Source organism: Aphelocoma coerulescens (genome assembly GCF_041296385.1).
Source record: "Aphelocoma coerulescens isolate FSJ_1873_10779 chromosome Z unlocalized genomic scaffold, UR_Acoe_1.0 ChrZ, whole genome shotgun sequence".
NCBI classification, from domain to species: Eukaryota; Metazoa; Chordata; class Aves; order Passeriformes; family Corvidae; genus Aphelocoma; species Aphelocoma coerulescens.
In genome coordinates this window covers 22403596-22454904 of record NW_027184085.1, presented here as the reverse complement: position 1 = coordinate 22454904, position 51309 = coordinate 22403596, and the positions used below count along the sequence as shown (strand labels likewise).

Below are 51309 nucleotides of genomic sequence, written 5' to 3'. Positions count from 1 at the left end.
TTTGGTCAGAAAACTTCAGCAGTAATACCACAAAATAAGTGGCTTGGGCAGAGTGGGTAGGAGCTGGACCTTAACTTTGGATTCGGTTCTGTGTAGTCTGAAGTTGTTAGAGGTTTAATGACCTGGGTTTTCATCTACTCTGGGCAAGTATCCAGAGGGAAAAATTCACTAATGGCTTTCATAAATTTTACTGTTAGGGTGAAGTTACCACCTTTCCTCAGCTTCAAAATAAAAACCTTTACCTACTTGGCATCCACCCTACCAGGGATAGTTTTTTCTGAGAGCTCTTTGGTAAAAGGTTTTTCACAACTGACCAAGCTTTCAGTGTGTGTGCGAGATGCTCTCTTTTCTGGGATTTGTTACTGCCTTGAAATAAAACTGCTTTAGTTCAGCTCTTTTATTTATTTATTTTTAAATTATTATTCTTGACTACTCACTGGCGTTGGGTTTGCTTGTCTTTTCTCAACTCGTGTCAGAAACCACTAGTGTCTTCTCTAGGATTTTAAGAACTCTCTTCAGTCCTTCAGGAGTGCTTTTAATTAACAGGCTCAGAGGTGCACAGTAGGACCAAACGTTGGCAAGAGTTTCACATTTGGTGACAGTAATGCAGAACTGGCATAGGCTATACACTGTGAAACTTAAAGTTTCTCTTCTAGCTCTTGCTCTCACTTGTCCTGAAATGTGAATGTGCAAGTAAACTTTCTGTACCTTAGGTATGTTGACAGTATGAGGCATTATTTTTTAAAAAATCCCTTACAAAGAAATCAATATAAATAAATTTTAAAACTCACAGGGTGACATGATTATTGGGAGAAATGGGCAGTGATGATAAAAGGATGTAGAATGATTTGTAGAAAACTTGAAGTTAGCATTTGTGAATAAATTACATTTGTGAATCCCAAACATTATTTGGAACTAGTGCTTTACTTGAACTTGGGTTACTGGACTCAATTCACAGTGTATTTGATGTTAAATTTAAGTCCATCATAGAATGTCACTCTTGATTTATTGTACTGTACTTGCTACGGGTTGTCTTGTATTTTGTTGTTTATTTTTGTCTGCCTTGTTCTCTGTAATCCTTGCGTGTTCAGATAAAAATATTGCCCTGGATTTTACTGAGTATGATTCTTGTAGGAAGAGCATGAAAGAGTATGTGATTTTGGTCCATTTACAGGTCAAATTCACTTGTGAGAAGTACAGATGGTTGCCTTTCTCTTGCTGTGCTGAAGACTGAATCAAAACTTGTGCAATGTATGTATGTTTCATATATAAGCATTTTTAGAAGACTTGTAATGCTCTTGCCTTCCACATGAAATGTAAGGAAGAGTACTTAATATTCTTTACATTTTGCTGTGTACACTGTCTATGCTCATGATGGGAAATACACTTTTCAAAAAAAATTACATTGTCACCTTGTAAATTGTGTATGGCACTGCGTCGGTCAAGAGAGCAGAAAGGTTTTACCTGTACATGCTGTTTTGAAATGTCAGGAGAATTTTAATTTAGCATGCAGAAGCAGTTTGTAGTCAGAAGTATGTGGCTGGGTGTTTCTGTACTTACAGCACAAGGAAGAGTTTGCTAATTTGTTTATTATTTGAAGAACAACAAAAAAAACCTTGGGGCATTAGAGTTATACTGTGTATACAGTCATTTATACTTGAGATATCTTCAAAGTTCTTTATTGAGAATCAGGGGTTTAGTGCTTCTCCTCTTCTAGAAATATTTTTTTTTAAATAAAGTCTTTACTACGGATTGGAAATATTTCTGTTTTGTCTGGGAAAAGCACTGCATTTTGTGTAAAATGCAGAATAATAAAGGGTAAATGTAGCTTAACCTAAACTCTGCATGGTAGTATAGTTTGTCTTTCCTTTAAACTATAATTGGTTCAAGTCCGCTCAAATAGGAAGTTTAAAATGTCCTGTGATTTAACACATTGACAGACTGAGGGTTTAAATACATTCCTAGTGCATGGTTAAATACCACAGTGCATCTGATATATCTTACAGAACAATATTAATAATTAAATGTGTTTGTTGGAGGCTCATCCACTAGTTATTGTATTTGACCTTTCCAGCTTGAGCTTGAGGCACTCTGGGTGTGCTCAAGGGCAGAACTTGTGAAATGCACCTTCTCTTGGAGCCACAGGAAAACTCTCCTGCTTCATCCATCCACCCCAAATTTGCTAGAGGTGACTGGGGGAAGGTCTGCTTGGCCCCCTTCCTCCCTGCTGCTGCCTGCCCTGTCGCCTGTACAAGCAGCTCTGGCAGTGGCAGCAGGCGAAGGGGGCGAGCAGCTGGAGAGATGGCCATGGGGCCACGTGTCCTGGCACCGGGTTGGTGCTAGGAGCCAGGGTAGGAAGAGCAGCGACTCTGCGCTGTAACTTTGCTGCCTTCTATTTAAAGACTGTCCTGAGTCAGGAGAAGTGAGTGTTACTGGGGATGACAGTTGCTTCAGGCAGCCCTGGGGAGGACAGGGTTGGGGGTAAACATCACCGGCGACGGCCTGAGCAGGGAAGGGAATGGAGGGCTCCCACAGCACCGGGTGCGACAGGGCATCTGAGACCTCGTCCTTCATAGGAGATGAAGAAGAAGAGGAAGAGGAGGAGGAGGAGGAGGAGGAAGAAGAAGAGGAGGAGGAAGAGGAGGAGGAGGAGGAGGCTGTGGACCCAGAGGAAGCAGAGGAGCTGACTAATAGGTATGTGTCCCCAGGGACTCATAGCCCCACAGTGGGAGCTGGCAGCTCCACCCCAAAGCATCATCCCCCAGGAGACGCCAGGATTGGAGTCCCATGCTGGTTTAGTGGCTTTTCCCCCTTCCCTTACCCAATTGCTGCAGATAAAAAAATGGGGGTGTTAGAGGGCTGTAATATTTTTTTCACATGAGTATGGCTGTAATTAAGTTTTGTGTGGTAAGCGCCTACCCCGAGTTCCCTGAAAGCTTTTCTATTTAAAGATCCTCTGATGTGCCAGCTCAAGTGGCATCTCCTTCCACTCCTCCCTCTCTGGCTGACTCTTTGTCACATATGGATCTTAAATGCTCTGCAGATTTGCTTGTCAGGGAGAAAATGCTCAAAGATTATAATGGTGCATTAAAATTTGTTCCTTTTTACAGCCCTTTATTCCTTCCCACTTGTCCCTCCCTCTTCAGTTTTTTTCTTTCCTAAAAAAGGAAAAACTTGTTGTACGTGCCTGCTATTGCTGATCTTGGTTTGTATGGCCGATTTTTGTGGTGGAATGGGAAATACTCTATCCCTCTGATCTTTATTTTTTTTTCTTATTTTTTAGTATTTTTGTTTTCTTAATAACTTCCGCAGAAACAGTTTACTGTCCTACTATTGCTCTCCTACCATTAGGAATATAATAAGCAAGGCTGTGGCCCAGTGCCCTGCCCAGTGGTCCTGCGCAGGATGTGGAGGCATCTGCAACCTGATCCATGCAGACAGACTCTGGCTGTGCCAGTGCCGCTGGTTTCATAAAGAAACCACGAGGCCTGAGAGTCCCCTGGCACATACTAAGTCTCAAGATTTCTTCCTTGAGTAGACCCCATCAGTTTTAAGTGGATATTGTAGGAAGAACCTAAGATGTTAATATTGTTAGCTTAAGGTCTTTCCAGAAACCCATTTTTTAAGAAGCGTGTCACACAGTTCCTAATACCTCAGTGCTGTGAAGCCATCCATGTTTACCCTCACTCTGTGTGTATCACAGTTCAAAGTGCTTTCTGATATTGCTGATGGTCACTGGAGAAAAAAGATGGCAGAAGAGGGGTGGGGGGCTCTGTGCAGTCTAACCCACCCAAAGTGCTTCAAGAACAGAAGCCAAATGGGTAAATGCATCCTATGACTGCAGGAAAACCTTCCTGCATGGGAAGTAGAGAGCTAGTTTTCCACAATGGGGGGACACCCTGGTGTGTAATGCTGCTTTATTCCCAAGGGATGTGTTGGCTTTTCAGTCCTGTGCTGGCAGAGAGGGATTGCATGCCAATAAACACTGCTTGCACATTGCTGTAACCCTGCAAGAAAACCAGCTGAAGTCTGTGGAGTGGAGCTGCTCACTGCAGACAGCTAAAACACAATTGACTAGATAATTTTTAATGGAATCTGCAATTAAATGGCTAATAATAAAACTCAAATTGCAAAACACAAGTAGGAATTGCTAAAAATGGAGGGAAATCTATGTAGCCTCACAGTTATTTACTACTTGTGCTGAGAGGATGACTTCTCCATGGGTGCCTGTTAGCAGCTCCTCACAGCTGGGTGGGTCTTGCTTCTGGCTGGCAGCCTCCGCAATGCAAACTTGAGCATTGCATCTCAGCACTTACTTAAATCACAGCAAACATTCCCTTTACCTCCCAATTATATTAACACAGCAGGGCTTATGCTTAACTGTCTTACTATTAAACAGGTCAGAGTCTACCAGACAGGTTTTTAACCGCTATGCTTAGTGGTAACTGACTGTATTTAAACTGATTCGTTTAATTAGGTTAAAGGGGATGTAAAATTTCAGGTTTGGCACAAATGTGGTGACTGCACCAAGCACTCAGCAACAGCTTAGAAAAGTTAAATAAAACTGACTCTTTAATTGCTTAGATGTTGTCACAAATACCAGCAGGGTTGCTGAGCTTCAGGCTTCCTCCTGTGGTGAGTGCCTGGGCAGAGCTCCTGGCAAGAACAGACAGGTTGAGCCCCTGGGACATACTTACTCAAGCTGTGAGCTAATTATTTGTTGACAAACAGGTTTTCAAGCCCCATTGCAGAACAGATTTTTTTGAGTGCATGGGCTTTGAAAACATATCTTAGAGGAAGTGTAACTAATATGCAAACTGAAGGCAGCTTGTCCTGGACCCTGCTGTCATCAACTTATTTTTAACAACCCCAAGTTCTCTGTTGCTTCTGCTTTTCTCCTTTGGATGCAGTTGGGCAGCACCTGGTTGTGCAAATCAGTGGGAAAGTCCCCACTGGCTCCTATTTCTGCCTTTCAAGCACATTAAATAGCCTCATACCTATTTTATATGAGAGTCATGCAGCAAGATGACTATCCCAAGGTCAGGAAGCACCTCTGTGAAACAAGAAGAGCCCCGGTGTTTCTCTGAGACACTGGCCCCTGAGCTCTGACCAAACCACTCTGCTTCCACACTGTGCAGCAGCTGCAACAAGTAAAATCCCAAAAACTGCAGCAGAACTTATGTTATGACTTGTCCCAAAATTACAAGGTATGCATGTAAAAGGCAGAAGAGTTTGGGTTTAAGGTCTTTATTACCCTTATTAATGCAATGTTTAAATAATTTGGTTTCCTATAATTGTTTTTTGTATAAATAATGAAACTAACATGCAGCATCAGAACCTATTAAAAAGGTGGGATAAGGGCTTCATATCCTTGTCAGCATAAAAACCCCACTGATCTGTATAGGATCCGTACAATATTTTCTTGCCTTTGGGCATTTTACTATCTGGGATAGATGATCATGGCAGATGACTTCTGTTTCTAGCTCCATGTATCCAATTAATCACCTAAAAAGGGAAAATATTTTTAAAGTGCGTACTGTGTTCTTTAAAGCAAACATGAGTATGAAGTTAACAGTTCTAATTTTTGTGTTGGTAATGATGAAAATTAAGTCTAACAATAGTAAAATTGTTTACCATTTAACTGGTTTACATGCCCACTGGAGTATCTGTATCTCTAAATGTATGATGGGTGAGCTGTTCTGACACAGTTCTGTCTTTCAGACCATTCTCAGCTGATTTCCTTCTACAGTGGCAAGGTCTCTAGATGTGTCTTTGTGCAGGTTTTACTTAAAAAAAGGCTCTGCAGCTAATTTAAGTGTTTCCAGACAGCTTGTTTGCCTGGAATAGGTAAGGGTTCATTTTATCTGCTCATTTAGTGGTTACCTATAACCAGTAGGTGGGGAGAAAAATGGGGAGAAAGTCCTTGAGTTTTTTCTTTAATGAAGCAGTCATTCCACAAGATCAGAGGTATGTAAGCTTTAGAGACAGGTCTACTTTAGAATGATTGATGAAAATGGGTGTAAAGGGAAGCACAGTGGAGAAGGCATCTTCCTGCTATATGGGGGACGCTGCAGCATCTAGGAGAGCAAAAGATTGGAATGATAGCAAAGGGATGGTGAGAAGAAAGGGGGGGGGGGGGGAGTACTGGGGATTTGTCATCCAAAAAAAGTTACCATACCCTACCCAAAGCAGAGAAAGGCATGGGGAAATGGTGTGTTATTTTAGATACCTCTAGATGAGGCAGTGCCTGACTTGGGCCAGGGTGGAAGGGGCTGGCAGGGCTGTTTTCTGCCACCTGCAGCAGGAGCATGAGCAGGGAAGGCAAGAGAGGTGGAAGCGGGGCTGTGCTATTTCAAGCATGTCAGGGCAGAGGCTTGAGCAAAAGGTAGCTGAGAGCAGGTGAATGGGGCAGAATGCTGAGGTGGGGGCATTGCAGAGAGGAGGGGTGCAGCCAGCCTCTACTTGCTCCTGCAGTTGGGCACTCCATGTTGTGTTTCTCTTCACCCTTTTGGATAAAACTGAGTCCTTAATAAAGACCTATATTGCAGTAGGGCTCTAAAAAAACACTCAGACATCAAGAAGTTCCCCACTGGGTCTCACCAGTGATTAAGTAACTGTGTAAAGGAAGTGTCCCATCCAGACTGAAGTGTTTGGTACCTGTGCTCCCTCTACAACATGGTGGAGAATCCAGAATGCAGGAGCACGGCAGACCTCTGGGGCATGGAGGTGCTGTGGTTTCTCAAGCAGCATCTGATCCTGCAAATGGCAATGCCACTAGGACATACCATGACCTGGTGTCTGGAAAACAGACTAGCACTGCAGCAGATTGTGTCCCTTCATATGAGATGGAACAAATCATGTGAGACTGGCCCAGGTCCTGGCTCCCAGTTACTCATCGTAAAAACCAGCTTTGTAGATGGCCAAGCAGCTGTCTTATGCATTTAGATAATAGTTCCTTTGGATTTGGACAGATGCATGAGCCACTCTGTTGCCACAAGAGGAACCATTAACACTGAAAGAAGTCAATAGTAGCTTATCAAGTGGAAGGCTGGGTTTGAAATAGTGTCTTTCTGTAGCTCCCCATTCTCTTAGCCTGATGAGCTATAGCCCTGGGAAATGCAGAACAATAGGCAGAGACCTTGCTGAGCATCCTGATTGCTGTAGGGGAAAAGGGGCACCATGGTAAAGGCAGAAACTACAGATATGTACAGAATAAAAACACAAGCAGAGAAAAGTGTTTCCTTCAGTTGGGAGGGCAAGCTGGCCAATACCAATTTCCACCACTCCTTTACTGTGCCAGAAGTAGGAACTTTCAGAAAATGAGATCTTGTCAGTGCAGACTACAGACATAGGTTGACATCTTGGTCATTTCAGCTTGTGAGGAATTATGCAGCAAACAGCTACACATTTTTATGATACCAGCAGTGGCAAGGTATGATACGAAGAGGATAAGGAGAGGCTGGGGAGAATTTTAGAAAGCTGATAGGCTGGCTACCTCTGTCATAGTAGTGGTATGGACAGGTGGATAGACCCCACTCACTGTGAGAACACAACCGCTCCAGCAGCTGGGAAGGTGAAAACTCTTCCCTCATATGATACATAAAAGAAACATCTGTCCAGCCTGCCAGGCTGGACTAGAAACCTGAAATCCCAGTGGACACAGCACAGAAGTCATAGGGCTGTGAGAAGCTGGAGGAGGTGGTAAGAAAAATCTGGGTTTGAGCTATTATGGCAGGAGTCATAAAACTGGTTGGCAGTGTCTCCAAGAATAATAAAAGGTTTAAGTCAATGTCCTAGAAGTGAAATAACAAGCTGACAATATACATGCCAACAGGAATGGGTGGGAAATGTCTACAGGGAAAAAAGACAGCACTGGCTTTTGCCCTGGATGTCAGTGGCTTCATATCTACATTTACTATCTGAAAGATTGCAAACATCTTTTTGCAATAGGAGACACTTCCTCTGACACGAGAGGGGTCTTTCAGCTACTACTGTGCAGCTTGTAAACAGTTCACAAAACGGTAGCATTTGGAAGTGTGTCGGAAATAAATGAGTTCCATGCCTCTCATTCCAGTCTTAAAAGTATAAAGCACTGTCTCATCACACTGTAGAGGAATATGAACTGTGACAAGTTTGTGACCATGAAAATGAGATAATGATGCAAATAATTCAAGCTTTTTGCATAGGCAGGGCTAGGGCAACCTGTTCGTATTCATTAATATCAGCTCAAGTGGGAGTGCCGCTCGTTCTGCATGAAGATTTATTTAATAGCACCAAGTAGTGCAGAAAAAATAGGTTTAAACATATGAGAGTTATTTAGAAGTTGAAAAATGTAAAAAAAAAAAAATTAGTCATCTGTTATTGTGGGCTTAAATAATTGAAATCTTCCTTAATACTACTGTTATTGATTTTTCTTTTTTTTTAATTTATTTTGCCATGTCCAAGTAAACTTAATGCCAACTGGCAAAGGAAAAGGTAAGAGAAAAATTGGTATAGATGTGTTTTGTTGTACCTCTTTCTCCAACCTGTAAGTTTTCACCTATGGAGCTAGAGAGTACTACAACAAGGCAGAGAATCAGCTGTACATCCTGGGGCTTGTATCTGTTTGAGGGCTGGGTTTGGCAGGGACAGGAGGGGATTGGCTAACATGCAGTTACTTAGTACTGCACTGTCAGACATGCTTTGGTTGTAGGCCTTCAAGCTGTCCTGCTAGTCACCAACTCCAGGCCAGCCCCATCACCACAACTGGGTTTAAGCCCCATCACTGGAGTTTGATACTGTGTTGTCCCACCACGGCCTGGTCAGGCTATTGTCCCACAGGGTGACTTCAGTCTTCAGTTAGCACCGAGGACATCAGAGATGATATGTGCCTCCGTCTGCACATACCTGAGCATGGACCAGCCCAGCACAGCCCTTCTTTTTCTGGGCTCTGGGAAGCAAATTCATGGAAAGGTAAGGGCAACACTGCCAGTAGCAGGATTATGTTTCTTTTTCTGTTAGGTACTGAGCAGTTTCACCGAGTGTCCTTTACAAAAAACTTACAATCCAGAGAGTTTGCTTGATGAAGTGGTTATGACTTTCCACAGGATTTCTTCTCCTCCTTCAAAGACCTCTGCCTTCTGACTGATGTGTGGCACCCTCTGGAGCCATGCCAACTGCTCCTCAGGGGTGTCCCCGTGCCTCTGCAGCCTGCAGTTATCTCTGGCACCTGTGTGGTGCTGGGCCACAGCCTCTGGCACTTGGTCAGATGGGTTCTGCTTCTCTGGTCCCTGGTCAGTAGCTAGATTTCTTCACTTTAGCTGAAATGCTTTATGCTAATCAAGGGGAAAGTGACCCTTCCCTCTGTTCAGTGGAAGCAGGATGTTGTATATCCATAGATGTGTGTTCTTCCATGGGAGTGACAGAGACTTCACTGATTCTGCTCTACTGAAGGCTATGTCTTGTCCAATAGATACTCTGCCTTTCTTTCCATCAGCTACAAATTTCCATAAATGAACTACTGTCTACTCAGGAAATCTTGGGGTTGAGTTTTGATCACCTTTTCTGGTTTTTTTTTTTAGTAAATATTGCAACCCTAAAAATACTAAATGCTCTACACATTTTCTTTTAATTGCTTTCGCTAATCTTTACACCCTTAATTTGAAGACTTTGAAGAATTTGAAGTTTTCTAAAACTTCTCAGAAAAGCTTTTATCTAGCCTTTTTACTTTTTTAGCTGAGATATTTGGTTGCAGCATATGATAGGGTATTGATTACACATCATAAGGTTTAAAACTAGCTTTATGAAACTCTGCAGCTTCATTTGGGGAGATGTCAGTATATTTTAGTGTTGAATGTATTCTAAATTACTTTGTTAAATATCTAGAGTGCTTAGAGGACGAAACATATGAGAAGACAGTAACAAACTAGTGGATAGACACTCTGCTGCTTTGAGCATTGTATAATCATTCACACTTGCGCAAAGCAAGTGTGGGTGCTATTAAAACACTGACAGTATCTTTGAAGTGTTTAATGAAAGGTTTAATTTATACTGTGAGATAAACACACACTAGAGAATAGCCCCAGAATCACCTCAATCTCACACTGGCAAAACAAGGTCAGATGAAAGACTGTTCTTCCTGCATTGTCAAGATCATTTAAACACCTCGCCTTCATTGAACTAACCTTGCAACATGCAGTTTTACACAAATTCATCTAAAATATAGTTGTGAGATGAAATATGACTTTTCTTATGCTTGTACTTCAAAATTTATGCTTATGCAGTATTTTTACAACTTTGAAAACTATTTTTGCTTTAATGAAAAAGTTTGGCTTTTTCCTGCAATAATTTAATTTGTTGTGTGTTTTTACAGCTTTTTTTGTTATTTGTTCTTTTGTTTGTAGTTTAAAAGACCTTATCCAAAGTGAAGATGTGAAACCCAAGCTGCAGTACATCATGACTAACCCTTCCTTTTCTATGGTAACATGCCAAAGTGAAGACAGTGGAATAACCTGGGAAACCAACTCGAGCAGATGTTCTACTCCCTGGACCTCAGAAACTAGTACAGCTTCTGATCTTTACAGTATGGAAAGTTCACCAGTAGGTTCTCCTCCAGGAAAAGTTATCTTTATAATGGATGAAGGCAAGATTGTTCGGAAAAGGACACGCAAATCTTCAAACAGGGTGCCGATGGCTACAAGACAGAAGGGAGGCCAGAGCAATAAAAAACGTGACTCTTCTGGAATGCAGAGGCAAGAACCAAGAACTGTTCTAGGAGATGTGCAGGCCTCCATGTTGAATGTAGAGCAGGTGGAAGCACAAGACACAGATGAGGAAATGTTGGACAACAAAGAAGATCTAGAGAATATTGCAGAAGAGCCCGTAAAACGTGCTCCAATAAGATCAATATTTAGGGAGAGCAGACTGAGGAAAGTTGGTCCAATTCTTGGAGGACCAGTACAAGCTAGAATCCAGCTGTTCAACTCAATTTTTGGAGGGACTGGGCCAGCCCCTGAAACACTGGAGAAAAACAGAAGCCGGAGAAGTAGCTCAGCTTCAGGAGATTCTGAAAAGTTCCTTGAAACATCAGTAAAAGAAAGACTGCAGAAGTTCGGTTCACTCTCAGAAGCAACACATCCGAAACATTTTCAGGGAGCAAGAAGCAAAATTCTTGAAACACCTTCCGAGAGAAGAAGGAAACAAAGACAACAACTCACAGAAGAAGCAAATCAAAGCTTTTCTTCACCAACACCACCTCTTGAAAAACAGCTTACTAAGAAAAATTATGTTTCATCTGAAAATACTGAATCTTATAAAATTAAAGAATTAACTCTTCAACATGAAGAAAGAAAAGACAGACAACCTCTTTTGGAGACTCCAAATCAGGTTTCAGGACACTTGCTGAAGAATGAAGAAGAAGCCAGGAAACAGCAAAGTCATCCACCTGCAGCCAAAACATCAATAACAGAGTCAACAACCTCCACGTCACTCAAGTCTGATGAGAAACAAGTGCTGCTTCCCTCAGCTGAAAACGCAAACAAGAAGCCAGACCAACCCCTACTGACAGCATCAGATCATCTGGATGAAGTGAAGAAGCAGGAAGTTCAGCCCATTTCTGCATCACAGTCTGTTTCAGCAGATTTTGTTAATGAACTAGATAGACCACGCTCCCAGCATATTTTGCCTACAGAATCCACATCAGAACATCCTGAGAGGGAAACAGGGAAGCCTTACTTACCTGATGATCCATCAGCTAAATCCAAATATTCCACTCTAACTGAAATAAGACAGGAAGATATTATTCCTCAGTCATCAGAAACTCCACAACCTGAGTCTGAACATGAGCTTTTAAGATATTCTGGAAATGAAACAGAGAAACAAGAAACCAAGTGTCCATCATCAACAACTGCACTGTCAGAGAGTTCAGGTCTAATGTATTCAGCTGAAAGAGAAGAGGGTCAAAAGATCCCACCCTCAGAAACTCAAAGTGTTCATTTGGAGAACCAAACAAAGTCTGAACAAGACTTTTCCCTTCAGGAAACAGCTAAGCAAGGAATTAAATTTAAACCACCAATTCCTGAGAATATAGATTCCAAATATTTCGGCATTTCATATCCTACTCATACAGAAACAGAAGAAACACAGAAAACTTCAGCTATAAATAAAGCAGTAGATTTCGATCACTCTGATTTTTCCATTGAAGAAAACAAACAAGCAGAAGGTGGGCAAATGAAGATGGAACATCCAGACCTCTCATATTCCACCGAAGAAACTGGAGAATCAGAGACAACACAGATGGAGACAGAGCATCTGGAATTCTCTTCTCCCAAGGAAGAAAAAGAGGAATTGAAGGGTGAACAGATGGAGATGGAGCATCCAGACTTCTCCTTTTCCAGGGAAGAAATAGAGGAACCAGGAAGTGCACAGCTAGAGACAGAACTTCCAGATTTCTCATATTCCAAGGAAGAAACAGAGGGATCAGAGAGTGCAATACTGGATACAGACTATCCAGAATTGCTTTTTTCCACAAAAGAAACTGAGAAATCAGGGACATCACAACTGGAGACAGAACATCCAGAATTTTCTTCCAAGGAAGAAACAAAAGAACGAGAGCATGCACAGCTGGAGATGGAGCATCCAGACTTTTCTTTTTCCAGGGAAGAAATGGAAGAATCAGACAGCGCACAGCTGGAGACAGAGCACTCAGATCTATCATATTCCAGAGAAGAAATGGTGGAATCAGAGAGTGCACAGCTGGAGATGGGTCATCCAGACTCTTCTTTTTCTAGGGAAGAAGTGGAGGAATTGCAAAGTGCACAGCTGGAGACAGAGCACTCAGATCTATCATATTCCAGAGAAGAAATGGTGGAATCAGAGAGTGCACAGCTGGAGATGGGTCATCCAGACTCTTCTTTTTCTAGGGAAGAAGTGGAGGAATTGCAAAGTGCACAGCTGGAGACAGAGCACTCAGATCTGTCATATTCCAGAGAAGAAATGGTGGAATCAGAGAGTGCACAGCTGGAGATGGGTCATCCAGACTCTTCTTTTTCTAGGGAAGAAGTGGAGGAATTGCAAAGTGCACAGCTGGAGACAGAGCACTCAGATCTATCATATTCCAGAGAAGAAATGGTGGAATCAGAGAGTGCACAGCTGGAGATGGGCCATCCAGACTCTTCTTTTTCTAGGGAAGAAGTGGAGGAATTGCAAAGTGCACAGCTGGAGACAGAGCACTCAGATCTATCATATTCCAGAGAAGAAATGGTGGAATCAGAGAGTGCACAGCTGGAGATGGGTCATCCAGACTCTTCTTTTTCTAGGGAAGAAGTGGAGGAATTGCAAAGTGCACAGCTGGAGACAGAGCACTCAGATCTATCATATTCCAGAGAAGAAATGGTGGAATCAGAGAGTGCACAGCTGGAGATGGGTCATCCAGAATCTTCTTTAACCAAGGAAGTAGTCAAGGAAATGCAAAGTGCACAGCTGGAAATGGATCATGTTTTGCTTTCCATGGAAGAAACAGAAAACCAAGCATTCAGTTCTTTTGAACTGGAACAGTCTGAAGAAGAAAAACAAGAAGAAAAAGAAGAGCTTGCAGTGGTACATTCAGATTTATCATCTTTGATGGAGGAAGTAGAGAAAGAAAACAGTACAGAAATCCAGCTGGCACATTCAGATATATTTGATTCCACCGGAAGGGCTGAGACACAACAAACAGGGTATCTGGAAACAGCATTTTCAGATTTACCATATTCTATGAATAAAACAAAGGAGCAAGAACTGTCACAAAGTGACAAAAGAGAACAGCCACAGCAAGATTCACAGTCTGGAGGTAAGCTGGATTCCTCTGCCACGGCAACGCAAGGAGAAACTACTCGGCTGCAGTCAGAGCATCCAGTTTGGCCACATTCTACCAGAAAAGAACAGGAACGTAAAACTTCACAACTGAAGGTGGAACAGCCAGAGACAACATCTTCCACTGGCAAAACAGAACATCAAAAATTGCAACCAAAGCTGGAACAAACTGATTCACTGTATTCCCACGGAGAAACGGTACAAGAAACTGTACAAAGAAACGTAGAAGGTCCAGAGCCATCATGTTTCACTAGTGAAGCAGAGCAACATGAAAATGTACAAGTAGTTTCAGAAAAGAAGGATTTATCATTCATCACTGGAGAAGTCATGCAAAAAGAAGTGGAGTCAGAAACTTTGGGGTCACAACTGACTGACAGAGCAAAGCCCTGGGAAATGCCACAAATGGAGCAGGAGCAGTCTTTTCCTTCCTGTTCCACTGCTGGTACTCAGCAACAGGAAACACCACCACTGACTGTGCCCCAGCCAGATGTTTCATGGTCCTTTGGCAGAATGGAACAAGATACAGTACAAAGAGAGGTGAAACAGCAGGAAACAGATCGACAAGAAGCTGTGCAAATGGAAACAGAGTATTCAGATATTTCAGAAAACCTGGGTAAAGAGGAGCCACAGGTTATAGACCAAATTAATTTGGCACAGCAAGAAATAGCTCGACCAGGGTTAGTGCATCCATCTTTGCCATATTCCTTCAGTAAACAAAAGGAAGAAGAAATGCAAACAGAGCCAGCATATCCAGAAAAAACATTTTATGTAAGTTCAGAAACAGAGAAGGAAATCATACAATACAAATCACAGCAACAAGAAATAGTACATCCAGAGCTAGAGCAAACATTTTTGCCTTCTTCCAGTGAAAAAGAAGCTCCACTGGAAATGGAAATAACTTCAGAACATTCAGGTTTGATATGTTCCTCTCATAATCAAGAAAAAATGTTGAAAACCCCAACCTTACCATTCCATTTAGAGCAACAAACCACTGAACAAGTAATGATGGAACATCCAGCTTTTTCATATGACGGTGGTGAATCAAAACAAGGTGACATTGTAGAACAGGAGTCAGGACATCCAGAGTTCTCATACTCCATGGGAGAAACTCAGCAAAAATCAGAACATTTGGATTCCCAAGGAAGCCTGAGTGAAGCAGCACAAGATAAAAGTATGGAAGTAGAATCTCAATACCCAAATCTGTCATGTTCTGATGTCCAAGGAAACCTGCAAGAAAATCCACAAATGGATTCAAAATATTCAGATTTATCATTTTCCTTTGGTGAAGGCAAAGAACAATCAACTCCAAAGTTTGAGTCTAAACATCAAGAATTGCCTAAAGTAGCTAGAAAAAGAGCTTCTCCAGCAACTGCACAAATAGAGTCAAAACATCCAGAAACTGCACCGTGGGAAATGAAGCATCCTGATTTGTCACATTCCACTGGTGAGACAAGCCAGGAAGAAGTAGCACCATTGGATCAAAAACACAGAAAACTTTCTTCTGGCAGAGAAAAACAGCGGAAAGCCACAAAGCAGCAGTTAGAGCAAGAAAAGTTACCACATTCTCCTGATAAAAGGGACGCTTTAGAACATACCCAGGAGGGCTTGGAACAACCAGATTTATCATTTTCCATTGATAGGCCAGATGATGAAATTACACCACCAGAGGCAGAGCACACTGGTGTGGTATCTCCTCTGGACAACACAGAGGTACAACGAAGAGTACAACAAGAAACAGAGCAAACTTATCCCTTTGGACAAATGGAAGAGGTAACAGTTCAGCCAGAAGTGAAATTTTCACATTTGTCACCTTCTGTGGGTACAGCAGAGGAAACGGAAATGGCAGAACCAGGGCAGGGACATCCTGATCTGCCTTACTCTGTTTTCAAAGTTGAAGGGCTGCAAACATCACAGCTGAAATCTGAACACCCTGGTCTAGCACGTTCCCTCAGCAAAGTGCAGGAAACAATCCAGCTGGGATTGGAAGAGCCAGGTGCATTGTATAGTCATGACAAAATGGAGCAACTCCCACCTGCACAGCTGGAGCCAGGCTATGCAAGTTGGGCACCCCTGGCCACGGAAGTGGGGAAACAAGGGACAGAGCACACAACTGTGGAATGCTCTAAAAAGGAACTGTCTGTCCACAGAGCAGAGCATCCACAAGCTGCAAAGGAGAAACTAAGAGCTCTGGATACACCATCCCAGAGTAGAAAAATAGAGCAAAGAGAAATGCTAAAAGCAGAGGCAAAGCATCCTGATTCATTGCATTCCATTGACAAAGAAAAGCCACAAGGAACTGCACAGCCAGTGTTAGAAAAACCAGATCTGTCATCTTGGCCTGGCACAACAGAGAAAGGACAAACTGCTGAAGAGGAGAAGGCAGGCTTCTTGCATTCTTTCAAAAAAGCTGCACAAGGCGAGAAAGCACGGACAGAATTGGGACATTCAGAATTATGTCATTCTCTTAGTGAGGCAGAACAGGAAACTTTAAATGCAAAATCACACCATTCAGATTTATCTGCTGGCAGATTAGAACACCACGGAATCATACAGCCAGAGGCAGAAATAATGGATTTATCATGTTCAATTGGTGAAACACAGCAAACTCAAATTGCTGATGAGGATTTGGAGTGCCTGGATTTATTTCATTCCACTGGCACAGTGCAGCAAGAAAAGATTCAACCAGAGAAAGAACAGACAGATGAGTTTTCATCCTCTCTCAGTAAAGCAGAACAATGGAAAGATGCACGAATGCAGGCAGAACACCCTGAGCTGCAGTGCTCTATGGAGGAAACAGAAGGACTGCAAAAATCCCAAGCAAAATCACAATATGAAGATTTGTCCTTCTCTGTTGGCACAGCAGAACCTCATAAAACAACACAGCCAGAGTTGAAAGAACAGAGTTTGTTGCATTCGTTTGTCAAAACAAAGCCATCCTGGGCTGCCCTACCAGAGTCTGAACATTCAAATGTCATGGAGGCCATGGGCAAAGTACTGCACATGGATTTGTCCTCTTCTGTTAGTGAAGAAAAACAAAGTGCACAGCTGGAGGTCAAACAGGAGAGGGGAACCTATACATTACAACCAGAGGAAGTAGTACAACTAAAATTGAAACAACCAGTGTTTTCAAGTCCTCGTGGCATGGAACAGCAACTAAATACATCCCCAGTGGAAGGGGAATTCCCAGACTTCTTCTATTCCTCTGGCAAAACACAAAAACAGGACACTGCACAAGCAGAGTTCACGCCTTCTGATTTTTTGCATTCCACAGGAAAATCAGAGCAGTTGCAACCAGAACAGCTGAATTCAAAACATCCAGATTTGTCATACTCTCTTGGCAAAGCAGAGACTCACGGAATAAAGCCACTAGATTTATCATACTCCTATGGCAAGGCAGAGCAACCACAGACTGCCCAGCTGGAGCATCCAGAGATACCATATTTCACTGGTGAAACAAAGTGGAGGGATGGGGTCCAACCTGAACAACCATGTGTTAGTTTGCAGTCCTCTGAGGCTGAAACAGAGCAGCCAGAAACACCTTCTGTATCACATACCTTTGTCAAGACTGAGGAGCAGGGAACTGCACAACCAGCCTTCAAACAATCAGATTTATTAAGTCCTACTGACAAAGCAGAAAAGCATGAAATGCCCCCACTGAGAACAGGACATTCACAGAAGCGAGACACTGGTGTTCCTTCATCTTTAAGTGCTCGGCTGGAAAGTGAACAACAAAATTTATCATTTTCCACTGAGGAAGCAGACAGCCACAAAATTCAAGCATATTCATCTCTTGCTGAACAAACAGTGTCTGTACCTTTGGGTGCTTCACACACTGTCTCTGAAATAAGCCCTGAAGGAAGTCCAAAGTCTTCACCTCTAACTGGAGGCTCATCCCCCAAACATTTAGAAACATCTTACTCCCGCTGTAAAACAGAGCACTCAGAAACTGCCCAGCCTGAGCCAGGATCCTTTTTTGCAAGAAAAGCAGAGAATACAGAAAGTCTTCTACGTTTGCCTGTAGCTGCAGAGTCTGAGGTTGAATGTGAAATTTTGGCTGAAGCTGAGAGAGAACAGACTCCACATTACTTTCACACAGCTATACAATTGGAATCTGAACAACTAAATTTATCATATTCTACAGATAAAACAGACACTCTAGAAAGTCAGGATTACTTGACTGTACCTTCAAAACTGCAGTCTGAACCTTCAGTTCCATTTTATTCAGCTGACGAAACCTGTCAGCAAGAAGTTCCACCTTATTCAAAACCAGTCTCTGAATACTTGGTTCCCACACGGTCCCTTGCTGAACAAGAAAAGCAAAGTATGCAGCCACTTATTACCCAGCCCATACAATCAGAGTGTGAAGATGTAATTCCACCACACAATGAAAAACAACTGCAAAAAATTCAACTCAGTTCACCTGAAACAGCAAGCTTGAAGACAGCGCACTTGGAGAGTATGTCTCGAGTGCAAGACCAAGATAAGCTAGAATCTCGTTTGTTGGACACAATGTATTTGTCTCCAGACCAGCTAAGAAGTTCCCCCAAATTCACTACTGAGCAACATGAACAAGAAATGCAACCCGATGTACAGACAGTGCCAAGGTCAGTGACCACAGAGTCAAAGGTGACCGGTGTAGCAGACCAGCAAGCAGTGTCATCAGAGTCATCTCTATCTTTTCATAAATTACCAGGAAAGTCAGAACTTGAAAAGTCAGTATCAGTGGCTTTCACTGATGATGAAGAGAAACAAAATACCCCACCATCTTTATCTGATGTAGCAGACATGCTTGGAAAGCAATCTAGCAAAGCTTCAGGCCTTTATACTGAAGGAGGGCATAGATGTGAAATGCAACGTTTTGAAGACCAAAAGCATATAACCTTGGAGCATCTGGGAGCGGTTTCTTCAGACCTTGTTCATGAAACTGTGACACACAAAACTCAGCATTATTCTGGTGAATGGGGCAGCCCTTCTTCAGCAGAGATTAAGTCCCTTAGCTCCAGTTCTGAAGAAAAGCAGAAACCAGATACTCCATCTTTTGGGCTGGCTAGCTGGCTGGTAGAAGAGGTAAAAGCTCGCTCAGTTAGTCCAATAGGGGCTGTGGATAGAGACTCACAAGGAATTCGGCTTTCGCCAAATGAAGCTCCTGATTTTGGATCAAAACAATTCCCAGCTGGAAGTGGCACAGAACTTACAGTTCATGGGACTACAGAGACTAAGGGACATAGATTTAGAGTTTCTGAATCAGCGTCAAATAAATTTCCTCCCAAGAAGTCCTCAGACACTAGTCCCAAAACACAAAGGTATGATTTACCATCTCTAGTAGGGGATAATCAAGGTCCAGATAAACTTCTGGACCATGAAACTAGTACTTCAATCCTGACAAAAACTGAAGCAATGCAACACCTGGAGGTAGGAAAAATGTCTGAAGTGCCTGAACATTACCTGAGAGAAGGGGAAAAAATGCAACATGCAAGTACTGTAGAAGACAGTCAGCATACTCCAGAGACTACTGAACAAAAAGACCTATTTAATATCATTTCAGAAGGTTATGAAATACTCAATATTCACGCACCTACACATATTTCTTCTGTTGATCAAGAAGAAAGTAAACACATGCCTGATAAATTAGAATACTTGGAAACAAATACTTCATTTAGAAGAAAATTAGGTGATGATGGCCAGACAGCCCTAACTTCTGGAAGAACCACAGAAATTTCAGAAAGCTCAGTATTGGGAAAGACTGAAACCCATGAACTAATAGAATCAGTCAAAAAGGATGATGTTGAGGAAACTGGAGAAATTCAACAAGAAAACCTCCTGTTGCCAGAAAACAATAATTATGCAATGCTGGATCCTAATAATGGTACTGCTGATGTGGATTATTTTGAAAAATACACATTGATTGATGATAAATCCCCAATTCAGCCACAATTTGAAAGACAAATTTCATTGTCTCCTGTGACAGAAGATCCTACTGAATCAATGGAAGAGGCCAAATCTTTTAAAACAAGTACTGAGGTAGATACTTCGGAAGAGTTTTCCTTGCTTGAGGACCTGGATGAAGTCTTTTATGGTACCATAAAAGGAGAAAGCAAAATGCAGTTCTATGCAGAGGCTTCAAGACCTTTACCACTGCAGAAATCAATTGATTCTAGCAGTAAAAGCTTTACAAATGTAGAAGAAGAACAGAAGTCACCAGGGACCCCACTCTTTGATTCAGAAGAAGGAGTGCTAGAACGATCTCTCTTGTTCCCTACCACTGTTGCTGCAGTCAACCCAGAGCTTTTAGAGGAGCCACCTGCTCTGTCATTTTTATACAAGGACCTCTATGCGGAAGCAGTAGGAGAAAAGACAAAGGATGAGACTCCCTCTGATGAAGAAAGTGGTAATTCTAATGCATCTTTCCCTAGTAGAAATTCAGACACAGATGATGGAACTGGAATGTATTTTGAAAAATATATTCTTAAAGATGAAATTCCAAGTAAGGCCATAGGGCCTCAAAAAGATCAGATACCAGAAGATGAATCCTTTAGTGGAGAAATTTTGGTTTGGAGTTCAGAGAACAAGCAGGAGCAGGGATTTGGTGATTTTCAGTATGTCAGAACTGAGGTTCTGTCAGAAAGAGGTGTTATGGAGAGAGACAAAATTCAGGTTGACAGCAACATTCAAGCAACAATTTGCAAGCCAATGCATGCCATTCCTTTTGGAAGCAAAACAGTTCTTTCAGGTGTAAGAACTGATACCACTGAACAAAGAGAAGAAGAAAACGTATCAGTAGAAACAACTGAAGAGTTGCCAGAGCAGTCAAGTCAACAAGCACACAGTCAACGAGTGGATTATCAGGGAGCTGTGTATCAAGAAGCTGGCACTAAGCAGGAAGAATGGCAAGATGTAACAGCAGTTCCTCAAATGGAAAAGTACGTTCCATATGTCAGGGCTCCCACTGAAGACAGTGTAGATGATCAGTATACTCAGGAACATCTGTCCTGTGTCCCTACCATTCAGCAAACAGAGAATCCAGACTTGCCAATAGAGGAGCAGCACCCTGATGTTTATGAGGATCTTGCTGAGTCAATGGACTATGATGTGATTACACAAGAAGAGCTTTTGCAAGATGAAATATCGTCTCAATTTACACACGAGGAGCTATTATTTGAAGACAGGGACTCCTTTGATCATGCTGCTGATAGTTATGAATTTGTTAATGAGCCAGAACAAAGAACACCTGTTGAGCTTGAAGATTCAGGCTTTGTGGTGATGTATCCTGAAAAATCAGCAATGAACATTCCTCAAGTTGAGAGCCCACAAAGAGAACTGAAGAAAGCACAAGTAGACACTTACTGTTACCACTGCAAATGCCCAATATCTGCTATTGACAAGCTTTTTGGAGAGCATAAAGACCATGAAGTCACAACACTAGATGATGCTGCAACCAAGATGAAGGTAAGAATTAATTTGGGTAAGAAAAGGAGCTACTAATTTTTTCAGTCCTCTTGCATTGTCAAGGGCAAAGGCTTCAAAGAGCAGTCCAGAAGCCAAGTTGCAGTATCTATAAAATACAAACTATTTCTAAACACCTGTTAGAGATCTTGAAGGGAGACTATCTTACTAACGTATTCTCTGGAGTCCCAGGCTTGCTAGGCTGGTGTTTTAATTTATTCAGAAGCTTGAATGGCCTTGTTTATTTGTAGTTGTTACCAGACTTTTCATCTTTCAGTCTTCTCATCTGTGTAAGTTTGTTCTGGTTTTGATATGTAGGGGGAGAAATGGGAAGAACGTTGTTTCTATGAAAATAAAACTTGAGTAACAGCAGCTCACTTCACTTGACAAGGTACAGAAGCCTCCATATGTGGAGACCAGTATCACCATAAAGTGTTCCCTGTCTCACCTACATGCGTTGGTTGCTTGGAGGTGTTAGACAAATTACACTGCACAGTTTTGTTGAAGTGCCAACCTGTTTTCTGTTCCATTCATTTTCTTCTGCAAGATGGCCTTAAACTGGAGAGGGATGTTTAACAAAAGCATGTGCTGACAGGACAAGGGCGAATGTCTTTAAATTGAAAGGGGGCAGGTTTATGTTAGACATAAGGAAAAAAATTCTTCACTGTGAGGGTGATGCGACAGTGGAACAGATTGTCCAGAGAAGTTGTGGATGCCCCACCACTGGAAGTGTTCAAGGCCAGGCTGGATGGGGCTCTGAGCAACCTGGTCGAATGGAATGTGTCCCTGCCCATGGCAAGGAAATTGGAACGACATGGTCTTTAAGGCTCCTTCCAACCCAAATCATTGTGATCTGTGCTAATAGCGTTATAGTGTCAGCACAGGTAGGAGTTTATGAAGTCCTACTTCTTGCCACTATCTCTAAGCTGTTCCCTCTTAAAAGACAGATAAAATGCCCTCCATTTCGGTAGGCTAGTCCATTGCTACCAATACTAGTGAAAATGCCTTTTCTATGGAAGCTATTTTCATTAAAGTGCAGTTCTGCTTGTGAAAACAACATGAGTGTGATACCTCACTTCTCCCATATCAGGTCTGTTCCTGTACAAGTGAACATATCATACAGGTGTTCCTTTCTTGGTTACCAGCTATTTACTCTCACAGCAGTAAATGTGAGGTGAAAGGTGAGAGTCTTGGCAACAAATGAAAGGTGAGGTCTCTTTCTTGGCACATGTTCATTTGAAAGAAATACAGATTTTGTGTCATTTCACTGAAATTCCAGAAGGGCTTGTATTGGTAGTATTTATGTAATCTTTATGTTACCTCATATGCAGAAGAGAGAAATCAAAAGTAGGAGGAGCCAATATGACAGTTTCAAATATCAATACTTGCAAACTATCTCCATGGTGTGCAGATGTAGATCTGCTTTTTATTTATGGCCATTCATGCTTGACTTAGCAGTGATAACAAGCCACAAGTAAGTCACTAACAAAGTCACAGACCCCAGCCACCCCTCAAATGTACCTGCATTACAGCGAGTCAAGTTAAGCTGCAAATAAACATCCCATGATATCATTCTCTGGCTGTGGAGCACAGACATGAAGCCAATATTAAATCTGGCTGCAACACAGGCCTGGCTTCACATGATTTCTAACACTCAGGGCTCAGGTTACTTTGAGACTGCATTTGTATGTCTCTTGTTACTTCTGTATAATTACTGAGAAAACATTAAGATAGCAAAATGATTATTGCATGATTTTTAAAATTATTTTAATTATTTTTTATTATTGTTGCTTGAAAAATGTAAGAACATAGCTTCACAGTAAATTAAATGAGCTATGGATGGCATCTGTCAGGTTTTATAGATCATCTTGACAAACAGAAATTTGTTTCCAAGTCTTGATGATTTGCCGTAAGTATTTTTAAAGTGAGCTTTCAATTGTATTGTCCAATGTGACATTTGTAATTAGTGTAAAGTCATGTGCTTTTTTCCTACAGATCTAACTGTAAAATTCTGCCATAATAAGAAGCTCTTACAAAGGAAGACAACCTTCCTTTTAGATTTATGCCATCAAATTAAAACTAAGCATTTTTATAAATTATGAATTGCTCCAGAGCAGTTGAACAACTTGTTTTCATAAAAGGTCAAGAAGGACTAAGAAAAAGTTCTGAGTTGTCTCGGATGCCTGTTGTGCCTTGGGCTGCTTTTGTTTCCACATAACTCCGTCAGTGATTTTGACGATTTCTTGCTTATAGGAATTTTATATATATATATACACATAGGAATTTTATATATATATATACACACATACAAGGATATCTATTTACATATACATACATAAAGGGATATCTATTTATCTATATATCGATCTATATATAGACAGATATCTATCTTTAAAATTCAAATTTAAAAAGCCATGACACCGTACAATCTATTACCCTCACAACTACCTTTGTTATCTTCCTTTTTATGGGCTTGTTCCTGTGATCTTTCAAGGACACTCATGAGGCTCTGAGTACCTTCACTTTCTGGCAAAGCTGCTTGGGAATTCATACCATTCAACAGCTTGTATGGACACAGCACCTTATCAAACTGAGCTCACTTTTTTGGTTTGGAAAGAGTTCAGTGACTGTTCCAGTTGCTATTTCTGTGCTTGTCTTTGTAGCCAGGGTGATACTTTGAACTTACTTAGCAATTGTTACAATGGTGGCTCATGGCAAAAGAAAAATATTCACCTAAAATAAATTCTGTGTAAAAAGTTTATAAAACAACCTGTCTAAGTTACTGAAACATTTTAAATTTCAGGATCAGTTAAGCAAATTGCTAACAGCACTGGAAGAAAAGTCAATGAAGATTGAAGAGTTTGTGAGTGATATTGAACTGCGATTTAACTCAGTTGAGGTAAGTCCTGTGTTTTATCACACTAGTTTTCCTTCCCTCTACAAGATTACTTCTCAGATATGCTTGCCTTGTTGAGCAACTTCATTGCTTCCACTAAAATGGGCTGTTTCTCCAGTCCTTAAACTGACTTCTCTGGAAATTCACTGAAAGGTGTTAACTTTGGAGGAAGAAAAAGATTGCTTTTTTGCGCATTACTGCAAAGTGGAATATGTAACTGTCAAACACTGAAGGAAAAAGTTCCCTTAATTTTGTTTATGCCTATAAAAAGCTCACACTATGTCTTTATTTAGAATCCCATGTGAAGCATCTAAATTAGCTGGCCAGTATTTTAAGTTCTGACTGCCCAAGTTCTTAAGCCTTGAGAACTGTATTAACTGCAGTTTTAAGTATAGATTTTTAGCTATTTTGTAGTCAGACTTCTTATCTCAGTACTCAAATATTAAAATTTAATTTTAAACCCTAAAAGTAAAAAAAAAAAAAAAAAAAGCTGTTGTTGTTTTTGATGTATTTCTCTAAAGATATTTCTCCCAGAGGAGTTTGCTTGCAGAAATAAAATTGTCTTATTGTAAATGTGACAGAATGAATCTGGTGGATGGTTCATGTATGGGTAATAGAGAATTTCTGTATATTCATTAATGTTGTCATTTTATTCTGCAGGAAAACTGTAAGAAAAATGCAGACTTATTGGAAAAGCAGAATGAAGAGATGCTCAAGAAAGTGGTAGCTCAATATGATGAGAAATCAGAGAACTTTGAGGAAGTGAAGAAGATGAAAATGGAGTACCTGTATGAGCAGATGGTAAATTTCCAGCAAACTGTTGATTCAGCAAAGGAAACTTTGGAGACAACAGTAAAAGAAACAGATGAAGTGGATGGATTTGTTTTCCTAAATGTAAGTAAAATTAGCTTTCATGCTGTAGCTTTTATGATATTAGTTAGGAAAGGACTTCTGTATCTAGGGTCTCAATGAGTTATTTACTTTTCTTTTTAAGACAGCTAAATCCTGCTAACTCAGCTATTCCACTCTGAAGCTGCTCGATCATTTGCTTTTGATGTGGGAATTCTCAGAGAGAACTGTAGAGATGATGCACAGGACAATAATGTGACTTACACTACTAAAATGGTTCTGTTCATTTTATAAGAAGGTGAAAAGACAGTTTGATAATATATCTAGAATTAATCACTGAGAAGTAAGAGACATTACTGTATTCAGGTATTTTACTGTATGAAAAATAAAATACATATTATGTATAATAATAAACAACAAGAAAATTACTTTTGAAACAAGAAAATGTAATTGAAAAGTAAAATTGTTTCTGGGTTTTAGGGTTTTTTGGTGTGTGTTGTTGTTTTTGAGGGTTTTGTTGTTGTTGTTTTGGTGTGTTTTTTAAATGAGCAGATGGGCAGTATTTATGCACTCAAATTACTGAGGGTGTGATAAATATTTACTATTGAAAAACAGAGAGGGGCTGTGTTGGTTGCTGACTCGGGTAAAACCACAACAGTGGGATAGGCTGAAGGCTCTGCATGTGAGGTGCATGTCTCTAATGGTTCTTTCTGGATGTTAAGAACTTCTCCAGTGAATCTACACGACTGGGCCTGCCTAACTCATACAGTCATTAGTCTGTATTAAACTTTGTTCAGAGGGTGTTGCAGGTCCTGTGTCCTCCAATACTATTCTTGTGCTCCAATACTATTCTTGTCCTTAGGTGAGCCATGGTACTTTCTTCTCTCTACAAGTGTATTACCTCAAAGAGGTAATGGAGTCTCAAAGACGATAGAGTTTCTGGGATAATAATCTTCCCCCGTTATGGAATTAGCATGTGGTCTGGAAATTGCAGAGAAATGATCCAGAATGCCAGAAATAAAAAGGTCAAATTACTGTCTAAAGACTGATCACTCATGCAAAATAAACCAGCTTCTGAAATACAAGTGCCCAGCCCATATATGCCCTGCAGCTACAGAAATGATGGACCAGTATTTGGCTTTCTTCCCTGCTCCATGCCACACAACGTCGTAGTATCCTGTAACCAAGGGAATGTTGTGGTAGATTAGCTATTTTGGGAGGAATGAAAAATCTAGATTATTTTCCTGATTTTGTGAGGGTCAGTGCTTTGGCAAAATGATAACTTTGTAATCTGTAATTCTTTTGCGGGGCTATGAAAATTACTAGATTCCCTGCTCCCTTCTGTTAGTGATAAAGGACAGGAACTTTTTTGTTCACAGGCCAGGAAACATTAGCTGAAGATTCCTGGGGCATGGGACAAACTCTCACTCTATAAGTATAAATCTCACATAGCTTTTAGTAATAAGAAGTTACGAAGGACATTTTAGCCAGAATTTGGATTTAACTATTCTTAACGTGCAAGTGATTTCTTTCTCTAAAAGTCCTGGTTTAAGAAAGTACTTGACTATGCTCCATTTTTAAACCTAGATATTGAATACTGAACCCTCAGGCACTTAAAACAAGATTTATACTCTAATACCCTGCTGAGCCAGAGCTTTGAAATGAAATATTCCTAAGGAAACAAATTCTCTGCTGGTGTGAATGCACTGCATTCCACACAACCTCAAGTCAATAAAGCTGTGTGTTTTATGTCTGTGGAGAGTAGATAGACTGTTAGATGAACATGATTGGCTTTTCAGCACTTTGGGGGTTTTTGAAAACGGTTAACATTTTTTTTTCCTTCTCTTCCTAGTCATCTAAAGAATTGAATAAAAGGTACATGAAGTATGGGTTAAGTGCACTGTAGTGAGTACTAGGCCTAGCATGCTAGATGCTTCATGCAGTATTTGCAAGCTTTGAAAACACACTGCTAGTAATCAGAGCTACCTTTATAAATAATGAAATTTAGAAAAGTGGCTTTATACTTGTTGCTGTAACTGACTGGTTTTGAAGTGTTTTGCACATGCTCTGTAATGCATTAATTAAACAGCATGTTAGAACATCAGCTCAATTTTAAATCTCTACACAGACATTTTTAAACAGATGCTCCTGGTAGTTATTACTATACATACATATACAATAACCATTTTGACCATCTGTCCATCTTTTAGACTGATCAGATATATCACTGATATGTTTCTTTTTTCACAAGTCTGATTCTGTATCACTTGGTCTCTGAAAGGTTATAACAAAAAGCAATACAGGTAGCTGGACTACTTTGGACTATGTTTCTTGAACACAACTCCAGAAAAATGAGATTAAGTAGATTTCCAAACCTGACTAGAAGACTATAAGCTGATGTTTTCCTGTGGCTCTCCACTGGTACTGCCTAATTCACAGTGTGTTGGAGGGCTGGTGCCTCATCATGGCTGCATCATGGTCTGCCTGTACACAACAGTAAATGCATACAATCACAAACAGTTTTCTGCCATGTGGGATTTTCTCAAGGGAGTTACTTTGGTGAGTCCCATCCTTTATGAGAGAAGTGTTCAATCATAAGCCCATATTCCCCAAATAAATTTTCTAGGGTAAAAGAGAAACATTCAGAGCGGTTGGCTCCAGGCTTCTCTCGTGCAAGCCCCCCAAACTGCACTACCCACCCCACCACCCCTGACTTTCCCCAGAGGGCTTGGGCACTGTGCAGTGCAAATCAAACATACCCTTGTCAGTGCTGCCTCAGCCATCACAGGGATATGCATGCTGACACAGACTGGGGCATAACACCAGGGTTTCAGTTTGCAGTCAAATTACAACCCCAGGAGAGAGATCTGAAGAGAATGTGACAAACACCCCTTCAAGGTTTCTATTAATCTCCAAAATTAGAACTATAAATCTGGACTCACCTGTTGCAAGTCAAACTGTCTGGCCATGTATCTGCATTTAGTTTATTGCATATGATTAGAGCAGGTAAAATGAGACAAAATGATTTTCCAATGCTTTCTGTCCGCTTGATCTTCTTTACTTACACAATAAAGTTTATTCTGTTTGGTGCATGGTCTTGTTTATTACTTTAGTTTGATAATACCTGTTAATCTAAAATAGGTTAAGAACAAGTCTCTTTAACAATGCATGTTTTTCTAAAGAAAGTGTATTTTGTATTTGCTGTGCTTTGCTAATATGTATAATTAACTACTTCAGTGACTGAAAAAAATGAAGGGGAGAAAGATAAAATTTAGATGCCTTGAAAAAAAAAAAATTCTTCCATTTTCTTGAGGCTGCTTCTGTCCCAGAGTTAAAAAGGTTCTGTTTTTTTTTTCATACAATGAACCCAGCAAGTATGGGCTAATTAAGTGGAATCTATTTTCCCTCTCATGTTTTTTGGCTTGCCACAAGCAGCCGCTTTACGTTACATCTCTGGAGTCAGCTGCTGTAGTTAGCTCTAAGTTTGTAACCTTTAAAGGCACTGCATTACCAAGCCCAAGCCCATCTCTTTAGAGTCTTGCTGTGAACTTCCACACCTTCACATTCTCGTGGGTTGTGTGCACTCTCACTGTGCTCCTGACTCGAAACTGCAGTCTGAATGTTCAAAATCAGGGAAACAGCTTCTCCCTTCCATGCTGTCCACAAGTTCACAGGAAATATTTCGAGAAGTGCAAGTCACGTGGTCTTTCCTTCTGGCCTTTGGAAAACTATGCAATACCACAAAGGATTTATATGGACAGATAATACCGTCCCTGCCCAGCTCCGTCGGGTCCCGCGTGCGCCCACAGAGCACGGGTGGGTTCAGTGCTACAGTCGGTAGCAAAGAGCTGAAAAGCATTTGCGTGCCTTCCAGCAGGAGCATCTATGACTGCCACACTGTCCAAGGTTACAGAGGCAAATGTGAACGTGATCCCGAAACTCACAGTTCTATCCAGGGGCAGGGAAAAGGCGGGACTAGGGAACGGGGACCAATGCGGAAGCTCTGGGGGAGTGACGAGGGATAGAGGCTGACAGCCAGCCGGGGAATCCAACCTGGGGTAGATTAACACAACAGAACAAACATTGTGGGAGAAGCCTTTGTGGTCACCTTAACGTAAAGTGGTTCCTGTGGCACCAGGGACTTTTCTTACTGAGCACTCTCTGTCCCTTGTAGTGTATGTTCACTGGCCACGACAGACAGATATGTGTTTTCTTCCAATTAGGTTGCTTTCTGCAATGGATACCACTCTCTCTTTAGAGAAGGTGCCCAGTGCTTTTTCTCTGTTCGAGCACTATGCAGACAGCCCAGGACAAAGCAACCAACACTCCTTACAACACGTGGCTGGTAAGAAACTCTGGATATCGTCTTCACAAAACCTGACATTTTGGCAATGCTTTGGAAATTTTAGGAAGCTAAAAATAGAATCTATTTGAGAAGTGTAGATTTCCAAAGCATGTAATTAGCAATCAGAGTTGAATGTAAAATGAAGTTTAATTGTGCACAAGTGTTTGGCTTATAGTAGGTACAGTAAGATGAGCAACAGAGGGAGGAATGCTAAATTGGGGGATTCTTGCATCATTTCAGACATCTGTACCTCAGACAAGCTGAAGGTGTCTTTCTGTAAATCTCCTGGGGCTAAAAAAGTTGCTTTTCCTTGCATGCAGAGATAGAAGAAGCAATCAGTGGGTCTCCTGAGCTCTCTTCCTCTGAGGATGGCAGCCCCAGAATGCCTGGTGTGGGAATGAGAGCAGTGGGCTGGTTGATGGTTGAGGTCCCTGGACTTGTCACAAGTGAATGGAGGCACCTGAAACTCCCAAGGGATGTGAAGGGAAAGTGGTTAACTATAGCTGGAAACAGCCTCTGCTTGGGAGGCTGGTAATGAAAATTGCACATGATAAAGGGGTTTACTTATCTCTGTCTGATATTTCATGTCCTTTAAAGAGCCTGACTGAGCTTTCTGCTCTGCCTGTGTATATAAGTGTATTATCGAGATCTGGACAGCTGTCAACAAAGATCTTGTCAGCACCATTTTGTGGTTCATTTTCTTCATAATGGGACCTCACTCCGGGGTTTCTTTTTCAAGAGAACATTGGTTTAGGGATGTCACATCTCATTGTCAGGCTTTGTGGCCCCCCATTCATCATCACATGCACCACTGCCAGCATAGTCACTCCCTGGCTTTTGACGTGAAGCCCCTTTCTCATGTGTTTGGTCCCTGAGCACTGAAACTAGAGCATTAGATTCCCTAAGGTGCTTTGTTCACTGGCTGGATTTTCAAGTGACTAATGGGACCATAGAGAAGTGCCCACCTTGTGCTGACTCTCTGGTGTCTTACGAGGGCTGAGTGCACTTAGCAGTGTCAGTATGGGGAGATTGTCTCTCTCCTCCACACCACTACTTTTATTAGACCTGGAGGAACTCAAATATATCTGAGATGTTAATGTCCTTGTCAGATGTATATGAATTTGCCTGTGGCAATTGTAAGCTTCTCAGGTGAAGTTGGACATGCATTTGTGCATGCAGCATTATTGCAGTGTCATTTTTTTAGGAAGTCAGATAAAACAACCACTTTTATAACTCACTCTTTCAGTTAACTTGCTGGTGTAAATGTGCTATGTGTCTTGGCTTAGTTCCCAAACTTCCTCTTGCAGTCCCGTGGGTGCAACCGTTCATTCCTCCTAGGCTACTGCCTACTGGCAAGGTCATACAGGAGGAGAGATCCATGTATTTCTTTTTCCCACAAGTCACTCCAACATATATTTCCCTAAACTGCTGAAGCCTGCTTTCTGAGTTAGTTTGCATTAGCTACTGTGTTTGCTGGCTCCAGACCAGTTTGCTTTGACAAACTGCAGATGAGTAATTGTCCACTAGTAAGAGATCTTCAAAGGTCCTTATTCTTTATACTTACTTAATCTCTAACATACCTAGACATACCTGTCTTCACCTTTTCTGCAAAGTATTTCAACTGCTATTGTGATTTTTACTTTGGCAAGCAGTAGACAAAAAAAATTCAATGAGTTTTTTCTTATTTATTTGATAGTTTGTTTTTTCAAGGTTACACCCTCCCTGAAGGAAAATAGTTACATGCATACATGAAACTTGATTAGGAATTGAATGGCTTGAAACATTAATTTTTCACATACTGAAGACCATTTTCAGATACTCACAATTTTATTTGAATTAAGCTATATGACAGAATGCCTATGAACATGCCAGGTTTCTTCAATCCATGTATTTTCCTTCAGAAAATATGGTGTTTTACTGAACAATTTCATAAAACATTATTTTCACCACTTCAGAAACATCTTTCTTTCAAAATGCCCTCCATTTCCCAATTTTCCATATCCACTAATGAAATGCCCTTTTCCCTCAAATTCTTCCTTCTTTCATGTAATCCATTTCCATTCAGAAATGCATTAGCATAAAAAACCCTTGCAGCATACCATTGAGCATAACGGAACCCAGGTTCTGCCTGGGAATAGAAGAGTGGGAATAATTTAAAAATTTGAAAATCATTCTTTCCAAAGCCCACTGCAAGTCCTGGCCTTTTATACTGGAAGGCAAGGACCTTTGCTGATTGCAAAAAAGTTGCCCGTAGAGTTACAGAGGAATGTATCTGCTCTCCTTCTTCAACTACACATAACCAAGGAAATAGTGTTTCTCATTACATCAGAAAACATATGGATTATTATTTTTCTCCTGGGGCTGTGGAGATTACGTAGCACAATGGAAAACTTCCTTACACCACAGCACTTCAATGAAAACTGAATTGATGAGAACATATCCCACTTTTCTGTTGAAAAATATAATTTAGTCAAACTCCTATTGCAAATACCTCATTTTTTATTAAAATTCACTTTAAAAGGGACCACTTAAAAAAGTACAATGCACAAAGATGCTGTTTCTGAACAGTTCAGCTTCTTGTTTCGAAATTGCTTTTTTTCAAATTGTTTCATATTAAGCAAAAGGAAATTAGAAATCAAATGTTTCTCAACGTTGCTGAACTGAATTTCGATCTACGATTTTTTTTCAGAAGTTTCATTCAATAAACTAGCTTCTGTTCAGATTTGGCATAATAATAAATCTTGCAACTGTGGGGTTTCTGTGATCAAAAATAGTGGTTTCTAGGCAACTTCATGGGGAAAAAAAACGGTTTACCCACAACGTCCACTGAAAGGAAGTATTTTCCTAAAGATGATAAATTTTTTAATTGCCAACTCTAGATGCAGTCAAAAGACAAAATGAGGATTGTTTTTAGCAATAAGAAGGATAATTTTTTTTCAATGGCAAGCAGATGTAATGCTACTGTACTGGTAGCTCTCTGTATAAATCATAAGGAAACAGCCAGCATCTGCATTTGCCTTGTTCATGCCACAGGGGATCATCATCATTACTGTGGAGATAACTGAAAGAAAGCAAAAGCTTTCTGCTGAGATTCTAAGAGAATTCATGAAATATGGAAATTTACTGGGTGAAGAAATAGAGCCATGTATTTTCGTTCCCTGCAATCACTTTAACAATTATCATCTTTTGGGGCTTTTTGCTTCTTTCTTTCCCATCCCTCTCTTTTATGACATAATCACAGAGGGAAACAATATCTCATCTGGGGTTGGATCTGTGTCGATCAAGAGACAAAGATTGTGTGAAATCTGGGGAGCCTTTGAAATCTTTGAAGCACTTTGTGAGGAATGATCTTGGTAGCCCCATGGGGTTGGGGTGCTTTGGCAGAATTCAGGTTCACCTGCACACTAAGGATTCTCAGTCCCCTGGGTCTGTGGGGAAGTGACCATGGCAGGAAGGAGTGCCAAGCTGTGCGTGTGCAGTAGTAGTCCACCCCAGGGTAGGGGTGGACCCAGGGCTGCAGGTACCCTCCTGCTTTCCAGTGCAATTTGAGCCTTCTCTGCCTGAAGGACATCCCTGCTGCTGTCAGCATCAGCAGCACTGACACACTGCATGAATCCCTTCCTGGTGTGGCAGGTCCTTTCCCCTGCCCACATTTCCAGGATCAGTACACACATCTCTCTCTGGTGGAGGGTGTAGGCACACGCTTTGCGCCGGGTTTGGGTGGACTTAGTACTAGCACTGCATCTTATTTTGTTCAGACTGTGAGGGAAATGGGGTCTTCCAATGCTGAGCAGATACTTTCTTCTGTTCCTGGTTTATGAGGACCTGTTGCTCTAAAACTGCACCAGTATTCTGTATGTCCTGCTGTACTTGCTCTGTGGAAATAAGCAACCTGAGTGAAAATAAGCAATTGGGTTGACTCATGACTTTGTAGGTAATTTGGCTGAAAACACAGAACTGTGTATAACAGCAGGAGACTTTCCTCTCAGTCCCACAGACACCGACTGTCGTACCTCAGGAGCCAAACTCAGCCACCAGCACATCCATTGCTGTCTACTGGGCTGTGAACGATGGGGATACCATTGACTGCTTCCAGGTCTACTGTATGGAGGAGCTGCAAGCCAGCAAAGATGCAGGAGGTGTGTAAGGTCTTGCCTTTGCAATTGCAGGAGTCCTTTCTGCCCTGACCTGGGGTAAGCAGAGCGGGGAGGATGAGCCGCAGGGGAGTGCCCAGGAAAGGAAAGAAGAATGGCTGTGAAGACATCATGTATAGAACAAAAGATGGGCAATGGTGGAGGAGATCATGAAGAAGATGCTGTTTCTTCTCCTCCCCTTTGTCCCCCCAAATGCAAGATAATATCACTGTAAAGTCAAGGGCAGTTGTTTTCACCCATTGAAGTGCCTTTTCATGAAGAGGTCTGACTATCAGAGAGGATGTGTCCATGCTGCTCCATTGGTACTCATGGGGACTGCAAACAGAGTTCCCAAGGCGACAGGTTCATTGGGTTTTTGGGACCCTGCATGTGCTTCAGAAATATGTCCTCATTGAAAAAGCAGTGGGAAAAAGTAGTCAGTATTTCCACATGTAGACAAAGATTTTTTTCAAAATATTTCAAATGTTAAAAATTGAAATTTAGTAAAGGGAATTGAAATGCTCATTCATTAAAAAGCTCAAAATAGAACATAGTCACTTTTAGTGACCCGGCTCTGCACAAATCCATGTGTGCATATATATGCAGGCTAAAGGATATGAAAGGCTTTTTGTAATATGTCATTGATAGATAAGTGCTATTTAGTTCATTATGAGAAATTATTGATACAGAGTGGTGACACCAGGGTTGGTAACTGCTGGTTGCATCTCCCAAACCTGCAGTCCAGTAGGACTGAGGGCAGTAATCTCCCCTTGCCATGAATGGCATTTGCATACACTCAGCTCAAGGGCACATCAAAACCTTTCTGTCAAAAACGAGTCAGAGCGAAATATGGAGATCTTAGCTAGTGATAATTTCTGGATTTTTTAAATTGACTGGTTTTAATATGTTATTTGAGAGGCTCAGTTGTAAGCCCTATCAGTGCAACCATGAGTGTGATGTCCTGTGCACCTGTGTGTTCTCCTAGCCTTAGTGGAAGAGTACAGAGTGACAGTGAAAGAGAGCCACTGCATTCTGGAGGACCTGGAGCCAGATCGCTGCTACAGTGTGTGGGTCATGGCTGTCAATGGCACGGGCTGCAGTTTACCCAGTGAAAAAGCCATTTTTAAAACAGGTAAGTGCATACTTTGTCACTTGATTATTACAAGTTTCAGGTCCTTAGACCAATTTAGTCCACAGTGTTACTGACACAGAAGGAACTGCTTCATTTACCCCATCTGGCAGATAGCAGGCAGTTCATGGCCATTTCTTTATTTGCCAAGAGATAGTGGCATAATTGCTTCTGAGAGGAGACTTGAAGGCATTCAGATTTGAATGTATTTTCAGTGTTGGGCCACATGACTGCGGCATCAGGGCAGCACATTGTGTATCTTCTGAGTGTGTTGCAGTGCTCCAGGGAAGCTCTGGCAAAACCACCTGGCTGCTCCCTGCTGCTGCTCCCTCTCCTGCCCACTGTGGAGGAGATGGCTACATGTTTTGCCTCTCTCCCATCCACCTGAATACATCTATGTTGCATTGATTTAAGCTATTAGTTTTTGAAGGGAAGGACTGCTTTACTGAGTTTACATGATGTGTCTTGCTCAGTGGGACACAAATCTCAGGTGTGGCTGAGAGGCTCTGCTGTTGTTTAAGTAGTATAAATTGAGATGTGTAACTAGATGAGTATTGCTTATGAGCTTCACTTGACTGATAAATTTTTCTGAGCATTAATTTCTTTGATAATTTGTATTGACAAAACTGTTGCTTCTTGACTTAAAAGCAAGGAGAAGCATCCTTGTGTTTGAGGCCCTCCTGCCAGACAATTTTTTCAGTGCTACAGGATAAAAACAATTATTCCATTCCTGCAATCACAAATACAGGCAAGGATATTTAACAATTCATAGTAAAAAATTCTGTACCACACTGAGTTTCTTGTTGAAATCACTTGGCAGCAGCCATAGCTTCAAGCCTTTTGCTTAATCTACTAGACGGCAAATCTGTTGATAATTCTCCCTGATACTTAATTTGTGATTCATATTTTAACAAAGGTTATTTTCCAGAGAGCTTGAAGTGGAAATTCAAATTTTTGGCCTCAGCAATGCAATTGTGAACATGGTGCACACTTTCTGCCAAATGCACAAATAAAGATAAGTTATTAGTAGCTAAAATATCATAATTTAAAAAGAGGGTTTCACCTTTCTGAGACCATTATTTTTAAGAAATCTCTTTGTCTTTTGGTGTCACGCTCACCATATTTTTTCCTAAAAACTGAAGCCTTCAATGAAAAGTTAATTTACATGACTCTTTAATGGTTTCCTTCAGCCTGATTCTTTAAGAAAACAAATAAACTACGTCAAATATGGGCTTATTAAACACCTTCCCTCAAAGCTCAGTTGAACTCCCTCTGGAGTGCATGAGCCCCAGATGGACTTCTGGGGACACTGCTGAGCACTGACTGGTGCAAAATTGCTGCATTTCTTCAACAGCAAAGGCAGGGAATAGAGCACCAGTTCTTCAATGAGAGTCCAGCTGCTTTGATATGAAGATAAAATATTTCAACTCTTCAAGCAGCTGAATGAACTCAGAAGCAAGAATGTAGAATTTACTTTTAGTAATTCAGGTTAAAAATTGGCACATCCAAGAAAATAATTTGCTCTTATATGCAATTACAGGAACATACACATTAATAGCTGAACAAAGCTGTGACTCTTCCAGTTGTTGAGAACCCCCATAAAATTTCTCTAGTGGCACTGCACTTGTGGAGGTGTGCTACTGCACTGTAGCCTGGAGAGTTGTGGGGAATGCAGGTAGATGCTGCTCTGGCATCTCCCCAGAACCCCTGATGCGTGCTCCTCCACCTCCCAGACTCACAGCGTGTCCTTCCCTCTGCTGAGGAACATTCTGTTTCCAAACAGTATTTTCTGTGAGGGAATGATGCTGAAGGCAGGAAGTATCCCTGTACCCCCCTGACCCCTCCCCTGCAACTGATCTCCTGGTGATCTCCCTTGGAATCCTAAAGACACAGAAGTGAATGCATCTTCTGCTGTTGCTCAAAACCTGCGTGATTCTCACCCTGTTGGCTCTTTGCCTCTTCCACAATCACTTCTAGGAGTTCCAGAATATTACAATGAAATTAGATTTTGTATTCTAGCAGCAATTAATTTTTAAAATCTCAGAAGCCTTTTGTGGTATGCTCACTCCAGCTACTCTTTAGACAGATACTTTCAAATTACAGAAAAAAAAGCTTCATGTCCTGTGACATACATAGATGTAGGTATGTGTGTGAGCTGCTGAATGCAAGTATTAGGGGATTCATCTCTTAATTTTTCATTCTTTAGGAAGGATGCATTTAGAAACAATAATCAAATTTATCAGAAAAGAATTAAGTAACTATTGCTAAGGGAGCTACAAGGAGGTATTACCAGATGATGCTCTATCCACAAATTCACTGTTCTGCTGAATACGTATATTAGCTGCTCCTGTAGTAAAACATAAAGTAAATCTTAACCTGAACTGCTAACCTCCTGATTTTCACTAAACCAGGAAACTGGTAAATACTTGGGGGTGTTTTTCTTTCCTTTTCTAGTAACAGCAAATCATTCTTCTTAAAAACCAGAATGCATCTGGAATGTTTTCTGTAGTTCTATGAGATTACCTTATCATAAAATCATCTAATCCCTACTTTTGTTTTAGGTCTCCTATTTGGAACTCCAAAAGTAAAATTAATTTTTATGACCTTTTTTTTTTTTTTTAAATTAGTAACCTTTCTTCTAGAATTGGTATTAGGACTGTGTATGTGAGTTTCACAACAGGTCATAAGGTGTTTTCTGTAGCTATTTCCCAGAATGGGAAAAAGCAGGAGAATACAACTGATCCATTTTCAGTCTACAGTGTCGAATGTGCAGTTTCTCACAATAGCTTTTGATTAATTGCAGCTAGTGCATTATTTTACATTCAGTTTTCTGTCTTGCAGTTGGGCCTGTAGCTCATAAACAGAATCTCTAAAAAGGAGAAATTATAGGACCAAATTTTAGCATTGCAAAAATAACCAGGACATAATTAAACAGAAAGTCAGCATCTCCCTGTCATTTTTGCAGCAGCACATTTGCTTCTGATGCAGCTCCTGCAGGGACTGCTGAGGACAGGACTGAGGTGATGCAGGGAGAGCTGTAGGCAGTGCTGCCTCCGTGCTCTGCTCCTTGCAGATTGGCAGAAATGAGGAAACATTGCTTGAGGAAAGGCATAAAAATCTACCATTATAAGGATTTGACAAATGCACAGCTATTCACAATGACTTTCCCAGCATGTTTTTTTGTTTTGTTTTGTTTTCCCTGTAATGTACCCCTCTGCTATTTGAATACAAACAAGCAAAAGATCACTGCTGGATGGGAAAAAAACTATGGCGTGGGTTTTCAAGGAGGTGACTGTTCCTTCCCCTGCAAAGATCCCCCTCCGGGCACCCTCCTCGCAGTACAGCTAACGTGTCCTTGTGTCCCCAGCACCCGCTGTGCCCACCATCAAGGCCGAGGACTGCACCGTGTGTTGGGACACGGCCACTGTCCGCTGGCGTGCCGCATCCGTGTCTGCCGAGTCCTTCATCTTGGAATACTGCCGGCAGCACTCGCCGGAAGGGGAAGGTCTCAGGTCAGTGCCGCAGCCACTAAAGCCCCTTGGTCAGATTAGGCAGCCGCTAATGACCGTCCCCCCGACCGCGGGTCATTACGTAAGAGATTATTCTGCCTGCAGCCATGCAAGGAAGAAATCTGCTTCTGTGTGCTGAGGCATTTAAGGGGCAGGCACTAATCTGTGAGATTAGGGTGAGACATAAAAATACTTCCTTTTTATTCTGCTTAACCGGACAATCCCTTTCATTTGGGGCCAAAACCCTGGAGATGTTGTGCTGTCTGCAGTCAACCAGAAGTTGCAGGGCTGTGCTGGCCGGGGAAGCAATTGCGGCCCCGGGAGAAGGCAGAGCAGGGGCAGCTCCATGGGAAGGCGAGTGGTGGAGGAGCATGGCCCAGTTTGCTTTTTGGAGGACAGAAGTCAGCTCTGGGCACAGCAAGGGCGGCACGGGTGTCCCAGTAATACTGGTGACCCATCTGTGCTGTCCGGACGTGTGTGCAGATGCCTCCCAACACACAGCTGAGCTCAGTGCTGCCTGGCTGTGCAGGCATGCCACAGGGCTCCAAGAGTAGCTTTGAAACTCGGGGTAGTGGCTGTTTATGCCAGACCCTTTCTGGTTTCCCCTATGCTAAGCCTGTGCTGCATAGAGGAGAGGACAGGGAGGGATGTCAGCACCACTGAGCCGTGGAACTATGCACTGTGCGGAAATGCAGAGAAAGCTGTTGCAGAATCATAGAATCACAGAATCATAGAATCTTAGAATAGCCTTGGTTAGAAGAGACCTTAAAGATCATCTAGTTCCAGCCCTCGGCTGTAGGCAGGGAATTACATGGTGGTATGTCCTTGGGGCTTGGGAGTTTTTGTTTGTTTGCTTTTTAAAAACGGTGACAACAATATTCCAGCAAAATATAGTTGCAAAGGTCTGAGAAGGTTTGGGAGGTGGAGAGGGGTGACTTGCCATACAGGAATCTGTGGAAGAGCCTCAGCCCAGCTGCGGTTGTCTTTTTCACCTCCTGAGAAGCCTGATTAAGGTCTTCACTTATGGGCTAGTTAACATAGGCGTCACGGAGACTGGGCAGAGAGGGACGAGCTCCGTGAAGAGGAGGGAAGCGCCCCATGCCCTGCAGTCATAGTTAGTTAAGTGGACTAAAGCGATCATAGCTTTGTAGGAGAGAAGTACAACTGTGAAACTCTGCATGCCTTGCTCCTTACAAAAGTAGGCTGAAAACTGAAATTAAAAATTTCTGTGTGGGTGGGAGACTTTTTATCATGCAGTACCAGTGTGCTGCATTACTGCAGTCAAGGAGAGGTCTTGCCCAGTTCTCCTGCCTCCCAGAGGGACCTGTTCTGTTTTGTACATATTTCTTGAGGCCACCAGGTCCCTGTCAACCTGCCAAAGTTGCTGTTGGTCAAAGATAATGGAGCTGCTCCCAAAACATATGCTGGTTGTTTGCCCTCAAGTTTCTGTGCTGTTATCTGAAATTGACTTTTTTTCTCAAAACTAAACCAGACACTGTGCTGATTTCTGTAATCCATGAGCAAGGTGTCGGTAACAGCAAGTGTTTGCTTGTGTGGTGATAAATGTGGCAAAAAAGCTTCCAGAACAGACCCATTTGCTTTCTCAAGTGACCTTGTGTAAAATGTAACGTGTTTATAATTATACTGAGTCACATTTGGCTTTTTGGCCTTCCTGTCAGCAGAAGCTGGCCTTTTACTGAGACAAGTGTGAAAACTTCCCAAAGGACAAAATAATGAATTTTCTCAGAATTGCTATAGTTTAAAATTCTCTATTTGTAGAAGGGCTCTGACCTCTTTTTGTGTGTCAAAGACAATGTTTTGCCACTTACTTTCCCTGAAAACAATTTCCCTTTTTCTTTTTCCTAAATCAACCCCCTGAGAATAACCTGGAAATCTTCTGTAGTGTCACAAGTTGTTACAAGGATGTAGAAATTGTTTTTAATATTTCTGTTTAAGTTTTTACATAAATTTGTGGGTAAAAGAGCCCCCTGGTAGATGGAGAACTTGTATCCAAGGCCTCCAAGGTGCAATTTAGAATTAGAGATCAACTTGACTAGAAGCCAAGTAGCTATATCAGGTGGAGTAAAACTCTGACTCTATGCACACTCAGAATTTTGGTCTCAAATCTTGTAGATTCTTCTGGTTTTTTTCCCTCGAAATCTTGGAGTTTGGCCTTTGCAGGTTTCCTGAGCAACATTCGTCTTGGGGATCAGCTAAATGTGGAGCCCTTTCACAGACAGCCTGTGCCTTTTGTGCTTGCAGCAGCCCTGTAGCTAGGCAATTTCCCAGTCCTTAGGTGGGAGTTCAAACACATTTCTCAGCAACCCTAGAAGGTTCATTCAGTTGCTGCCGAGGGCACAGTGTGAAAGCGGAGGTCAGGGAAGAACATTCAAGAAAAGTCCTGGAGAAGGCAGCGTGGCCCCATCCCATAAGGCTGCTTTTGCAGATGTCATTCTGGAAGCTCACCCAAGGTACAGGATACTGCCAAGGGAGCAGACAGGGAGAAAGGTCCTCACTGAACAGCTAGAGACATGTGGTCTAAGCCAGCTGCCTGTAAACTTCAGCATGCCACAGAATCACAGGATGGTTGATGTTGGAAGGCACCTGTGGAGATCACCTAACACTCCTGATCAAGCAGGGCCCCCTAGAGCCAGTTGCCCAAGAGTAACTTTTGAATAACTCCAAGAACATCCTTGGAGCAGTCCCAGCTCCCCGGAGGGAGAATATGAAGCACATTTGGAAGTGAAACCTCACTAAAGGTTCCTTTCCAATCCTGTCAAAAACCAAAACAAACCAACCAACCAAAAAACCACAAAACCCCAACCAACGAAAAGATAAAATAACCAACCAACCAAAAAAACTCTAGCCAAATCTATGTTTTTCCCTTCTCCATTCTCTCTTCTTGCCAGCTTGCCACCTGAGGGACATGATTTCCTATAAAATCATCTTAAATCTTCAGCAAAAATGAGTCCCTGGCCTGCTGCAGTGGTTCTAAAGCTCCTTCCCAGGTTGAATCTTTTTCCAGAATCTTTCTGAGTGACGCTTTGAAATGTTTCTTTCAGTTTAAAGAGCTCTGCTATTTTCTCAGCCTCTTTGTGTTGAGAAGTCAATGGAGTTGTGGGTGGAAGATGGAAAGCTGTGAGAAATGTAGTCCAGGGATTAGGTATGTAGGCTGTTCAGATGGAAAGCCTGTGTGACATCATGAGAAATCCATAAGACTCAGGGAGGCAGAAATAAGTGCAGCATGTGGTGAGCTTCTGAAAGTGGATGTAACTGAATGTCATTCTCTCTGACGGTGCAAGACCGGCACTTCTCGGGAATGAAATTTTCAGTCTCCTTATGGAGCAAGTCTAATGCTGGAACAAGAGGAGCAAGTCTCCCTCCTCTTGCATTGCCCGCATTGCCCTCCTGGTAGCTCAGGAAACAGGGTGTTGGAAACACAGAACCTTCCTTCCCTCTAACTCTGCCATCATGGATAGCAGCAAGCAGGGGGTGTTTTGGTGACCTAATCCCAAAATCAGCCTGAGCTGGAACAGAGGAGAGGAGAGGAAAGGAAAGGAAGCATGCGGCACAGCTGGGAGCAAACTCTGAGCTATTTGCTCTCTATTTTTAGCTTCAAGAGCTTTTTTCCACTCATGGTGCACCCTTTCTATGTGCTTCCACATGTATCTTGAGAAGCTTGCATACTTTCACCCTAACTCCATATCAGTCATAGCAGCACAGCTCTGGAGGTACTGTTTCAGTGGGATCCTGGGGGTGGAAATGACAATTATAGCACAGAGGGTGTTGTGAATCATTGCATGGCATATCGTTTGCTGGGTTCAGGCGATATTAAAAAATATCCCCTAGATGTTGCTTCCTTTAAATAAATGAGGATGCTGATGAGAGAAATGAACATGAAAGCACAGATTTCCCTAAAACCAGAGAAATCACTGATTTAGCAGACAACTGCTACTATAATATAAGGTGAAGAAACATGCAAGTCCTTTTTGTTTAGCTTTAAATAGCATATACCTGATATTTGGAGATTGGATTTTCAGTCTCACAGACTCCTCTTACAATGAAAGGGATTGAGAGGAGATACTTAAAATATTTAACTTCAATGCTTCTTGACTTTCTACACACTAATTTTTGTATCAACGATACCAAGAAATTGAGAGGACAGTGCAAATAAGATAATATTTAATCTAAAGACCAGGATGCCTCATGCTTTGCTAACATTATTATTACATTTCAAATCATCTCTAAAGTGGGCAGGTGTATATAAGGTAGAAACTATCTGACATTAGAAATGTTGTAGGTGGACTTCTTTTTCTTTCAAAATTACAGTTCACTGCTTAAGGTGAGCTTGAGGAAGATCCATCTGTAATGCTTGTTACAAGAAATCAGAAATGAAACAGCCTTCCACCAACACAGTCAGGATGCATTTTCCCTCGCCTTCTCCTACACATAACCTGTATGCTGTAAGATAAGCACTAATCATACCTTCTCCTCATCCTTGCTTTTGCAGAGTCAATCTAAAGCATGATAAACTACTGCGATTTCTGGGGAGCCCTCAGTATTCACTCCCCCCCTTCACCTTGCCCTCTCGACAGGAGAGGCAATAGATAGCAAGACCTGTTTCTTCTTTGTAAGCAGCTTCTTTTGCACTTGGATCTGGTTCAGAATGTAGCAAATGAAATTCCTTCTTGTCAGCATATTCTGTTTCATTAGTTGGCAGCAGCAGGACTGTTTTTAAGCCTTAATCGTAGCTAAAATTGATGGGCTCTTATTCTTAGGCAGCTTAAAGCTGGCTGAAATAGATTACCAACCAGAGAATGCTTTTTGAAAATCTGATCACTGTTTTACAGCCCAGGTCTGCTTAAAGTCAAGATTCTTCTGTCTCACTATTACAACTGCAGCATGCTATTGATCTCTGATTTAAACATGCATCGAAATTCTAATTTGGAGAATTTCTTATTTGTAAGAGACCTAACTCTGAACTTTGATTGCTGACCTTGTTCTGCAAATGACTGGACCCAAAATGTTCTCTAAATACCTATGAGATATCTCTGGGATCCAGACTCCAGAATATGAATACCCCATGTCTACTTATTACACCACAATGTAACTGTCTAATGGAATTTATAAATGATTTTGTGTTTTATTATTTAATCATCTCATAAATAGTACATAGTGAAAAAGAAGATCTCCTAATTTCTTTGGAAGGATACTGACTTAGATGACCTTTTCCAGAAGACAGAAGAAGGAGCCATACACAGGGCATCACTGTGCTTAAGGCATGCTGATCTACATATTGCCACAGACAGCTTTCGAGGAATAGTTTAGCATATCTTCCTTTCATCTCTCTTGTAACTCTGCTCAAAACTCCTCTCTGGTGGTCTGTGCTTCAGATTCACATCAAAGATGTCAGTGTGCTGCTTTTAAGAAACAGATTGGGTAAGCCTTGCCTAGGAAGCATGCGTAAATTTCTTCAAAGCTCAGGTACCTACTTCTTTTCCCCTACCTCTGCTTCTATCCTGTTTTTCCTTTCTCTCACTTCTTTCATATTTGCCTCCTTTCTCAGTTCCCATCCTGTAGTTTTCTTCAATCCATCTTTTTTTTCTCTTGTCCCCTGTACTCAAGTCTAAAGAGCTCATGTTCTCATCAGTCAGTTCATCAGGTTACACCTCTTCCCCAAACCTTTCAGTGAGAAACAACTAGCCAGCCTGTTGTGCTGTCAGTGCCTTGCTGAAGTGGTCTTGTGGTCGGGCCTTGGCGAGTCATGAGCATGAAGCAAACCACGCAATTTCTGCCATGTTTGCAGCCACTTCTCTTTACTGCATCGGTTCCAGCGTTAATGTAACACGTTCCCCAAAAGCAGCATAGTCTTGTGCTGATCATGCCGGAGCCCCAGACTCTCTGAAATTCTTTTAAATTGAAAGAATAGGTCACAGAAGCACCCAGTGCATTTTCTTGATGCTCTCAATCACTTTTAATGAGAATTGTCAGTGCAAAATACCTGTTACAGACTAATAAGGATGAAGCACCAGTCTTTCCCCAAGATGCCATCCTCCTAGAAAGAGATCTCTGTGGTGTAAGCAGGAATCGGTGCATTAAGAGCTGTGAGATTTTTACCTCGATGTGCTAAGTGCAGCAGACGCAGGCATGTGAAAAATCCCGATGGATGGGCACTGATTATTCTGCAGTTTGTACTGCTCTCTGGTGGGATATATGCGTAAAAACAGTCACCCCTAATGAAGAGCAACGATCTGATCTGACTGCTGACTCGCTTGCCATACCTCCTCTGGGGTCACAGCAATTTGTGCTGGAAAAGGTAATCTGCTTAGTCTAGCTTCTCACAGAGGCACTGCTTGCAGGTGGCAGACCATCATGGGCTCCACTCTGAAACCTGAGGTGGGAGGGAAAGTGTCTTGTTCACTCTCCAAAGGCAGGTCTCCCATTCTTGAATTTAAATACTTGCCTTGTAGATTCCTAAAAGCATTTCTGGAAGGAAATTATACAGATAAACAGTCTTTACCTGCAGGCATACAATGCAGAGCATGTATATTGTCTGGCTTTGCTGTTATCATATGGGGCAAAAAATGAGGAAAATCAAGACCCACTGTGTGAGAACTTGTTAAGCCCATCTTTCGTACTGCTGTCAGTGTAGAAAATAAAATGGTATCTTTCCAACCATCCAAAATACTTTCACTGGTACTTAAAAGCACCTGTGAAGCAGATTATGTAGGTGCTGACTCCTGCTTTCTAGCAGTGTGTCAAGACACCAGGGGTACAGGATGTGAGGACTGGAGTTTTTGAGGCACAGCCCGGGGAGCATAGTCAAAGCAGGGCACTGTGTGAGGGCAGCTCCTCTGCTCTGCCTCCTGCAAAACTGCCCTGTTAGAGTGCATGGCACCACAACAAAAACAGAGTCCAGGCTTAGCTGTTGAAGGATTTGTGAGTGAGGGGTTCCTAATAAGAAGTTAATCACCATTCTGTGATGATTATATGATGAAGAGCATGATTTCTGTGCCACCTCAGATAAGGGTATCGATTCTTTTGGACTTGTATGTAGTATGTGCCCAGGTAGTAAAAACACAAGTGTATTCAGTGTCATGCAACTGAATTAATTAAAAGGTGGGTTTTTTTCTTCAGAAACTTACTCATTTTGTAAAAAATGCAGACTTTTCACAGGAGGCAGGTGAGGATTTGACTCTGAGCTGCTTAAATTTTATATGATGAATTATACTGCAAACTGAAGTGATCATTACACCAAATGACTGCACTGGGTGATAAGGTGGTGCAGGAGCAAAGGCCTCAAACTTCATCAGACAAAGTGAAGACAATCCCTCAAGTGAAATGCTGAAGCTCCTACATGACACAGTTGTCAGTGAAGACAGTGTTTGCCTTTCTCATTTGGATTTTCTGTATGTTGTCTCTTGTTTCAGTAGTAAACAATACTGTTAGGGGACTTAGCTGTTGGCATAAAATAGTCTTCCCTCATTTGGATACCTGCATACGTTTTAATGTATCTTCAACATTTGCAGATCTTTCGCTTGTATAAAGAAACCTGAACTGAAAGTATCCCTGGAGCCCAATGTGAACTATTTCTTCTACTTGAGGGCTGTCAACCCATTTGGGACAAGTGAACAAAGTGAAGCAGCTCTCATCTCAACTAAAGGTAGATCATAATTTCCTGATGTCAAAACAATGGGATGAAAGGGGCAAAGTAGCCAAACATTTTTCTATGGAAATTATACCTGAAGTTCCCAATATGGTTGTGACAAAGTTATTGAAGTTTTTATTTCATTAACTCAAATTTATATCCATTTTTTTCTGCTTAAAATTAGCATAATCAGGACTACTTCACTTGAAGTTTGTATATTTATGTATTTATGTCCTGTGTAAAACTGGTGTGACCTCAGAAGCAAAAATGTTGAATTCTGTCAGAGAGATTAAGTGATTAAGTATTCTTGAGGGATCTCAGTTTGCTTGAATCTGACAGAGCACAATCAGATAAAAGTTGTCATGACCTAAAGAAAGCCTCTCACAATTAAAACCTAATGGAGTTTGAGTGATGGGGAAGCATGTAAAGCAGTTTTAAAATATAATGGGTGATTCAAACTCCAAGATTTCCAGATAAATAGTGTTAAATTATGTATGGTTCTTCCAAATCAGCCTCAAAATTTGAATTTGCTGTTTTGAAAAGAGCAGTTAATTGAAAATTATTCAACCTTCTTACATAGTCTTAAAGACCTCTTTATCACCTAGCAGCATTTCTGAATATTAGACTGCTGCCCCAGCTTGGAAGACTCCTTTCATTTGCATCCAATTTTCTGTCACTCCTATCTGCCACAGTCACAGCTCTGTCCAGCTAAGATGGCCATAATTGTTGCTTAACATTTTATGATTCATCTCATGTTAATGTAGCCAGCCTCTCAGATCTGGTGTTTCTTTGTCATGAATTGTACCAGGAACTCGATTTCACCTGCTGAGTGACACAGCCCATCCTGCATTGCAAATCTCCTCTAATGCAACAGTGATCCACCTTCCTGAGAAAACCAAACTCATTGGGTGAGTAGCAGTATGATGAGCACAACCATTCTGTGGGGTTCAGGATGTATCCCTCACTTTAATGTTTTTGCCAATAGGCATCTTTCACATTACACTAATTTTGTAGATGAACTGAATCATTTTGGTCATGCAGCCCCTGGACTTCATGCAGTTGAACCCCCCTTTCAAACACTGCAACATCTCAATGAAGTCAGTGGTGGGATTGATGTAGGTGCTGGACAGAATTCAGTGTCACACTGAGGAATGGCCAGGAAGTCAAAAGCAGTGCTACCTACTTGGACTGCTCGATTTTTTCAGCCCATGGTCACTACTTAATTCATCAGAGTCTCAAAGCAATTTTTTGCTGCCCTGAAAAGGTCGGAGTTGCGGGTTTAGTTTTTAATACATTGCGGATAGAAGTAATCCATCTTCCATAGTTTGCTTCTCTCCTGAGGGCATTATTGGTAATGTTTTCCAAAGTATTTGTGGCTTTGGAGAACTAGGAAGTGCTCCTGGGATATGTTAACATGGTTGTACCAGGCTAGCTCTATCCAATGAGAACATTGCAGGGGGATTGACATATTGCTATCAGTCCCAGGACAAGCACAGGTCCACTTGTACAACTTGTGCCATACTGATACGGCTTTTTAAAAGGTGATGAGGATTTACTGGTTTAAGCATTTCTTGTTGCTGTTACCACTGAATGTACACAAGGTGTTTGTGACTGTGTTTACATAAAACCACCAGACTTTCTAGTTTGAGCAAGCCTTCAAAATTTGAGGTCCTTTAGATAAGTCCATCTCAGTGCAAAGAAGAAAAGACTCTCAGTTAAATCTTTGATAAAACCCTGCAGTTAGAACAACAGAGTGCAATTCATTGGTAATTTTACATGATGCTTCATGATGTGACTGAAAGAAATGCCACAATATGGTTCGTCTGCCACCACACTCTCTTTACTGTATGCCTCTTTGACAAACAGGTTTCCTTCAGTCCTGGGTGAACTGCTGCCTGCTCAAGGATGTCATTACTGGGAAATTGCTGTCTCTGCCTGCAGAAGCTACAGGATTGGGATTTGCTATGAAACAGTAACACAGAACAGTGTCCTGGGGTTGAGTGATACCTCCTGGTGCATGCGATGCTGTCCTACGCAAACCAGGTAGAGAGGAGTCAGTCTGGCTGCTTGGGAAGTTACTTGTCCTTCATGAAAATAAAGCTGGCCAGCCACAAGAATCATGAGAGCAGAAAGGATTCTTCTGCTTTCTTTATGCAGATTTGAGTAATAAGGAAAGGACATCTGTGTAAGATCTTTAGACCTCCTCTTAGTTTAAAAGGTCTTATAAAGCACCTTAAAATTTATCTCAAACAGATGATTTTAGCACCCTTCACCCAGACAGTGAATAAAACTTAAAGAACTAGTTTGTTGCTGCTCATATCCTGATTTGCTTCACTAAACCCCAGCACGTATATTTATTTCCATAAATGCAGCCTTTTTAGAACGTACTTCCATCTGCAGGAAATGTCAAGCCTTGACAGGGAATGTTTTCTCTTGCCTTGTCCCTCACAGCAATAGGCGCTTGCCTGCTGCTGTGGCAGGACTGCAGGGTGCTGGGGTAGTCTCTGGTAGCAGGCCAGCGCCACAGGCTGCTGGAGGTTTGTAAGGCACCACCCTGCTACTTTGTAAAGGTGCTCTTGATCCAAACAAGTGTGCTTTTTTCAGTGTGAAAGCCCATAGATGTATGAGCATAACTAGCTCAATGAAACATCTGAGAGGCTTTTTTTTCTAAGAGTCCAAAGATGCCAAGTGAAAAGGCTCATCAGGATGCCAGGGAGGGCTTGAAGCAATGCCACATTTGCTTTGCCTATGTACAGAGCAAAATGCTGTTGCCATGTGATAGGCTGCTGTATGCAGCCACCTGTTAATAGATTGAAATTAAGCTGCAGGTTATTTCTGGTAAATTGCTATGGGGAGGCTCATTGTATTCTGGTTTCCATTTTCCCACAGCTTTCTTTACAGATTTCTTCACACCGGTGTGATGAGTGATGTCCATGTGACGGAACACCTGGCCAGGATTGGCATCCTGTTGGATTACAGTAGTGGCAGGCTATTGTTCTTCAATGCAGAGAGAGGACTGTTGCTGTTTGCCATCAGGCACAAATTCACTGCTGCAGCTCACCCAGCCTTTGCCCTGGAGAAGGCTGGAGTGCTTACCCTGTGCACAGGAATGGAGCTGCCAGAGTTCGTGAAGCACAGCTAATCTGCTGCTTCACAGTTTCCAGAAAACTGACAAATACAGCATCAGGGGATAGAGAGAGGAAGAGGTATGCCAGGAAGGGATAGCTAGTCTTCACTGATGAATGCTATGTGCACAGCTCTCCTTCACATCATCAGTAATTGTAGTTACTGCTCAGACACATAATCACCCTGAGCCTGGAAGAAAATCGACTCCTCAGATGGAGCATGCACCTAGTAATACACAGAGCAGTACTTCTAAGGGGATACAGAAGTTTTGTTAGATATGATAGTGCTAGCTATCTTTTTAAAGTTAATTATGAACCCGTGTATGAAATAAATGCATTTCTCACTGCCAATACATGAAAGTTATTGTTTCATCATTTGCCAGGACAGCCAGAGCCTGAGTCCAAGATGATGTGCTTGGAAAATGTATAAAAATTTCAACAACTGAAACATGCTGCAGATTGATATATCCTGTGCCATTGTTTGCCAGTTCTTTAATGCACAAATTAAGAAAACTTGGACACGCAGAGATCCTGATGTTTGCAGAATGAGGGAGTCCCAAGCTAGCTCTTCATATCAGCCATGTAGAATCTGAGTATGCCACATCTACCAAAGCTGCTCACAGCAGACTAATGGCTACCCGACTGTGTTAGTAAATATCTGTGCTTGTGAATAGCTAGTCATGAAACACAGGTATGAGGAAACTTGATAGTAGTAGTAAAAGTCTTCCCTTGTGGTTTTCATCCTCAATTTGTTGGGTAAGTGGTTTTGAAAGTGAAAGGCAGATTGCTACACAGGACCTTGTGGATCACCACTTTTCTGTCACTGCTTTTTACCTGTGCTCTTAAAAATTTGATGCTCCTAATTTCAGATTTGTGTCCATTTTCCTGCATCTGTCTTGCTCTTTCCTGTTATCCAATGTAGTACCAGCACCATGACAGGAAGCTGCAGTGTTTCAGGGACACCAAAACAGGTGGGCTAAAATTGGTATATGACAGCATAGGAATAGGATGCTGATTTTTCCCTGTGGCTCTTTCAAACCATTTTTCCAAGCACTTCATACGTTGATGGTATGGCTGTCTTCCTGCCTGTCTCAAGGGCCAAAGGCCCACATGCCAGTAGTGCTGAACTCCAGTGAGTGCTGGGGGAAATTAATCTTAAAGCAGGCAGGCAATGTTTTCATGCTGTGCCTGCTCTGGAGATTTCTCCCTCAGGGGAGTCTGTTGCCAGACTCATTTTTGAGCTCAGCTGAAGAGCTGTACTCTCTGAATTAAAACAGGTTTCAGGAGTGTAACAGGGAGAGTTTGCAGCTGAAAAGAGGAGTTAAATGAGTTACAATGACGCTTCTGCTTTTTGTGCTCGGAGAAGGTGCCTGCTGCTGTTGGTTTATTTATGATTTAACACCACCAAGGCATGTGTTTTCTGCTCCAGTCTGCTGTATGTTTATCATCCCAGGAGAGCCACAGTCCAGACTGTCATAGCAGGCTCAGGCAAGCCTGAGCTTGGTTAAGGCAACACAAAGAGGATCCTGTGACCACTTATTTTAAGCCAGAGCTCTTTCTGGTATTTCAATAAAAGGGTGCCAGTTCTGAGTCCTTGTCAGGGAGAGAGGGGAATAAAATAGCAGGATTGTGCCCTGTTGGCTCAAGTGAGTGTTTTATAGAGGTGTGGAGGATGGTGAGAAAAGGTCCAGGATTAATTGGGAAAGAAAGACAGAAAGGGTATTGGGGGTAGCATTACTCTGAAGGCTGAAGAGGAGGAGGCGACAGAAGGTAGGCTGGAAACTCACACAAAGCAGATGGTGATAAACTAAGAGGCGGGTCAGTGGTGTCAGCAGGGTGTGTTCCTCAGGCTCCTGCAGCCAGTGAGCTCACCAAAGGTTTGACTACCTCCAGAGCTTAATGTGGTTCTTAGAAGTAAGCCTGGAATATCCCAGTACTGGGCTGGTATTACCTATGCCACTCACCCTGATCTCTGCCATTCCAAAAGTGGGATTGCTTCATGGTCAACCATATCAGTATGATATATTGACAAGGGGAGAGACAGTGATAAAAGGAGAACAAAATGACAGGAAATTTTCTGGATGTTTTCTTCAGTGAAGGCAAGAAACAATTGCCTTGTCAAAGGAAACTATGTATTAGTGGTTTTAAATAATTAGTGGTTTTAAAATGAAAAGTGAAAGCTTTGTCTATTGCCAGACATTATCATTCAGGTACTACCACAGCACCTGAGCTTGGCAAAATGTTTTTATTGGAGGTACCTACCTCATTCTTAGAAATATTTGGTTAATGTCAAAAAATGGCCTGTTTTTTGATGAATTTTATATAAGGTCCAGCTTTTAGATTGAGCAGTTTCAAAAAGTGTATTTACTGTTTATGTGAAAGCTGGGTAAGTTATTTTAAAA

General features: G+C 41.7%; 1 protein-coding gene across 2 annotated transcripts; it reads left to right on the top strand.

Annotated features, from left to right (window-relative positions):
* Window positions 1–2414: 2414 nt before the first annotated feature.
* On the top strand, window positions 2415–49260 carry CMYA5 (cardiomyopathy associated 5). Of its 2 annotated transcripts, XM_069002384.1 has the most exons (13): window positions 2417–2694; window positions 10383–21276; window positions 24077–24172; window positions 24830–25063; window positions 26871–26893; window positions 29242–29363; window positions 33353–33502; window positions 34482–34628; window positions 37993–38137; window positions 45664–45797; window positions 46591–46690; window positions 47649–47825; window positions 48672–49260. In XM_069002384.1, the coding sequence occupies exons 1-13, from the start codon at window positions 2519–2521 to the stop codon at window positions 48922–48924; spliced, it is 12651 nt and encodes a 4216-aa protein (XP_068858485.1). In that variant the 5' UTR covers window positions 2417–2518; the 3' UTR covers window positions 48925–49260. The 2 variants fall into 2 exon arrangements, with proteins under 2 accessions (XP_068858486.1, XP_068858485.1); XM_069002385.1 differs by lacking the exons at window positions 26871–26893; window positions 29242–29363; window positions 33353–33502; ... (4 more) ...; window positions 47649–47825; window positions 48672–49260 and adding an exon at window positions 25164–26860 and having other exon boundaries at window positions 2415–2694.
* Window positions 49261–51309: the final 2049 nt, after the last annotated feature.

Coding starts and splice junctions, on each gene's coding strand:
- CMYA5 (XM_069002384.1), top strand. CDS start 2,519: ATGGAGGGCTCCCACAGCACCGGGTGCGACAGGGCATCTGAGACCTCG. Junction 33,503..34,481: donor AGCCAGCAAAGATGCAGGAG/GTGTGTAAGGTC, acceptor GTGTTCTCCTAG/CCTTAGTGGAAGAGTACAGA. Junction 47,826..48,671: donor TGCTGTCCTACGCAAACCAG/GTAGAGAGGAGT, acceptor ATTTTCCCACAG/CTTTCTTTACAGATTTCTTC.